The sequence below is a fragment of the Panthera leo genome, chromosome A1 (genome assembly GCF_018350215.1).
Source record: "Panthera leo isolate Ple1 chromosome A1, P.leo_Ple1_pat1.1, whole genome shotgun sequence".
Lineage (NCBI taxonomy): Eukaryota > Metazoa > Chordata > Mammalia > Carnivora > Felidae > Panthera > Panthera leo.
Genome location: NC_056679.1, coordinates 44,263,149 through 44,335,237, shown reverse-complemented (window position 1 = coordinate 44,335,237; position 72,089 = coordinate 44,263,149). Strand labels below are relative to the sequence as shown.

Below are 72,089 nucleotides of genomic sequence, written 5' to 3'. Positions count from 1 at the left end.
AAACAGGCTCCAGGCTCTGAGCTGTCAGCACAGAACCCGACCCGGGGCTCGAACTCACGGACCGTGAGAGCATGACCCAAGCCGCAGTCGGATGCTTAACCGATTGAGCCACCCAGGCACCCTGAAACTGATCTTTAATGTTAATGTTTTAGGGTTTTCTTTTGCTCTTTGGTATCTCTCTGTCTCTTTGTTTTTGGTTCTGTCTTTATCTCCCTCCCTTCCCCCCCTTGTTTATGAATGAACTGTACTGCTGGATTATTAAAGCTTTAATAAACTGGGTTTTTTAATTTAATTTTTTAAATGTTTATTTATTTTTGAGAGAGAGAGACAGACAGAGCACAAGTTGGAGAGGGGCAGAGAGAGACAGAGACACAGAATCTGAAGCAAGCTCCAGGGTCTGAGCTGTCAGCACAGAGACTGACATGGGGCTTGAACCCACAAACTGTGAGATTATGACCTGAACTGAAATTGGATGCTCAACCAACTGAGCCACCCAGGCACCCCTTAATAAACTATTTTAATATGTGGTAAAGAAAGTTTCTCTGTGTTACCTCTCAATTTCAATACAGGGATGCAAATAAACTTTATTCAAAGTTACTTTAATCTTTTCCTAACTTATGCAACTAAGTTGTGATCTTTTTTTTTTTAATTTTTTTTAACGTTTATTTATTTTTGAGACAGAGAGAGAGCACGAGCATGAATGGGGGAGGGTCAGAGAGAGGGAGACACAGAATCTGAAACAGGCTCCAGGCTCTGAGCGGTCAGCACAGAGCCGACGCGGGGCTCGAACTCACGGACCGCAAGATCACGACCTGAGCCGAAGTCGGACGCTTAACCGACCGAGCCACCCAGGCGCCCCAGTTGTGATCTTTTTAAGAAGAAATAATGTATTTTGTTTCTCAATATATGCCTAATCTTGAACGCAGAGTTATTTTTGTTTGCTGATTGCTAATATGGCTTAGGAAAATAAATGGAAAATGATTTTTGGAGTGTTCACCTTTGAATGGTGAAATAAATTTTATATGATAATTATTTAATGATAGATATGATAGTTACATTCCTTATTAATTGCATATTAATAAATTAATTTTAATGCTGAGCAATTACACTACAGTTGGTTAGCAATGACTCTGGACCAGAATAAACTTTACCGAATACTATAGTGCTCAATGAGCATGGACGTACTAAAACTACCATGAATGCTCTTTTTCCAGTAGCAGATATTCACAGTAAAAAATCTGAGCTAATTAGTCAGACCCTAAAAGTACCTATATTACAAACATAGAGTGTGCTAGCCTATCTGGGTGTCCATTTTGAGAGTGTTTATACATAACACATCCGTAGAGCTTTACAATTTATTTCTACCCCACAATTTATTTCTTGTCCTGCAATGATGCTTTATGTATTACTTCTTTGCAAACAGATTTTAACACTGGTTTTACATTTTTTGATATCCTCAAAAACTTCTCATTTCGTATCCTACCCACTTCTTATCCCCAACCCTCTCTCACTTATTTTTAATATCATTTTGTTATTGATTTATTTAAAATTTCTTTAGCACCCATTTTAGATTAATTTTATAGTTATAATACAAAGAATACCATTAAAACTGTCTTTCTGTGGCAATCTTTCCACCCCCGCCCCAAATTATGCTCTATAAGCCAAATTGGGAAAGAAAGAATGTTATAAAAGACATGATAGAAAGAAAGAAGAAATTGCTGGATATAAAATAGATCTCCATAAAGTCAAAACCCAGTTTGTTTGAATTACGATGAGGAAATAAATGTAGTCACTATAAGTCAAGCTCAGCATTTGAAATATAAGATTTTAGAGATCTATTTCTGGGCAATATCAAGGTCTTAGGTCCTCTTGCAATAGCTGGCTAAATAGAAGCGTAAATAAAGAGCTGGTGGTTATTGTCAAGATCAAAATCTTAAGACAAGATCAAAATCAAATCTTGTGATATGATTATATGGATATTGTAGTCATTAATGTACATTAATATAGCATAAAGTTGAAGAATAATTGTGAGATCAGTTTAGACAGGGCATGTGAAAAAAGAGATAAGATTCATTGTTAAAGTAAAATTATCTACTTTTTTAATTTTTAAATTAAAAAAAATTATTTATTTTTGAGAGAGAGACAGAGAGAGTGTGAGCAAGAGGGGGAGGGGGACCAGAGAGAGGGGGACACATAATCTGAAACAGGTTCCAGGCTCTGAGCTGTCAGCAAAGAGCCCAACACGGGACTCGAACTCACGAACTGAGAGATCATGACCTGAGCCAAAGTCTGATGCTTAACCAACTGAGCAACCCAGCCACCCCTAAACTAAAATTATTTTGGATGAGGGAAAAGCCATGATTAGCTGGCATTAAGATTCCAGGCCACATAAGTGGAAATTTTAGGAGATAGAGACTTTAAAAGTCTGAAATATGTCAATTTGTTCTAGTCAGCTGTCTACAGTCTTTATCAGCATTCTAGAAAGAATGCCATTGGGTTGTCTGTCATGATTCCAAAATGTGAATGAGACTGTCACAGTTGGGCAAACATAAAAATAGAACCAACTTTCCCTGACCAGATAGTACCAAGAAAGCGTTCTCTGGTTTTATTATCTTCTGATAGAAAATAAAATGTGGTCTAGGTCATTTGGAGGCCTCACACTTCACAGGTAGAATTAGTCTTTTTAAAGAAAGTTATTTAGTGCCTCCTTATAAGTCATTTGAATTCAGCTAAAAAATATATAGGTTTTAATTTACCTTTACTTACTGCATTGAGTAATTGAGATTGGAAAACATCAGTGTGCTTCCCCTCATAAACTCAAAATCAAATATTTTATGTGATATGATTAAAGGGGCAAAGACACTAAAATTTTTAATCCACTAGATTATTGCAGGGTAGGATGTGCTTATATGCTGTCTCAATTAATTAGATTATAAATTATTGCTGGCAAAAATGGTGCACATATTCATTTTAATAACATGTTATCTAAAACACTGCTATGTTGAAACCTAATCATTACTAAGAAATAAAATTGAGCACTAAATATGTAATTTTGTATTCTTTGCATGAGAGCATAGACCTTCCACTGAGTTTGCATTGTCAAGAGTTAAATTTATAGATACACCTGATCACAAATACTCTGATTGGTGATTTTTCAGGAGGTTTATCACATGTCACATTCTGTACCTTCTACTTACTTATTTTCTATCAGAATATTCTTTGAATGCTTCCTTTTTATGTGATTATTTTCTTACGTATGGTAAATGCACAGTATCTTACCTTTGACCGTTGGTCTTACATGTATAGTGTTACTTTCCTAGTTTTGATTATTTATTTCACTTTCCACCTAGAATCTATTTTTACACACTACCAAATGTGTATAAAACTGAAGGAATAAAAATAAATAATTCATGTAATTGAGATTTTTGAAGAAGTACTGGAAATTACTTAATATCAAGAAGAAGAAGCACTCTAGAGAAGAGGATGTAGAAAAAAAACTAAGATGGAATTCAGGAGCTATCATTTAACAAAGAATAATCAAATGAAGACATAATGAAAAGTAATGCTAGAAAAGTAATAGTAGTTAATGTGATCTGAATGCTGATTAAAAGTTCTGAGACTCGGGGTGCCTGGGTAGCTCAGTCGTTGGGCTTCTGACTTTGGCTCGCAGTTCATGAGTTCGAACCCTGTGTTTATTATAAGATTAGAAAATAAGAATAGTATTGGGGCGCCTGGGTGGCTCAGTTGGTTGAGTGTCCTGATCTCTCATTTTGTGAGTTCAAGCCCTGCGTCGGGCTCTGTGCTGACAGATCAGAGCCTGGAGCCTGCTTCAGATTCTGTGTCTCTCTTTCTCTCTGCCCCTTCCCTGTTCATGCTCTCCTCCTCTCTCTCTCAGAAATAAATAAACATTAAAAGAAGAAAAAAAGTTCGGAGACTTGATACAATTAGCTATAGGCTATCTTTTTAAATTCCCAAGTGAAATGTTTATTCAATCAACAAATATGTGTATTCATTCATGGAACAAATGCATGTGAATACTACATCAGTGTATAATTTGGAAAGAAGCTTCTCTGTCTCTCCCTCTTCTCTCTCTCTTCCCTTAAAGAAGATATCAATCCAAGAGCAATACAAGCTATAATACTGTCTAATAGTTAAAAACCCAGTAATACCTGATAGTCGCTTAATCAGTATGTGTTACTCAACAGGTTTATATACATAAAAATGAGGACAATTATACAATTCATTAATAAAGTTTTTGACAGTATTGAATGAAATAATTCATGTTGTGCTTTAACATTATTTTATGGCTGAGGACCTGTCTCTGACATATAAATCAGTATCACTCAGATGTGGCAAAGTCAGGCAGTAAGTTCTGGGGGTTCCTTCTCTTATTCACATATTAATAATGTCCAGGGAATCTTTCCTATCTATGCCTATTGTCCAGATAAGTACAACCAGTCTTATGTCTTTAAATATGATATTATATGCTTAAAATTTCACTTTTATAACTTCAACTCATCTTTTTCTTTAATCCTCTAGACTCGTATTTCCAACTTTCTCCATGATACCTCTAATTGGATATCTAAACTTAAACTTAACATGTCCACAACTGAACTCCCAAACTTTTCTTCCAATATCTGACCTAGCCTCAGCCTGTGATACCTCAGTTGAAAGCAGCTCATCCCTCTAATTTCTGAGGCCAAAAAAAACTTTGTGCTTTCTTTGAATTCTCCTTTTTTCCCTCTGCTCTCATTCAATAATATTTTATATATTATTGTATATAAATATATTTATTATATACATAATACTATAATATTTTATAGTATTTCAAACATAAACTAAAATATATCAAGTATTTATACTTTAGTAATTCTGGAATTTTCACTTTCATATTACTGTTAATTCTTCCAGTATTTTCATACAAAATAAACAGAATATTCTTTTTAAAAAATGTTTCTATTGAAAATTAGAATTATCTGAGATATATTTGCAACATTAGGTTTGGATTTAGCAAAAGTGCCTTATTATGTTGGGGCTGCTATAACAGAATACCAGACTGGCTAGCTTATAAACAGCAGAAATGTATTGTTCATAGCTCTAGAGTTTGGAAGTCCAAGATCAAGGTGCCAATACGACCAGGCAAGAGCCCTCTTCTGGGTCAGAGACTTCTCAATGTGTCCTTACGTGGTGAAAGGGGGTAGGGGCCTCTTGGGATCTATTTTATGAGAGCACTAATCCAATTCAGGAAGGAGTCACCATCATGACTTAATCACTTCCCAAGAGCCTCACCCTACTAATACCATGAACTTTGGGATTTAGAATTTCAACAAATTTTTGGAGGACACAAACATTCAGACCTTAGCAAGGGTTGTTTCAAATTTCTTTTCTGCCATTTGGTAAGTTAGGTGTTATATAATACTGATCAATTGTGAAAGACAGCAAACTGTTCTCCTTCCACTATGTATATATCCATTCCTCACTTCTTCCTGGACACCCAGTAACACCATTACAGCTCCCAAATAAATGGAGATGCATACTAGTAGCTCCGGTGGTTCCACGAAAGAAAAATATATTATAGAATTCAAGAAATGTATCAGGTAACTTAGATATTCTGATACTCAGTTCTTATAAGATCTGGTTAATAACAATAACTTCAGAAAGTAGATGAAAATGTGAAGACATAATTTGTAGAAAAATGTCAGCAGCAGTGACTGTATCTTCAAACCTGCTATATTATTTACATGTTTTTCTCTCAGGCTTTCAGATCTTTAATCGTATAACCATTAAATTTCTCAAATATATATGAAATATACATTATATATAAAAAATACTATATACCTATATAAGTGGTAATTTAATGGCTATCCTACTATATATATATATATATATATATATATATATAAACACACATACATATGTATATATACACATATATACACATATGTATACATATATATACATATATACATATACATATATACATATACACACACACATATATATATACATATATATGTGTGCATATACAGATGACCCATTAAATTACCAAAGAGATAGAAAGATGATGCACCAAAGAGATAGAAGGAGAGAGAGGGAAATAGGTTTAATGTGAATATGATATTAAAGTATGGGAAATATGAAAGAAAATCCTGCAAAATAATCACACATTTGTTTTGACCTTATAGATAATATGTGTATATTAAATTTCAGCTTATGTGAATTTATTTTTAAAGCACAGCTATGAGTATTTTCATTTTCCTATGATTCAAAACAATGAAGTACTATTGGTTTTCTCTCTGTGTTATTTTTTTTAACTATGTGGTATAGGTGAGTTTGGTTTATATATCCTGTATAATTCAAATTTGCTGTTTACATAGAGCATTTACAGAGTTTATTTAGACAAGTTTAAAACCTCCAGGAAACTGTGAAAGGTGATGTCTTGTTTCTGTTTTCTCTTTATTCTGTGATTTTACCAAAATCTCTTAAACGCTTTAATACCGAAAGAATTAAATATATCAAGGAGTATCAAAGTATTATGATTATAACAAGCAAAGGTTTTAAATAGTTGTACTGTTAAAAATCTCTTGCAGTCTAATACCTGAATCTAACTGGTTCTTCTAATTCCAATAAGTTCTTTTGCTCTCCTCATTCTTTTTTATTTTATTATTATTAAAGATATAGAGGTTCCGGAAGATGGCGGCGTAGGAGGACGCGGGGCTCACAGCGCGTCCTGCCGATCACTTAGATTCCACCTACACCTGCCTAAAGAACACAGAAAACCGCCAGAGGATTAGCAGAACGGAGTCTCCGGAGCCAAGCGCAGACTAGAGGCCCACGGAAGAGGGTAGGAAGGGCGGCGAGGCGGTGCGCGCTCCACGGACTGGCGGGAGGGAGCCGGGGCGGAGGGGCAGCTCGCCGGCCAAGCAGAGCCCCCGAGTCTGGCTGGCAAAAGCGGAGGGGCCGGACAGACTGTGTTCCGACAGCAAGCGCGACTTAGCGTCTGGGAGGTCATAAGTTAACAGCTCTGCTCGGAAAGCGGGAAGGCTGGAGGACAAAGGGAGGGAGAGCTGCTGAGCCCCCGGACGGCAGAGCTCAGCTTGGCGGGGAACAAAGGCGCCAGCGCCATCTCCCCCGCCCATCCCCCAGCCAAAATCCCAAAGGGAACCAGTTCCTGCCAGGGAACTTGCTCGCTCGGAGCAAACACCCAACTCTGTGCTTCTGCGGAGCCAAACCTACGGCAGCGGATCTGACTCCCTCCCGCTGCCACAGGGCTCCTCATGAAGTGGATCACCTAAGGAGAAGCGAGCTAAGCCTGCCCCTCCAGCCCCCGTGCACCTTGCCTACCCACCCCAGCTAATACGCCAGATCCCCAGCAACACAAGCCTGGCAGTGTGCGAGTAGCCCAGACGGGACACGCCACCCCACAGTGAATCCCGCCCCTAGGAGAGGGGAAGAGAAGGCACACACCAGTCTGACTGTGGCCCCAGCAGTGGGCTGGGGGCAGACATCGGGTCGGACTGCGGCCCCGCCCACTAACTCCAGTTATACACCACAGCACAGGGGAAGTGCACTGCAGGTCCTCACCACGCCAGGGACTCTCCAAAATGACCAAACGGAAGAATTCCCCTCAGAAGAATCTCCAGGAAATAACAACAGCTAATGAACTGATCAAAAAGGATTTAAATAATATAACAGAAAGTGAATTTAGAATAATAGTCATAAAATTAATCGCTGGACTTGAAAACAGTATACAGGACAGCAGAGAATCTCTTGCCACAAAGATCGAGGGACTAAGGAACAGTCACGAGGAGTTGAAAAACGCTTTAAACGAATTGCAAAACAAAATGGAATCCACGATGGCTCGGCTTGAAGAGGCAGAGGAGAGAATAGGTGAACTAGAAGATAAAGTTATGGAGAAAGAGGAAGCTGAAAGAAAGAGAGATAAAAAAATCCAGGAGTATGAGGGGAAAATTAGAGAACTAAGTGATACACTAAAAAAAAATAATATACGCATAATTGGTATCCCAGAGGAGGAAGAGAGAGGGAAGGGTGCTGAAGGGGTACTTGAACAAATTATAGCTGAGAACTTCCCTGAACTGGGGAAGGAAAAAGGCATTGAAATCCAAGAGGCACAGAGAACTCCCTTCAGACGTAACTTGAATCGATCTTCTGCACGACATATCATAGTGAAACTGGCAAAATACAAGGATAAAGAGAAAATTCTGAAAGCAGCAAGGGATAAACGTGCCCTCACATATAAAGGGAGACCTATAAGACTCGTGACTGATCTCTCCTTTGAAACTTGGCAGGCCAGAAAGGCTTGGCACGATATCTACAGTGTGCTAAACAGGAAAAATATGCAGCCAAGAATCCTTTATCCATCAAGTCTGTCATTTAGAATAGAAGGAGAGATAAAGGTCTTCCCAAACAAACAAAAACTGAAGGAATTTGTCACCACGAAACCAGCCCTACAAGAGATCCTAAGGGGGATCCTGTGAGACAAAGTACCAGAGACATCACTACAAGCATAAAACATACAGACATCACAATGACTCTAAACCCTTATCTTTCTATAATAACACTGAATGTAAATGGATTAAATGCGCCAACTAAAAGACATAGGGTATCAGAATGGATAAAAAAACAAGACCCATCTATTTGCTGTCTACAAGAGACTCATTTTAGATCTGAGGACACCTTTAGATTGAGAGTGAGGGGATGGAGAACTATTTATCATGCTCCTGGAAGCCAAAAGAAAGCTGGAGTAGCCATACTTATATCAGACAAACTAGACTTTAAATTAAAGGCTGTAACAAGAGATGAAGAAGGGCATTATATAATAATCACAGGGTCTATCCACCAGGAAGAGCTAACTATTATAAATGTCTATGCGCCAAATACCCGAGCCCCCAGATATATAAAACAATTACTCATAAACATAAGCAACCTTATTGATAAGAATGTGGTCATTGCAGGGGACTTTAACACCCCACTTACAGAAATGGATAGATCATCTAGACACACAGTCAATAAAGAAACAAGGGCCCTGAATGATACATTGGATCAGATGGACTTGACAGATATATTTAGAACTCTGCATCCCAAAGCAACAGAATATACTTTCTTCTCGAGTGCACATGGAACATTCTCCAAGATAGATCATATACTGGGTCACAAAACAGCCCTTCATAAGTTTACAAGAATTGAAATTATACCATGCATACTTTCAGACCACAATGCTATGAAGCTTGAAATCAACCACAGGAAAAAGTCTGGAAAACCTCCAAAAGCATGGAGGTTAAAGAACACCCTACTAACGAATGAGTGGGTCAACCAGGCAATTAGAGAAGAAATTAAAACATATATGGAAACAAACGAAAATGAAAATACAACAATCCAAACGCTTTGGGATGCAGCGAAGGCAGTCCTGAGAGGAAAATACATTGCAATCCAGGCCTATCTCAAGAAACAAGAAAAATCCCAAATACAAAATCTAACAGCACACCTAAAGGAAATAGAAGCAGAACAGCAAAGGCAGCCTAAACCCAGCAGAAGAAGAGAAATAATAAAGATCAGGGCAGAAATAAACAATATAGAATCTAAAAAAACTGTAGAGCAGATCAACGAAACCAAGAGTTGGTTTTTTGAAAAAATAAACAAAATTGACAAACCTCTAGCCAGGCTTCTCAAAAAGAAAAGGGAGATGACCCAAATAGATAAAATCATGAATGAAAATGGAATGATTACAACCAATCCCTCAGAGATACAAACAATTATCAGGGAATACTATGAAAAATTATATGCCAACAAATTGGACAACCTGGAAGAAATGGACAAATTTCTAAACACCCACACTCTTCCAAAACTCAATCAGGAGGAAATAGAAAGCTTGAACAGACCCATAACCAGCGAAGAAATTGAATCGGTTATCAAAAATCTCCCAACAAATAAGAGTCCAGGACCAGATGGCTTCCCAGGGGAGTTCTACCAGACGTTTAAAGCAGAGATAATACCTATCCTTCTCAAGCTATTCCAAGAAATAGAAAGGGAAGGAAAACTTCCAGACTCATTCTATGAAGCCAGTATTACTTTGATTCCTAAACCAGACAGAGACCCAGTAAAAAAAGAGAACTACAGGCCAATATCCCTGATGAATATGGATGCAAAAATTCTTAATAAGATACTAGCAAATCGAATTCAACAGCATATAAAAAGAATTATTCACCATGATCAAGTGGGATTCATTCCTGGGATGCAGGGCTGGTTCAACATTCGCAAATCGATCAACGTGATACATCACATTAACAAAAAAAAAGAGAAGAACCATATGATCCTGTCAATCGATGCAGAAAAGGCCTTTGACAAAATCCAGCACCCTTTCTTAATAAAAACCCTTGAGAAAGTCGGGATAGAAGGAACATACTTAAAGATCATAAAGGCCATTTATGAAAAGCCCACAGCTAACATCATCCTCAACGGGGAAAAACTGAGAGCTTTTTCCCTGAGATCAGGAACACGACAGGGATGCCCACTGTCACCGCTGCTATTTAATATAGTGCTGGAAGTTCTAGCATCAGCAATCAGACAACAAAAGGAAATCAAAGGCATCAAAATTGGCAAAGATGAAGTCAAGCTTTCGCTTTTTGCAGATGACATGATATTATACATGGAAAATCCGATAGACTCCACCAAAAGTCTGCTAGAACTGATACATGAATTCAGCAAAGTTGCAGGATACAAAATCAATGTGCAGAAATCAGTTGCATTCTTATACACTAACAATGAAGCAACAGAAAGACAAATGAAGAAACTGATCCCATTCACAATTGCACCAAGAAGCATAAAATACCTAGGAATAAATCTAACCAAAGATGTAAAAGATCTGTATGCTGAAAACTATAGAAAGCTTATGCAGGTAATTGAAGAAGATATAAAGAAATGGAAAGACATTCCCTGCTCATGGATTGGAAGAATAAATATTGTCAAAATGTCAATACTACCCAAAGCTATCTACACATTCAATGCAATCCCAATCAAAATTGCACCAGCATTCTTCTCGAAACTAGAACAAGCAATCCTAAAATTCATATGGAACCACAAAAGGCCCCGAATAGCCAAAGTAATTTTGAAGAAGAAGACCAAAGCAGGAGGCATCACAATCCCAGACTTTAGCCTCTACTACAAAGCTGTCATCATCAAGACAGCATGGTATTGGCATAAAAACAGACACATACACCAATGGAATAGAATAGAAACCCCAGAACTAGACCCACAAACGTATGGCCAACTCATCTTTGACAAAGCAGGAAAGAACATCCAATGGAAAAAAGACAGTCTCTTTAACAAATGGTGCTGGGAGAACTGGACAGCAACATGCAGAAGGTGGAAACTAGACCACTTTCTCACACCATTCACAAAAATAAACTCAAAATGGATAAAGGACCTGAATGTGAGACAGGAAACCATCAAAACCTTAGAGGAGAAAGCAGGAAAAGACCTCTCTGACCTCAGCCGTAGCAATCTCTTACTCGGCACATCCCCAAAGGCAAGGGAATTAAAAGCAAAAGTGAATTACTGGGACCTTATGAAGATAAAAAGCTTCTGCACAGCAAAGGAAACAACCAACAAAACTAAAAGGCAACCAACGGAATGGGAAAAGATATTTGCAAATGACATATCGGACAAGGGGCTAGTATCCAAAATCTATAAAGAGCTCATCAAACTCCACACCCGAAAAACAAATAACCCAGTGAAGAAATGGGCAGAAAACATGAATAGACACTTCTCTAAAGAAGACATCCGGATGGCCAACAGGCACATGAAAAGATGTTCAACGTCGCTCCTCATCAGGGAAATACAAATCAAAACCACACTCAGATACCACCTCACGCCAGTCAGAGTGGCCAAAATGAAGAAATCAGGAGACTATAGATGCTGGAGAGGATGTGGAGAAACAGGAACCCTCTTGCACTGTTGGTGGGAATGCAAATTGGTGCAGCCGCTCTGGAAAGCAGTGTGGAGGTTCCTCAGAAAATTAAAAATAGACCTACCCTATGACCCAGCAATAGCACTGCTAGGAATTTACCCAAGGGATACAGGAGTACTGATGCATAGGGGCACCTGTACCCCAATGTTTATAGCGGCACTCTCAACAATAGCCAAATTATGGAAAGAGCCTAAATGTCCATCAACTGATGAATGGATAAAGAAATTGTGGTTTATATACACAATGGAATACTACGTGGCAATGAGAAAAAATGAAATATGGCCTTTTGTAGCAACATGGATGGAACTGGAGAGTGTGATGCTAAGTGAAATAAGCCATACAGAGAAAGACAGATACCATATGGTTTCACTCTTATGTGGATCCTGAGAAACATAACAGAAACCCATGGGGGAGGGGAAGGAAAAAAAAAAAAAAAAAAGAGGTTAGAGTGGGAGAGAGCCAAAGCATAAGAGACTGTTAAAAACTGAGAACAAACTGAGGGTTGATGGGGGTGGGAGGGAGGGCAGGGTGGGTGATGGGTATTGAGGAGGGCACCTTTTGGGATGAGCACTGGGTGTTGTATGGAAACCAATTTGACAGTAAATTTCATATATTAAAAAATAAAAAAATAAAAAAAAAAAAAAAAAAAAAAAAAAAAAGATATAATTGACATGTAACATTGTGTAAATTTAAGGTGTACAACTCATTGATTTGATACAACTCATTCATTTGATACATATATTGCATTATGTTTACCAGCACTATAGCATTAGCTACAACCTATTGAGTCACATATTTATCATTTCTTTTTACTTGTGGGAACAAGTTTCTCAGCAACTTTGAAGAACATAATGTATTATTGTTTATTGCAACCACTTGTTTTGCATTAGATTTCCACAACTTTTTTTATCTGCTAGTTGCATGTTTGTACCTTAAACGTCTCCTGAATTCCCCCATCCCCAGCCCAGGTAACTATTATTCTACGCTCTGTTTTTATGAGTTTAGCTTTTTTATTTTACTTGATTAATTAAGTACTTAATTAATTTTAAAGAGAGAGTGAGAGCCTGAGTGGGGAAGAGAGGCAGAGGGGTATATAGAGAGAAAATCTTTTTTTTTTTAATTTTTTTAACGTTTTTTATTTATTTTTGAGACAGAGAGAGACAGAGCATGAACAGGGGAGGGTCAGAGAGAGGGAGACACAGAATCTGAAACAGGCTCCAGGCTCTGAGCTGTCAGCACAGAGCCCGACGCGGGGCTTGAACTCACTGACCGCGAGATCATGACCTGAGCCAAAGTCGGCCGCTTAACCGACTGAGCCACCCAGGCACCCCTATAGAGAGAAAATCTTAAGCAGGCTCCACACTCAGCACGAAGCCTATTCAACATGGGCTCAAACCCATGACTCTGGGGTCATGACCTGAGGAGAAATCAAGAGTTGGACACTCAACTGACTGAGCCACCCAGGGGCCCCAAAGTTCATCTTTCTTAGATTTCATTTATAAGTGATAACATTCAGTATTTGTTTTTCTCTGTCAACTTATCTCACCTAGCTTAATGATCTCAAGGTCCCTTCATGTTGTTGCAATTGACAAGATTTCCTTCCTTCTCACAGATGAACCTTCCATTGTATATATACCAGTCATCCACTGATCTAGTGGACTTTATCCAGTCATCCACTGATATACTTGGGTTGTTTCCACATCTTAGGTAATGTGAATAATGTTGCAATAAACAGAAAGGGCGAATTTTGATATGCTGTTTTCATTTCCTTTGAAAATATACTCAGAAGTGGGATTGATGGATCATATGGTAGTTCTAATTTTAATTTCTGGAGGAATTTCATGCTGTTTTCCATATTGACTGAACCAATTTACAAGTGTTGCCTTTCTCTGCAACCTCATCAACACTTGTTGTCCCTTACCTTTTCCTGATAACCATTCTAACAGATGTGAAGCGATAACTCACTGCAATTTTGTTTTGCATTTGCCTGAAGATTAGAGATTTTAAACATCTTTTCATGTACTTGTTGTCCTAGATGTCTTCTTTGGATAAACATCTATTCAGTTCCTCTGCTCATTTGTTAATTGGGTTGTTTCTCTGTTATTGAGTTATATGAGTCTTTTATATATTTGGATATTAGCTTCTTATCTGATATATGGCTTGTAAATGTTTTCTCCTATACTGTAGGTTGCCTTTTCATTTTGTTGATGGTTTCTTTGCTGTGCAGAAACTTTTTTTATATAGTCCTATTTGTTGTTTTTTGATTTTGTTGCTTGTGCTTTTAGTGTAATATCCAAAAAAAAAAATTGCCAATATCAATGTCAATGAGTTTCTTTCCTATGTTACTTCTAGGAGTTTTATGGTGTCTGATCATGGGTTTAAGTGTTTAACTCATTTGGAGTTAACTTTTATAAATGGTGTAAGATATGGGTCAACTTCATATTTCTGCATGTGGATATCCAGTTTTCCCAACACCATTTGTTGAACACACTATCTATTCCCCTTGTCAAATATTAGTAGACCTTATATTCAGGGAGTAATTTCTGGAATTGTTACTCTGTTTCATTGGTGTATGTATTTATTTTTATGCCAGTGCCATATTGTTTTAATTACTATAGTTTTGTAGTACAGTTGGAAGTCATGAGGTGTGATGCCTCCAGCTTTGTTCTTCTTTCATGTGATTGTTTTGCTACTAGGAGTCTTATAGACAAACTCACAGCTAACATCATCCTGAACAGTGAAAATACTTCAAGCTTTTCCTCTAAAATTAGGAACAAGACAAAGACAAAGTTGCCCACTCTCACCACTCTTATCCAACATAGCACTTAAAGTCTTAACTAGAGGAATTATGCAAGACAAATAAATTAAAGGCATTCACTTTGGAACAGAAGAGGTAAAATTATCATTATTTGCAGATTATATTATTTTATATAGAAAAAATACTAAAGACTCAACCACAAAACTGTTGGAACTAATAAAATAATTCAGTAAAGCTGCAGGATATAAACTCAACAGAATCAGTTGCATTTCTAAATATTAACGATGACTATCTGAAAAAGAAATAAAGGAAACTTTCCTACTCACAATAGCATCAAAACAATAAAATACTTAGGAATAAGTTTAATTAAGGAAGTGAAAGATCTATACAATGAAAACTACAAGATGTGGATGAAAGAAATAAAGAGGGCATAAACAAATGGAAAGGTATCCTATATCTATGGATTAGTAGACCTAATATTGTTAAAATGATTAAACGAAGCAATCTACAGACTCAATGCAATCCCTATCAGACTTCCAACAGCATTTTTCACAGAAATAGAAAAAAAACAATCCTCAAATTTGTACATAACTGCGAAAGATCCCAAATAACCAATGTTCTTCTCATTCTCAAGAATTAAAAATATATGTATATATTGGGGGAAACACTTTAAATTATACAAATTAGAATCAAGTAAGTAGAAGCTTTCCTGATTGTTAAAGATACAATAATCTCTGTAGCTAGCAACAGCATACAAGGATACTTTAAGCTTTCCATAGGGAAAAATCTATAGCTGCAATAATCTTGTAATAACCCCTAAAGTTGCCAATGTTAAGGAAGATACATATTTTCATCAATCCTAAAATATGTACTCTGTATGTATTGACTTTTCATATGGAGAAGGAGATAAAACGAAGTGTGAATTTCCACTTTCAGTACAGTATAAAAAGTTGTAAACATAAAACTAATGGTTACAATGTAGGTAAAATGTTAAAAATAAATGGTAACTAATACAAATTCTATTTTAGATGCACTCTTCATTTGGTCTCTTAAAAATACATTTTATACAACAAAAGGCACTGAGTGATAGAAGATTTAGATAGCATCTCTAGGAATTAAGTTTTGTTATGTATGAGTCATTTTTAATGGCTTCCCCCCCACCACCTCTTTTGGAATTAAATTAAATATAAGAAGACCAGAAATCTGAACTGGTTACATAGATTTTAGACTAATAAATATGTTAACATTCAACAATGGTGTATACATTTTTAAAAACTTTATCGAGAAATATCTAAGCATGAAGGTATGTGACTGTAAGAGTATGGGTATATATGAGTATTGTAAAACCATTAATGAAATAGTAATTAATTTGAGTAGTTCCTAATACACTTCTGAGTCTTATGCATAAACCTTGGCAGGTGTTAGACAACATGATAGATTCTGAAATGCTGCCAAATGTCAATGATAATGACTGCTTGACAGTGATAAGTATAAAATGTTAGCAGAGAAAATTACTTCAAGTAGATTATTACTGTCAAGCCTCAGCTGGCTGAAAGTAGGAGTGAATATAACAGTTGCTTTGATGTCCCCTAGGGTATGCGCTGGGAGAAAATGTGGGTAGATAGTGGAAAAATTTCCCCTAATTTCTGAGATTTGTGTTCTGTGCTGAAGAAAAGAAAACTGAGGACAACATTATACATTATTACATTCCATCATTTTGAAATAATGTGGAGACTGTTAATGTCTTGTGCTGTTCTTGACTTTAACAATCCCACAAAATAAGTTCTTCTATATATCCTTCAATGTGAAAGTTTGCTTAAATTTCAAATGTATACTCATTTCATCACCACATTTCTGGAAAAGGTAAGGATGCACTAGTGTAAAATCTTTTGGTCTATCATCATATTGGAAAATCTAATAAAATATTTGGAAAAGCTTATCCATAGATTTATCTAATAGGGTGTTTTGCCACACTCTTGCCCTCCACTACAGCATGCAGGTGTCATACATTCACTGGTAATGAAGTAACTGTTTTAAACTCAATTACACACTAAGATCTGATTTTGGAGGTTAATAGTTGGAATTAAATTGTGTCTAAACTGGTGGTAAAAAAGAACAAGTCAAGTACTAAATAAATAGGATAGAATTATTCTCTAATTTTAACATACTCTAAAATTGCATAGAGGAAAAATATAATTTGTCTAGACTCAGTTGTCCAATTCATAGGAAACAAAAGGATCATGAGATAGTTGTGACAATAGTATCTAAAGTCTTCAAGCAGCTGCTTTTCTATTATGTGTCTTGATAGAGTGCTTAATATAGTGTTTGTTTAAAACTAAACAACTCTTCTCCAGCCAATATAAAGGATCTTAGTTCTTTTTCTTACTTTTACATTCACGTGGATATTCTGAAATTTTATCGATATTAAAACAACAGGCAACACAGTAAGGACCATAAAAACTCAGCGAGTTTTGCTCTTTGGCAGTAATTCTCATTTTTTTTCCATCAGAGCAGAGCAATAAAAATGCTGAGAAAAAAAATCTTAATAGGATATATAGCAATTTCCAGCCCCGAAGGCTAGGTTTTTATCTTTTCTATAAGCTGAACCTGACTTTACTATATTCTTCTGAGTGGTAAAGCCACTTGGGGTGTGTGTGTGTGTGTGTGTGTGTGTGTGTGTGTGTGTGTGTGTGTGTGTGGAAAGGCAAGGAGAGATTCATAGACCTCCAAGAGTCTCAGCAAAGTTTTGGCTTTCTTTAAATTTTTAAAAAAAAATTTTTATGTTTATTTTTGAGAAGGAGATAGAGCGTGAGCATGGGAGGGGCAGAAAAAGAGGGAGACACAGAATCTGGAGCAGGCTCCAGGCTCTGAGCTGTCAGCACAGAGCCCAACGCCGGGTTCGAACTCACAAACCATGAGATCATGACCTGAGCAGAAGTCTGAGGCTTAACCAGTACCCAGGTGCCCCTCTTTTAAAAAAAATTTATAATTTTTTATAATTATATATTATATAATATTATATTATATTAATATATTAAATTAATATTATATATTTATTTATAATTGAGAGACAGAGAGACACAGAGCGTGAGCAGGGGAGGGGCAGAGAGAGAGGGAGACACAGAATATGAAGCAGGCTTCAGGCTCCGAGCTGTCAGCACAGAGCCCGACGCGGGGCTCAAACTCACAGACTGCGAGATCATGACCTGAGCCGAAGTCGGCCGCTTAACCGACTGAGCCACCCAGGCGCCCCTCTGCTTTGTTTTTTGTAAAGCATTTAACACAATGCTTTTGTGTATTATTCTGCAATTTTTTTTTCACACAGTATTATATTTCTATGAGTTAGCCACGTTTTCCCTTTAGTTCTTGCATACGTTGTCTTATAAAATTAAACATATATATATATAACCTACAATTATATTCTTATGTGTATACATAGGAAAAGAAACGTGTTCATGTTCACTAGTGGATATGTACAGAATTGTTTACTGCAGCATTGGATAACAGCAAAACACAATCTAGAAGGAAGTCAACACCTATAAAGTTGAGAGAATTTGAAATTGGATGAATTGTGACAAACTTACATCATAACATATCATGCAACAATAATTTATTTTTCAAATACAGAGGTAATTAGTCCTTTTTTTTTTTTTTTTAGCTAGCATAAGAGCTATATTCTAAGGGTATCATTTAGAAGTTGACAATCTCTGATTGGAATGCAACTACTATCGTTTTTTAAACCTGCTTAGTTAAGATCAGCCTTTCCCCAGTTTCTCATCTCCCTTTTAGTAACCACCTTGTTAGAGATCTGAATGAGCCTGCTTTGATCCAGAGCTTCTTTTCCCCAGGTGCTTCTATCTGCAGACAAAAATCTTTCACTGTCCATACAGCACTATCAATTATTGATATAATATAGATTCTACAGCTGCTCTACTTTTATAAGTGCTCTAAACCAACAATGAGAATGGCATTAATAAATAAATACCTACCAGGAATTTTGCTGGTTGAAGAACAATATGCTGGAGAAAGGAACTCTAATTTTTTTTTTTTTTTTTTCAGTTCAATGATTTCAGCTTGAGTTAGACATTGTTTCCTATGAGGTTTGTGGATGAATTGTAGAGCAGGTCAGAGTTTGGCAGAAAAGGGATATTGCCTATGATAGTGTAAAAGGGTCCCTAGGGTATGTATAATACATCCACAATAAGAATGATACGTTACATGCATTAGGATGAGGTTCCCAAGAAGATCATCCTGAAAATAAAAAGATTAACTGTTATGAAAAATTATTTCTTTCCACTAAAATAAATTTAAGACTGTTCAACATAATACTTATAACAGCGCACTTCTACTGGCATCCTCGAAATTTGGTGACACAGATGAGGCTAAAAGGATGGACAGAAAAGAACATAAGACACAGAAATATGGGATGCCTTGGATAATTAGGTACGCTTTCTTTCTTCTCTTTCTCTTAATGTTAAATTTCTCATTATAACACATCAATTCAGAGAACAATAATTCATTTTGCTTACTGATAAATGTTTATTATGCTTGGTACTGCAATGCACGCTAAAATTACAGTGGTGAGAAAAAGAGAAGTTACCACCCCTCCTGACATACATATGTTACTACTATCTGTACTTTTGATCCCTTGAATCACCAAAGACAGATATTAGTAGATAAATTGTCAAAGATGTTTGTCTTATAGTTAGATTACAGAGTTGAAAATTAAATTATAGTTTTGGCATAACTATTTTACCAATACTTATTGTAAAACATGACAAAGAAATTGGTCAGAGTCAAATCATGAATCAGGAGTGTGAGCAGAATTACAAAAAGTAAGCTTGCAGTAAAAAAGAAAATCTGTCTATTGGTTAATCTAGCTATCTACACACACACACACACACACACACACACACACACACACCCCTACATTCATACATATATATTATATACTATAAATGTAGAGAGTACATTTTTTATTGCTTGAATTTAGATTCACTGAGTGAGCCCTTCCTAGAGTGTAATATGACTTGGCAAAGCAAAAAATCAAAACAACAACAACAACAAAGAAAGAAAGAAAAAAAGAAAACAATATATTTGTATTAAAAAAGAATTTAATGTTTATTTATGTTTGAGAGAGAGACAGTGTGAGCAGGGGAGGGGCAGAGAGAGAGGGAAACACAGAATCTGAAGCAGGCTTTAGGTGCTGAGCTGTCAGCACAGAGCCTGACATGGGGCTCGAACCCATGGACTGGACTGCTAGATCATGACCTGAGCCAAAGTTGGACGCTTAACTGACTGAGCCACCCAGGTGTCCCTCAAACAATATATTTGTATTAAAAAAACTGTTAGAGGTGCCTAGGTGGCTCAGTTGGTTAAGCATCCGAGTTCAGCTCAGGTCATGATTTCACAGTCTGTGAGTCTGAGCCTGGCATTGGGCTCTGTGCTGACAGCTCAGAGCCTGAAGCCTGCTTCAAATTCTGTGTCTTCTTCTCTCTGCCCCTCCCCTGCTTGTGCTCTCTCTCTCTCTGTCTCTCAAAAGTAATGAAAAACATTAAAAAAATTTTAAAACAACTGGTAATATCATTTAAAATTTATTAATTTAATTTATTAATTTATTTTGATTTATTTTGGCTTAATTTTTAAATATAGCTAGGTATTATACCAGAACATATGTGAAGTAATATTTGTGACCATTCTTTATTGAATATTCCAATTCAAAGAAGAAATACTAAATAGATAATATTGACATGGGAATAATCCTTATTTAAAAAAAAACAAAATTAATGGAATGGAAAACATATTGTAAGCGAATTAGGTTCAGTACACCATGAAGAAATCACTGGTCTCTGGCACATAGAACCAATGATACATAATATATTTGGAAAACATGTCTGATGCAGCATAGTGGAAGAATGAGGCAAAATGTAAAGCCATCGAACATTATTAAATCTTTCAGTACAAATGATTAAGTAGATTTAATTTCAACTGGATTTTCTGGTTACATTTGACATTGCACTATTTACGTTAGTAATTCACATTTGGGAAGGATGATAAACAAGGAAACATCACTGGTATATCACAGTAGATGCTTGTTGAACCACTCTAAAGAATTGTATATACATATATGTATTTATATATGTACATATATAAAGAAATGGATTAATTCTATTCTCACAGAATATAAATGCATAACACGTAGAAATATTAAAATGTATCAGGGACTTCTGTTTTTACTCTTACAGTTTCAAAATATTTATGCAAGAGATTTTATTTTTTCACAACAGTGTTTACTATAGAGAAACTAACAATTTATTCCACTAAAAATCTAGCTGAATATTTTCTTCATATGAAAGCTATATTACATACTTTAATCTTTTTCATGGTAGGAATATTCCCTAAATCAAAGGACATGAAAATGCTAATAGATAGTATATTGGAAAAAAATGTTCTAGCACCTTCAGAAGTCCAAGAAATTAAATTACAATAACAGGAGTAATAAGAATTAACTTACAACCCCCCTATCAAATTTGTGAAATTAAAAACAAACAAAAAGATAATAATCAATGTTTGTAATGCCCTTCTGTATTAAAAGACAGTGAAGATATAAATTGGTGAAGCATTTTTGGAAATCTTTTTTTTTTAAGTTTATCTATTTATTTTGAGAGACAGAAAGATGGAGAAAATGCAAATGGGGGAGGGCAGAGAGAGGAGGAGAGAAAGAATCCTAGGCAGGTTCAGCGCTGTCAGTGCAGAGCCCAATTCAGGGCTGAGCCAAAATTAAGAGTTGGACACTTAATTGACTGAGCCACCCAGGAGCCACCTTTTTGGAAATATTTTTAAAAATATTTAAAATTGTTTATACCTTTTGACTGTGGCATTTTATTTATTAAAATATATCACAAGGGAGAATTAAAAATCCAGATAAATATCACCTTTGTCAAAATTTGAAAAAAAAATAAGTCCAATGTTACTAAAAGATACTTAACACATAACCACATAAAGTAGAAAAAAATTAATTAAAAAATAATTTATTGCATCCTTTCTTTTTTCCAAGCACCATATTTCATAGATACACAAACAGCACTTACCTTCAATGAACTAAAGGGAATGTGTGTATTTCCTCATTCTACTCCTACTCTTTGATCATGGTGGATTGCTCTCCTTTACTGTTTTTTACTTCTCTTTATAGTTTAAATATAACTGCTCCTTAAGACTCAGTGGCTATCCTCTCTCTATAGATTCTTTCTTGCATGTATCATTGAATTTCCTCCTGGTATGATAATAGCTTCAACATTATGTTCCTATCCAGAACTCTTGCCTGTGCTCTGAACCTATATTTCCATTCCAAATCATCTACCCAGATGTCTCAGATGAAACACAAGATTAACACCCCCCAAACCAAACTTTGTAATTTCTCTGAAACCTGCTTTACCCTTGATATCTGTGTTTGGTGAAGAGCTCCAGATCTTTACGGTTGCGGAGAGGAAGCTACCCTCCTGGACCATTCATATCCAGTCATCTTGAATTCCTGTAAAATATTAGTCTTCAGTAATGCCATTATCTAATTCTTTTTCCAAGAGGATCCATTTATTAAACGTGATATGTCCTCATGGGTTAGGCTAGTAACTAGTATTAAACTAGCTCAATAAATGTTTGCTGAAGGATTGTTGGATGAATGAAAGATACTCGAAAATATCTTTAGAGATATTTCCATTTCCATTAAGAAACTTAATGTTTTTGGGTGATTTAAGTTCTGCCACTAGAATGTTATGATTAAAAATTGACATACAAAATGAAATGGATTCCTACTTACGTAGTTATTAATGAAAATTGATTTTTCTCCCACAGCTATGGATTTTTTAAAAGAAAAATATCCCCTTTCTAGAAATAGAATGCACTCCATAAAGATTCTTTAGAAAAATTCAGATATTAAAATTTCCATTATTTCTATAAGCTGTTCACAAAATAATATGAAAATACAAACAGTTCTGAGTATATTATATCGAGGACAAATTCTATCGTTAATGAAGGTAATGTGGATGCGTGTTTTTCACTGAAATTCAGATTTAAAATCTAAGGATTGTATTAGAAAGACAAAAGGAAACAATCCTTTAAAGTAATTTTAAAATACGTATGAGAATTTCTATACAGGAAATTCACTTATTTACTTTCCACTTCAATAAATATTTATTGAGCATCATTACACGACATTGTTCTTGGTACTAGGATACATTAGTGAACAATAGAGACAAAGTTTCTTGCCTACATGTGGCTTACATTTTAGTCATAGTCAATAAATTGGAATAGACAATAAATAATACATATGGTAAGTAACTGAATTTTATGTCATAAATTATATGAAATAAACCAGGTGGTAAAACAGGGTTAAGAGGAATGAGAATGTTTACAGAAAATGATAGATGTAATATGAGATCAAATTAGAATTTAAAATTGGGATTAAGTTAGATATCATCAGAAAGGTGAAATTTGAAAAAGATGTTCATTTGTCTAGGTTAAGAGCATTCTTTATTATGCAGATAGCCAATGCCCAAACTGTAAAGTGAGAGAGGAATGGGAGTGTTAGAAAAATAGCTAAAGGGGAAGCAAGAATATAAATATGGTTGCAGCAAAGTGAGGTGAAGAAAATAAATAATAAATAAATAATTGCAGTGATGGAGAGCTGACTCTGAAGGTACCTTTAGGATATATAAGGACTCTGGCTTTTCTTTGTGTAAAATTGGAAAACAATTCAGGTTTCTGGCACAGAACTGATATGATCTGGCCAACATTTCAAAGATCTCTGTGGTTACTTTCAATATTATGTAAGAAAATATTTAAAAAAATAAAAATAACTATTTAAAAGACCTAGTGTGGTTTCTGTTTCCACAAGTATTTCTTGTTGGATCATGGTGAGTTAGGTAAAAAATGGCTTCTGAGCATGGGGGTGGGGGGTGGTGGGGATGGAGTTTTTCATCAGTAGAGATAGGCAAGTCAGTGAGTATAGCAGGATGCAAATTAAGTGGGCATCATGATCTTTATATATTTATAAAACATAATAGTGGAGATATTGAATCGAAAGTTTGAATAAAATAACAGATCAATGAAAAGCGAATTCATAACTAGAAATATAAATATGGAAGTTAATACAGAGAATTATGGTAGAGACTGCTAATCATGTAACACAATTTCGTCCCTTCTTTTTCCATTATAATACAATTTTCGCTTGCACAATGCTATTTGACTAGATATTTTTAAGCCTTCTCATCTTAACTTAGTGAGCTAAGTTCTGATCACTGGACCACAAGCAGAAGTAATGTATGCTAATTACACATCTAGGACTTAAGACATGAGACATGCTTCCTGGAAGCAATCTTTCTTCTCCCCAATGATTGGAAACCAGGTATGAATTTGAACCATAAAGACAGTAGCATTATAGGGAACTGTGAGGTAATTGTCCGGATGACATTTAGGTCTCTGAGGTACAAAGATGAAACACTTATTTCAAAATTCTAATGAAAGACAATAATCTTTATGTTGTATAAACCACTGTATTTCAAGGTCTCTTTGATATAACAACTTTGACCCTAAAATACACAGACACTAGAATCACAAATGTGTGATATTTATTTAAGACAACTTCTCACTTTTTAGTTCTGGGTTAACTGTATTTCAAAAAGCTCTAAAAACTTGCAAAAAGGGAAAGTGTCAGTTATATTTCAGACAACTGTGAGAAATAACTTCTGGCAGAGTCTTGGAAACAAACCACCGTATTCTTCCTTGTATATTAACATTTTCTTTAATTTCTTGGCCAATTTTTTTCCAGAGGTCTCCTCTGCCAAGATTAGCAAGCACTGCAACCCCATCTGTCCTTGCACCCTAAAGTAAATTTAATTGAATAAGTACATAGCTCTCAGTGATTATGATCACAGAATGTAGATCAAATATATAATGAATTTGCCGATTTCAACTTTTTGTGCTCTTTTTTTTTTACATACTTCATTATCTGTCATTGATATATAGGCATTAAAGTCCACCAGTACTTTTTCACGCATGTTAACTTCTTCCATTTTTATTTTTTAAAAAAGTACACATCAGTTTAATAGTATAGATTTATCTACATGTTGACCTATTGTTTTACCCAATCATATTCAATTAAAATAAATAGAAATGTCTTTTAAATATTTTAGGAATTTTTTGACAAATATATTCACCACAGTCATCCACACCATATCCATATTTAGCATATAAAAGTTAAAGTATTCTTAATTATGGTCTGAACTCTACATTTTCTGGAAATATATTATGAATCCTTGGGTTGAAATTAATCATCCTCTCTAAATCAAAAGAAATGGACAGCAGTCACTGAACTGCAATTCTGGGAGACTAACTGAATTGCATTTCTGGGAAGACTACCTGTAATCTCCGAGGCATATATTTCAGAAAGAAAACACTAAACTAAGGATTTTCAATCATATCATTTTCAAAGGGAATGAGTTTACATTTTCTCTAAATATAAAAATGTGTACTAACTTCTGCCTTCAGCCATAAAGAGGTAACAAGAGGTTTACTCTCTTAAGCAAACAAAGAACTAGAAAGTATATGAAATAGTGGTTTTCAGACATTAGACAAAAGGCAACAGTGGACAATAATTCCTGAAGTGGGAGAGATTCCAGTCTGCAAAACAAAAAAAAAAAAAAAGGAAATGTGAACAGAGCCAGCCTGTAGTCCCTTGACTATCGTAGAAGCTAGAACTTACAGGGAAGAGCTCCAGAGAGGAGAGAGCTCTTTTTTTTTAAATGTTTATTTATTTTAGAGAGAGAGAGAGAGAGAGCACACAAGAAGGGAGCAGGCAGAGAGAGAGAGACATAAGATTCAAATGAAGTGGGTTCCATGCTGATAGGAGAAAGTCTGAGCGGGGCTCAAACTCACGAACCCAAGATCATGACCTGAGCCGAAGTTGGACACTTAACCGACTTAGCCATCCAGGTGCCCAAAAGGAGAGAGTTCTACAAAGAAATAAAGAGTTCCAGAGATTTTCACAGAAATCTGACTGAGTCTTTACATTAAGCAGAATCAGAGAATATGCATGAGAAAATAACCAGAAACTTGTAAAAGAAACTCTAGAAAGGATCAAGTTGTCCTGAGGCTCATCTAGGGTAAAGAATTATCTGTGTTTCCACCAGCCAAAGTACAGAAATCAATAAAATATAGGACTTGAGGGTTGTTGAGTAGAGTACTCAGAATGACAATGTCTTGATGGTGGGTCAAAATTCCTACAAAGTAATGCCCTGCCTAATAAAGCTTAAAAGTGCATTTATAAAGGGTAAAACTGCTTCCAAATAGTGAAGTTTTGTCACAGAACAAAGGTCAAGGATATTTTTTTGTATCCAATTTTTATATAAAAATTATTTGGATATATATAAAAAAACTGCACATGTTTAATGTATATATTTTGATGAGTTTGGACATATGCACACACCCACGATACCATCACCACAATCAAAATACTTAATATATTCATCACCTCCAAAAATTTCTTAGTCAGAGCACCTGGGTGGCTTAGCTGGTTAGGAGTCCAACTCTTGATTTCAGCTCAGGTCATGATCTCACAGTTTGTGAGATTGAGACCTGGGTCAGGCTCTGCATTGACAGCGCGGATACTGCTTAGGATTCTCTCTGACCCTCTCTCTCTGCCCCTTTCCCTCTTGTCCACACTAGCACACATGCTCTCTCTCTCTCTCTGTAAAAATAAATAAATAAATATTTAAAAAAATCTCAGTGTTCTTTTGTGATTCCTTCCTTCCTTCCTTCCTTCCTCCCTCCCTTTTCTTCTTTCTTTTCTCTTTTTCTTTCTTTCCTTCTTTCTTTCTCTTTCTTTCTTTCTTTCTTCTTTCTTTCTTTCTTTCTTTCTTTCTTTCTTTCTTTCTTTTTCCCTCTCTTTCTTTTTCTTTTTTAGCTTTGAAAGAACACCTAAATGAGATCTCTCTTCTTAATATATTTTAAGTGTACAGCGATGCCTGGTTTATGCATCCAACTCTTGTTCTTAGCTCATGTCTTGATCTTACGGTCATGAGTTCATGAGTTCAAGCCCTGTACTGGGCTCTGTGCTGGATGTGAAGCCTACTAAAAAAAAAAAAAAAAAAATATATATATATATGTATATACACATAGTGTGTGTATATATATATATGTATATACACACATAGTGTATATAATACACATAGTGTGTGTGTATATATACATATATATATATATGCATAGTGTGTGTGTGTGTATATATATATATATATATATATATATATATATATATACATAGCGTGTATATATATATATATATATATATATATATATACATATACATATACATATAATTTTTAACTTTATAATACCATATTATTAACCAAACATACTATATTGTGCAGTAGATCTCTGGAATGTGTCTTGAAAAAATAAGGGACCTGCTCAATGGGGTAAACATCAAGGATATTTAAAGAACTACAAAGACATTTAGCACATAAAAAGGTAAAACTCATAATGTCTGGTATCCAATCAACAGTTACTGGACATGTAAAAAAAATCAAGAAAAAATAAACTATACTGAGAAAATTAATCAAAGAAAAGAGACCAAGGAATAACACAGAGGATAAAACAGTTCTTAAACCTGTTATAACTATATTCCACATTTCAAAAAGGGAGAGGAAAGCATAAGAATATTTAAGTATTGCTGTTCATATTTAAAAAAAAAAAGACCCAAGTCAAACTACTGGGGGTGAAACTAAAAGTGTCTGAGGAAAAAAAAAAAAAAAGGATTAGACACTATTGAAGGAAATATCTGAACTTGAAATATAGCAATAAAAAGTATTCACATGAAGCACAGACAGAAAAAACAAAACTAAAAAAAATATTCTGATGATAAATGATATATGAGATAACTTCAGACAGGCACATGGACATATAATTTAATCTCTGAATCAGAGGAGGAAGTAAAATAGAATATTTGAAGAAATAATGGCAAGCATTCTCCAAATATGATGAAAAATTCAAACCTCTAGAACCAGGAACTCAATGAACCTCAAGAACAAAAGCATGCAGAAAACTATACCAAGGTGTAATCCAACCAGTGTTAAATATACATTTTTAAAGAAGTCACAGGAACAAAAAAGAGATTTTATATACAGAATAACAAAAATAAGAATGATTACTTCTCATCAGAAACCATACAATGCAAGCCAGACATCAGTAGGAAAATATTAAAGTATTATAAGAAAAATACCATCAACCTAAAAATCTATATATGGTAAAAATATCTTTCAAGAACAAAAATGAAATAAAGTCTACTTTATATATACACAAGTTAAAATATTCATCACCAATAGATCTGAAGTATTACAAAAATAAAATTAGTCTTTCAAGCAGAAGGATATCAAATGGAATGTCAAATGGAAATCTGTATCCACACAACAGAATAGATAGATTGAAAATGGTAAATATGTGAGCAAAAATAATTTTTCTTATTTATCTAAAACAAAAGTTAAAAAAAGGAAAAGGGGAACAAAGAACACATAAAAGAAGTCAAAACTAACAGCAAAATGGTATACTTAAATAATTCGTACCAATAACCAAATGAAATTGGGGTCTACATATCCCAATTAAAAGTAAGAGATTAAATTAATTAATTAACAAGGTTTTTAAAAAGTAAAACTCAACTAAATGCTACTAACAAGAAACCAACTTCAAATATAAAACTACAAATGAGTTAAAAATAAAAGGACAGATAATATATACTACCATGCTAACACTAGTTAAGAGAAGACTGCTGGAGTGGACATATTAATATCAGGCAAAGTGTATTCCAGAGAAAAGGATATTATCAGAATGAAAGAATCATTTCACAATGATAAAGGGGTTAATTCATCAAGAGGACATAATTAATCTATAATGACAGAAAGTACCTTCATGTTTGCATGCCCATGGATTGGAAAATCAGGGTTGGATAACAAAGGACACAAAAAAGTCTTCTGTGGGTGACAGATGTACTCATTTTCTTGATTAGGGTTATTATTCCAAGCTGTTTATATGAAAGTTTATAAAATTATTTAATTTAAATATGTGTAATTATGCCTTCATCATAACTCAACAAAACTATAAAATGATACATGCTCTCTAATAAAATTCAGAAAATAAAAAGTAAGAGGGGACATTCCCACCTCTTTTAAAACCTTAGGGGAAAGTTACTCAATTTTTTACCAAGTGTGATGGTAACTGTGGGTTTCTCCTACATGCCCTTTATCAGTTTACATTCCTTTCTGTTCCTAGTTTTCTAAGAGCTTTGTAATCAATGAAGGTTGGATTTTGTAAAATTCTTTTTTTTTTTTTTGCATCTATTGAGATAATTTTACCGGTTTTCTTTTTTAGTCTCATTAGCATGGTGAATTACATTGCTTAATTTTCAAACTTCAAACCACTTTGCATTTCTAAAATAAACCCCATTTAGTCATGATAAAATTTTGGATTTTATTAAAATTGTGTTCAGAATTTTTGCATCAATGCTCATAAGTTATTTTCTTGTCTTGCCTTTTCTGGTTTTCTGCCAAGACATTGCTAGCCTTACAAAATATGTTCAGAAATATGCCTTTATCTTCAATTATCTGGAAGAATGTATGTAAAATTCATATTATTTCCTCCTCAAATGTTTGGCAGAACCTGCAAGTAAACCCATCGAGGTCTAAAAATTTTTGTTAGAATATATTTAACTGCAAATTCAATTCATTTAATAACCACAGAAATAGTCTCTTTTTGAATGAGTTTGATAGTCTATGTCTTTCAAGGAATTTGTCCATTTCATCTCTGTTACTAAATGTATTTATATTAAGTGGTTTATAACATTCCCTTATTAGTCTTTTACTGTCCATAGGATTTTCAGAGATGTCCCCTTTCTCATTCTTCATATTGGAGGATATGTTCTTCATTGTCCCCATTGAAGCAGAATATACAGCTCACTATAGAATTTTTAAAAGACTTTGTTGTTCTATTAAAGAAACTTTTCTTTGACATGAGGCTGCACTTCAGCCCAGTATAAGGAGAATCTATTAGGTACAAGTTCTTCATGCCTATTTACCCACATGAGTGATACATTGGTTAACTCCAATTCTATAACAAAAGGTTGCAGATGAACTGACACCAAAATGTTGCAAACATCTAAAGCCAGAGTCTATCATTTAGGTTCACCAAGATATGATAACACTCTTTCCTCTGTCCATACCTACAGACTTTAGTCCAGTAACAGTTGCACGACCAGGTGTTAGATGTCATCTGAAATGGATAGCTACACTCATTTCAGGCATCTTTCTCTCAACCTGGAGCATAATGATTTGAACATTATATAAACTATTTTTAGAATAAACAATCATTATTTTATACCATGCTTTTTAATAATCTAACCCACTAAACAGGGAAGAGGTCCCAAACATTTGCTATAGATCACCTTAGATGCTTCAGTGGTTATTCTCATAAGAAAAAAAAACACATTCCACATAGGAAGCCTAAGAAAGTGCTTCTACTTTTAGGTCAGGATTATTTGGGTGAGTTTAAGGGTCTACAATGTGCATCAGTCTGTCCAGAAAAGTAACACTCATGGAGCCTTTAATATTCCCCAAAATAGTTTCAGAACTGCCAGACTGATTTATCTATACCTCACTAAATCATTTTGTTATTCTGTTACTGGATCCAACATTCCTCAGTAATTCAGTCCTTTTCCTTTAAATCCCTCAGTTTGACAAACAGCTTTATGTATATTATCTAAGAACATATATGTATCCCACAACTTTTTATCACCTCCCATATGCATATACCTTGGACGCATTTTTTAATATTTTTAAATTTTTGAGTTCTCTTCCATGGGAATAAAGCCTAATTGAGTGCCCTTTACAAAACAGTAAATTCTTCAGTGTCTTCATCAAAAAGAAGAGAAAATACAAGATGAGAATTCCAGGAAAGTATATTGTTAGGTGTATTTATAGCCAAATAAACCTTCAAATTATATCTATGATATATTCAAGTTATAGCTATATATACATAATTCAAATTATATACATTGATATACAGTTTCAATTATATCTATGTATAGCCAATTAAACTACCGATAAAACTGACCTTGAAATAAGTGTAGCTTTAAGTATTACATTACCACAAAAATGATCAAGATGATGTGGTATTGAAATTATTATAACTATTGTGTTGTGCAGTTTGGAAAGAGGAAAGGCAGTGTTGCTAAAGAGCTTTGTTAAATCAATATGTGATTCATTAAGTAAAAATTCCAAACCCTTATGCTAATTTCCCTTTGAATGAATATTTCCAGTGGCAAAACTTACACATCAATAGCTAAGAAATTCATTGTCTATTGAACTGTTTACTATGAAATCAAAATGAAGTCTTCACAGAGTTACTCATCAAATGAATTTATAACTTTGAAAATAAAATTTTTGTAGTTACTATTGAAAAATAATAAAATTATAGTCAGTCATGGCTAAACAAAAAATATAACCTAAGAAATTTAAGTACCTTCCTGTTCTTTGATATATCTGTTATAATGGAAATTTTCCCTTCTGATGAGAGCTTTTAACATCAATCTGAGCCCTAGGTAAAAAGAAATTGTCACATCCTGTATATATCTCCTGTATCATACAAATGTTTTCAGGACAATTTTTTAGATGAGAATTGAAGTTTATATTCATTTAGCACCAATCCAACAGTTCTAATTGGATTGCAGTTCTAATAATCATTGAATCACATTCCCCACAATGTTGTTTTAAATTCCCAGTATGGAATTCACAAGTGAAAGAAACTTATTCATCTTTCTTAATCAGTGTGAAACATGTGGTCTACTATCACTGCATTGGACTTGCCCAGCCATAATGCATCAAGCTGTGTATACGGAGTCAAAAATCAAGTTGAACTCAGAAAAGAAATAGTCACAACCAATGATAATCCTAATTTTAAAAGTTTGGCCTCTCACTTAGACAACTGCCATAGACTACAAATTCTGCTCTCTGCTTTCTCATATACTTTCTTCAGTGGATTATGCACAAAGCAGAGAGTTTTTCCTAAATAAATCCTAAATCCTCCATAAATTATGTTGTGCTATCCACACTTGCTTAACACTTAATATCCTTGGGAAAAAACTGACATTTCTTATCATTAGCTATGAGGCTTTGTATCTTCTGGATCCTGCAAAGCACAATACCCTGATCTCTAGCTCAATGCTTCACATACACTGGCTGCTTTCAGATTCAGTATTATTCCAACCTCCCTGCAAAATAAGATTGATTCCAGTGATTCCATTAGTGGAATCTTAATAAATATAACTTCTGAAACTTCTTCCCTGAACTCCTTCTCCAGAATTGTTTGGCTTTTGTAACTCTTTAGTTTTAATCATTGCAATTTCTTCTTATAGTAATAGCAATTGCTATCTTTTTATTATTTTATTATTTGGCTGATTAACTGTATTTCTCTCTTCCCTCCCATATTATAAGCTTTATAAGGAGAGGAGCTATATTTGTTTGTCTTTATCCACCCAGCACTCAGCACAATGTTGGCACAAAGTAGGTGAACAGTAAATATTTTAGCAAATAAATAATTTACACCAAACATCTGGACAAGTAAGTACTTTCAAAATATTATACTTAGTGTAAAATTGGTATTTTACTGATAGAAAAAAGTCACTGCTTTTCTATTAGCTTTGGTGAATATGAACGCAATTTACTCATATCCTCATGCCTTATTCCTCTTGTGACTAATAGCATTCATTAGCAAGTTGGCTTTTAAGAATCATGAGTACATTTTGAGTTTACATAAGAACCAAATTTATGTCATTAATATAATTCCTCCTAATAGCCCTTTGGTAAGAAACTCAAGAAGGTCACCATGCAGGGATAGACAAATTTGTGTGAAACCAAGGGATCTCTTATGAGTAAAGGAAGAGACATCTTTCCTCTTTTTAATGTTACTAAGGCATGATGAAAAAAGTTTATCCAAACTGAGAGACACTGGGACCAATAACGGAAATGACCATGAGGAAGCAGGAAGTCTGGGCAGGTAATCCAGGTTTAGTACCAGGGCCCAAATAAAATTAGAAAGGGGTGGCTCTGGTACAATGTGTGGCTGCTCTGGAACACTTTACTGACACAATCACCCTGGATGGAGGAAACACTTTGGAAATATGGTCATTCATGGAACTGTAAACTAAACAGCTACCATCTCTTTGGAGAAGATTGTCTGGAAGTAATCCAGGAGGTGTAGTATTGTGTTTTACTGAAAGACCACTGAGGCCTGTATGAAAAACAGCACAGAAGTGAGCAAGATTCTCCTGAATTGTGAAGGACTAGTTTTCTACAGGAATCATAACAAAACAAAAGCAACTGCAGCCAAAAGTCTGGCCTACTAGAAGATTACTCAGTGAAGACCTACTGAGGTCAGGAGTTGAACAAATTTGGAGAAAGATCCGTGGGCCTGATGGTCCATATAGTTTGAATGTGAATAAACAACATGGATTTATTTGAATATCTGTAGCAGACAACTGTCAGTGTTTCATCTGTCCTTACCATTTCCAAGCACAGAAGCTTTAGTTCCAGCTGCCAGCCTTTGTGCCCTCTTGACTGAAAGACCACCAGAACCTGTTCTGCTCAAGTGCTTAATGTATCAGAAGTGTTGGGGAACAAAAGAATTCTCTGGAAAACAGCATTTAACCAATGGTACCTGGTAGAAAATTGCCCTAATTCCTGCATTTTCAAGAGGAATAACTGAAGGATGTGTTCTGTATGGATACTCAGAATTCCTAGGTGGGATTAAATTGCAGTGGCTCAGAGCTTGATAACCCACCCTTTCTTGACTTTCTTCCTTTCCCTGCCTGTATTATTTCTTACGGCTGCTTTTATAAAAAACAAAGAAGCTAAGCGACTTAAAACAACAGGAATTTATTCTCTCACAGTTTTGGAGGGTAGAAATCCAAAATAAAGGTGTAAACAGGACCATGCTTTTCTCTGAAGGTTCTAAGGAATTTGCTTCTTCATTTTTGATGGTTGCCAAAAATCCCTGGTGTTCCTTGTCTTACGTCTGTATTGCTTGAGCCTTTGCTTCCATCATCACATGACTTTCTTCTGTCCCCTCTGTGTCTCTGTATCTCCCTTTTCTATCTTTTATAAAGACATCAGTTGTTGTATTTAGGGCCTACCCTAACCCAGTATGACCTCATCTAATTACATATGCAAGACCCCATTTCCAAAGGTCACATTCCAGGTAGACATGAATTTTGGGGGAACACTGGCAAACTTCCTCATTTGTTTTCTCCACATATAATGTTTCTTAAGATCACCCTTCAAGGAAACAACTTGCATTTAAATGCTTTTTTCAGGGATAACTTTTGGGAGAACTCTCACTCCTTGCCTAAAAACCATGCTAAGGTCTCACAGGAAGTAGATGTCTGGCAAGATAATACCTTCCTCCACTTTCCCTCATTGCTTCTGGAATAATACATGTGACCAAATCTCGGTATGGATTAATGAAGGAAGTACTGTCTCTGCTGTAGGAAGTAAGGGATTATTCATTGAAAGATTTGGCGAAACCAGTTATTAGAAACCAACCAGAACAGAGAGATCATGATTGGGACTAGATTGTGATGATGCTAGGTCAATGGGGGCCGAATATAAAGCTGAATAAAGTAGAGTTTATTAATAATTTGGTTCCTATGATTTCATAAATTGTACCTGTCAAGGACACCTGGAGATAGCCCTAATATTATGTTGATAGGATGATTTCTTCAAGAATGGGAAAAAAAAAAGCTAGGTGATTAGCAGTAATGAAGTAGAAATGCTAGAACTGCGTATGGTCAAAAGGCTGAAAACAGCAAGCAAGAGTAAATTTATTATACAAAATTAGATAACCCAGTAGTTGCCTCTGATTTCCAAGGATTATCTTGAAGGATAATGTCTCCAAAGCAATGAGGAGCCACCAGTATTGTTGAGAAGCCAGTGGTGGCTATTCACCTGTAGTGGGATTGATGATAGAAAGTTAGCTGTTCAACTGGATAATACAATGTCAGTGAGAAACACAGAATTCCAAAAGAACAAAGATCAAGTTTCAGCACTTAACCATCAGAGACAAAGTAGGCATAATTGTGGTAGTAGCAGAAAGGATGAAATGACACTTGTGACTCCTAGGAATCTATGGATGACTAACAGACTCTGGTATTCTTCAAAAAAGGGGCAATGAGCAGTCAGTGATTTCTTAACTTTTATAATGAAGAAATTTAAACAGTGGGGAATAGAAGGCTGATGGCAATTGTTATAATGCAAATTATAACAGTGAGCCCAATTTCTAGACCTTCAACATTCCTCAAACACAAGTCCCTTCGACTGAAGGGGAGGCCAGGGCTCTTTGAGAAGTAAGTATTTGGTGTTACAACATGTATACATAGTAGTAATTATTACTGTATATCTCAAAGAAACCTATGGTCATTCACCAGAGTAACTGTAGAAAGAGGAATACTCAGATATTTCAGGATTGTTGAGTGTACTTTGAACTGTCATTGATACTAGGGACTCCTAGCTGGAGTGTGGATTTCAAATTCCAGATGCTAAGTGAAAAATTGCTCCAAATCCATCTGACAGTGTATGAAGTGGGCCTTAGTATCATATTCTACATCATCAGGAAAACAGCTAATCTGATAGAACATTGGAGTGTACACTTGAAGATACAGCGAATGCCCTGATTATGACATCCTTCTCATCAAGGTAGTGCTCTTCGAGATGAAAAATATACAAGGGCCCAATAGCCAGTACATGCTGCTTTATCCCATACGTGCTTTGAGGTCTAAAGTTTGGAAGTAGAAGAAACCTTTTACTGTCATTATCAGTGAGTCACATGTGGAATTTCTGCTTCCTTCTCCCTGTAAACATAGATTTTGCGTGATGAAAAGCCCTGATCCCTAAAGGCACTTTTCTCCCAGGGATCACAGTAAGCCAAAACTGTGGCTAGTGCCTAGTCACTTTGAGATCCTTATACCAGAAGACCAAATGGCCAAAGTCACTACATAAGCAGGAGGAATTGATGATTCTACTATAGAAAGCATAGAGAAAACAATGTCTGAAACTCATGGGATTGGTGTTTCCATGTCTAGTGACCATGGTAAATGAGTATTTATATCAGCTGTGGCCTGACAAGGAAAGGGTCATCTGCGGGCTCAAATCCCATCATGCAAGTAATTGAGAACAACAAAACTGTTGACTATGGATGTAGATGAGGGGAAATCTAGGAATGGCATGATAGATGTTGCTGCCATTGGGCCAACTGAAGCAGTAGGTATCTCTGCTTCAAGGGCATCTCAGTAACACTCTCATTATTTGTTGTTTTGTTTTGTTTCAAGAAAGTTGACCTGCCAAAATGTTGAAGAATTCTGAGACGACTGAGTAAAATTGACTTGTTATACAAGCAGTACATTTCTCATTAAAAAAAAAAAAAAATGTTTATTTATTTATTTTGAAAGAGAGAGAAAGCGGGGAAGGGGGAAGAGATTGGGGGGGGGGAGAGAGAGAGAGAGAGAGAGAGAGAGAGAGAGACCCAAGCAGGCTCTGTGCTGTCAGCACTGAGCCTGACATGGGGTTCAATCCCATGAACCGTGAGATTGTGACTGTGACCCGAAATCAAGGGTCAGTGCTTAACTGACTGAGTCATCCAGGTGTCCCACATTTCTCATTTTTTATTAGTGCATTTTCTAAGATATGAAATTGCAATCTTATAATATTGTAAATAGGATGTCAAGAGAAAAAACTCATATAATTTTGTCATTATTTACTAGAGTTTGGCAGCATATGTAGATATAGAAATTCGTGCCCACATCTTTGAATATTTCTGAAAGCAGAAGTGTTACTAGAGAAATTTGCAAATACACAATGAATAGGGACTCATAGAATGGTGTTTCCAGGGAAAGAAGAAGGAGAAAAATGCTCTCCTAAGTTCCCGTAGCTTTCAGAGTCTTCAGAAAAACACTGAAGTTTTCTAAGTATGTAAGTATAAAAGGAGGCTAAACACTGATCCCCATCCCTTCAGAATATCATTTCAGCAGTAGTCATGGTCAACTAAGAGGGCCAGACCCAATGAGACCTATATCTGGGTTGTTTTACCACTGAGATGTGCTTAGTTTCTAAGAAGATTCCCAGCATGGCCTTTCTTTCCTTCTCAGCCCACAACATCAGGGGATGCAAACCCAGAAGAGGGAGCAAGAACAGAATACCGGAGAAGACATAACTCCAACACACTCATCTCCATTGTAGAGAAATGACAGAATGAAAGACGTCCTACCTCCTCCTCCCTCTGAATTCCTAGGACTGAAACAACCATTTAGGCAAGATATAAGACTTGAATTGGATTTTAATTGGAAGTTTAAACACAGGCTATAAGGAATTCAGTAACAGAAAGTATAGAAAGTATCATATAATCTTATCACTAAGGAATTTACCAATTAGAGAAGAGTGATTCTACATTATCCAGTTGGGGATATGTTTAAAAAATAAATAAAAAATAATGAAACAAGTCCAAACTTACTCATATTTACATGCATTGATTTGCATTAATAAACTAGTTACATATGATAAAACCAAAGTGTGGGGCACCAGATCACAGAAGACACTACATCCATTATTTTACAAGCAAAAGTACTGATAACTAAGACATACCTATGCAACCAGTGGGCACTGCATCACTAGCTAAGGTTGTCTTTGTTAGGGTTCTCTCAAGACAATAATTTACAAGAAAGTAATTTATTTGAGGTCTGATCCCAGTAAATATCTGTAGAAGAGTTAAGAAGTGAAATAGAAAAGGTAACAAAGCCTATTAATTCCTACCTTTTCCCCCACCTCTACTTGGGGAAAGTACCCAGAGAATTAGGGGAGTTATTTACAACTCTGACAGCTCTGTCTATTCAATGTTTTTCCAAGTCTTTTTCTTTTAAATTCAGGTAAGAGAAGTGCTGGAGTTATGGTAGGAGTAGTAGAGCCTGTTAAACTACTTTCCAAAACAGTATCTGGCTTTTTAATGTTGTGTAACATCCCACCCCAAAAATTACTGGCTTGTCACAAGAAGAATCATTTCTTTTGCTCACACATATGCAATATGATCAGAGCTTTATGGGGAATTTTTTCTTTGTTCTCTGTGGCATCATTAGAGTGTTCCGACTGGGGCTGGAAGATCCACTTCCAAAGATGGCTCAATAAACATGGCTAACAGGTTTGTGCTGGTTACTAACTAGCTGGACACTCAGCTAGAGCACTGGCAACAGTCTTGTGGCACATGAGCCTCTCCATGGAGCTGTTTGGGTTCCTCACAACAGGACTCAACTTCTACTGGTCAAAATACACAGCTCTGGGAGATTCAGGAAGGAGGGGCATAGAATCACCTTTCTGTGGAAAGAGTGAGAGAGACTCTGGTACTGCCACAAGCCCTCAGGTAAATATCCAGTTATGTGTGCTCTCTGGAAAATGGATTGTGGGACCCTAATTCCTGTTAGTCCTCAGGAGTGTGACATACAAGAAATCTTAACCAATATTTTGTTTTTTGACCATTTAAGTTTATTTGCCCTACTTTAAAGGTAACGGAGTTATTTCATTAGCTGCTTTGAGAATACTTTGAATTTCATTTATGTTTTTATCCCTTACAAATACTTTTTTGCACACATGAGATTCATTCTTTTAAGAAATGTATAGGAAAAATGAAAGAATTAGCAAAGGAAATAACTTCAAGCTAAGTCTTACACATCTCTTTAACAAATCAAAGTACTGCTTCATGATGTAGCTATCAGCTAAATCAGGCCTATCAGTTTGAATTTCTCATGCCTTGTTCTTTTTCCCTTGCTTCCCCTGTCTTATTGTGTTTTCAAACCACTACTGATGTCTTCCACTTCTTTGACAGTTCCCTTTGTCACTAGGAAGGCTTGAATCTGGCATTGAAACTGGGTATGGCCAGGAGGACACTCAGAGTTTGTTGGCAAGAAAATCATCCTGAAAAAGAGTTTTCTTCCTTGTGTGCTTAAGTATCTGTTGAGTCAGATGGCTTTTTTTCCCCTCAACAAAACTTTCTTCTTCCTAGGGAGAGAAATGGCCTTGTGGAGGCAAGTCTCTGTGTCTGAATAAAAACAGAATTAACTGTAGGGGAAATTATTTCTGTGCTGAAATGAATTCTTCTCTGTGGCTTTATTTTGAACTATATTACCAATACTCCTCACAAATACAAAATTGGACAGCTGAATTTCACATCATTTTGATGAATAAATTCAGTGGGGACTACCACTGGTACTGAGGGTCTTCAAGATGGGAGAGTGTGTGCTTATTCTGAAGAGTTATCAGATAAGAACAAAAGACAATATAAGCTCCAAACAGGCAAGCTGATTTCATGTTTGCCTCAGGCAAACCAAATGTTCACTGTTGATTTACTGTTGAATTGTGAAAGCAAAGACTATAAAAGCAAAAACAATCTTTGTTCTTTTTTTCCCCATTGTGGTTCCTTGATACCCTAAAGTAATATGATTTGCTATGGAGGAGATGAAGAAGGGTTGGTTAGACTTATGGTTCTGGAAACTTTCAACAGTTTTAACATTGTGGACACGAGCGTTAAAAAATCAAACCATTTCTGTAACAAAGGTTAGAAATATTGTTACAAAGACAGGAAAATTGAGTTTCAGTGATCTCTTTCCACCTTAGTGTCCCTGTAAAAGCTGTGAGTTTGAGGTAAAGCAATAACACCACAAAATGTTATTTCTGGTATACTGGCATTTCTTTAGAAGGCCACAGGATTATAAATATTAGCTATAATGACCAGAGAGGCCAATAATATTTCAATGCTACCTCCTATATAAATAAGAATCTTTGTTATTGGAAAACATCTTGCTGAGCATGAAGCCAACATTTCTTGTCTGAGTGAATTATACTAATTAATTAACATAAATTGTGATGAGTCAAAATGTTAAAGCAGCATTTTTCCCCCTCCACATTAAGAATAAAAGTGCTTACTTTCCTAACTTTCTTTACTGGAAAAACTGGGGAGAAAAATTATAATACTTTGAAACTTTCATAGGAATCTTACTAACCTGATATAATGTATCTTGTCAACAATGTAAATGAGTCAGATGAGGGACTGGAAACTCATAATGATTTACCTAAATGAGCAGGGCTGAGAAAAAGCCAAACATGGACTTAGACTCATACTTTACTGACTTCAAAGTATCTGCTCAGTCCTTTACACATTACAGCTCTTACTAGTTCTAAAAGTTATTAGCATCATTTACTTATGTTCTCATCATGAAGAAAAAAAATGTTTTAGAATATATCCTTCCCAGGCGCCTGGGTGGTTTAGTCGGTTAAGTGTCAGACTTTTGGTTTCCCCTCAGGTCATGATCTTACAGTTCACGGGTTCGAGTCCCATGTCAGGCTCCATGCTGACATTGTGGAGCCTGCTTGGGTCTCCCTCTCTCTCTGCCCCTCCCCTGCTCAGTCTCTCTCTCCCTCTGTCTCTCAAAATAAATAATTAAGCATTAAAAAAAAAAAAAAAAAAAGAATACAGCCCTCCCATTAGGTAAAAAGGAGAAATCCTTAATCATTTTGACATTATGTTAAAAATGTAATACTTACATTTTGAATAAAATAATAAACTTGATCCTTTAAATTACATTAGAATTAACAGCAATAGCCATGGAGTTCTCTGGAATTTTCATATGTTCCGGGCCACATACTATTTCTGGGGCTGCTGTAATAAGTACCACAAAATGGGTGGCTTAAAACAACAGAAATTTATTGTCTCACAGTTCTGGAAGACAGAAGACTGAAATCCAGAGATCAGCAGGGCTGGGTCTTTCTGAGGGTTCTGATGGAGAATGTGTTTCCCACCTTTTTTTCTAGCTTCTGGTGACAGCTGGCAATCCCTGTCATTCTTTGGCTTATAGATGCATCACTGTAATATCTGCCTCGATCCTCACAAGGCATTCTTCCTGTTTGTCTCTTCTCCTTTCTTATTTATTTATTTTTTTATGTTACCTTATTTTTGAAAGAGAACACAAGCAGGGGAGAGGAAGAGAGAGTGAAGGAGACATAGAATCTGAAGCAGGCTCCAGGCTCTGAGCTGTCAGCATAGAGCTGGATATGGGGCTTGAACCCAGGAACCATGAGATCATGACCTGAGCCAAAGTTGGATGCTCAACTGACTGTGCCCCCCAGGCATCCCTCTTCTCTCTTACGAGGATACTGGTCATACTGGATTAAAGGCTTACCCTATTCCACTATGACTTCATCTTCATTTACATCTTAATTACATGTGCAAAGATCATATCTCCAAGTGAAGTCACATTCACAGGTATCAAGGATGAGGACTTCTACATATCTTTTGGGAGACACAATTCAATCCACAGCATGTAGAGACCATGAATCAAGGATCAGTTAAAAAACAATCAAGCAGAAAACTATAAAGCTGGAAACAGCTGGATAAATGTGGTCATTATGTACGAGTGTATGTATATATGTGTTTGTATATGTGCTAATATATTCAAATTTATGTCTGATGTCAATTAATACATTGCTTTTAGACTAGTTCCAATTTGTTTTATAAAGTTATTTATTTATTTTGAAAGAGAGAAAGTGTGGGGGGGGGGGGGGGCGGGGAGAGGCGGAGAAGGAGAGAGAAAGAGAATCCCAAGCAGGCTCCATGCTGTCAACACAGAGCCCAAGCAGGGCTCAAATCCACGAACCCTGAGATTACGACCTGGGCTGAAATTAAGACTTGGATGTTTAACTGACTGAGCCACCCAGGTGCCCCTACTTCCAATATTTTTTAGTTTTTGTTTTCTAATTTTTTCTTAGTAGGCTCTGTGCCGAACATGGGCTTGAACTCACAGCCCTGAGGTTAAGGGTCATGTACTCTATGGACTGAGCCAGCTAGGCTCCTTCTCCATTTTTTTTTTTTTTTTTTTGACTAGTTCCAATTAAAAAAAAAAGAAAAAAAATTAAGTTTTTTTATTTATTTTGAGAGAGAGAGCACAAGTGGGAGAGGAGCAGAGAGAAGGAGAGATGGAGTCCCAAGCAGGCTCCATGCCATTAGTGTCTACAAATAATTTTACCAATTTTAAGATCTCTTAGCTGGAGATTTATTTTCAAGAAGTGTTTCTGAACTTCACCTTTGGGATTTGTAAATTTTTTCTTTGAGAAGTTTATTAGAATTCATCAATCTTTTAATTAAAAAATTGTAGTTTTGGATGTATAAATTTATTCTTTTTTCATACAAGTAGGAATTGATTATACTTCAGGAATTTTTATCATGAGGAGTCATCATACTCTTGGTTCCAAATCTTAATTTTCTAGTATTTAGACTTTTTGTAAATATTCTTTGAACAGCTAAAGTTATACCTTAGTAATTATGAAGTTTTAATTAATATATAGACTATACAATATAAATCTGAAAGCAGCTTATAGAACACTGAAGACTTTGATTTTATAGTTAATACAGCACAGGAGTTAAGAAGCTATTCATCTGGGAAACCAGAATAAACAGTTAGGTCAATGTTCATTTAATATTTTTAAAAAAGTGAATTACCTCCATAATATTTTCAGAAGATTCTTTGCCTACCATGCCCAAAGTGGCAGTCCATTTGGAGCAAAGCATATTGGTTAAGCTGCTTAGAACTCAAGTCGTCCTATTTTGTGTATGCATTTTTATTTATTTGTTCCCCACTTTTTATGTGTCTGATCTATGCTTGCCTATAGAATTGAAAAGCTGTTCTGAAACCTAATTGAATTGTTTTATTTTACTTTCTTTATATCATTTTTTTTCCCAGTAATGCTACTCTCACAGTACACTAATGCTTACATGTCCTAAAAATGTGTTATTTGCTTTGGTTTAGAAACTAAATTAGAGTAGTAAAAAGTACCCATAGTATCTGCCTCTCTCATTTTAAATGTGCTGGCTCTGGCTTTTATGTGACACAGATTCCAGAGCAAGCGTAGCAGTAGACAACAATTATTAATTTTTATTCTCCCCTTCCAGCTCAGAAGGTAGTTACCTAAATGCAACACTAAATTTGGAGAAAAGAATGTTACCTCTGTGATCCATATTCTTCCCCCTAATCTACTGAACTAGGTTTATTGCCCAATGAGCTAGTGAACAGGAAAGCAGCCATGGAGCACACAGAGTGAAACGGTGAAAAGAAGGGTGAGAACTGGAGTCATCCAGCTCTTCTCCACACTCAGATCCTAGCTCCAGAAGTCAAGCATCGGAAGATGTAATTAATTTTTTTTAGGCATTGGAATTCATGAAGACTGTCATATGGAGGGAAGGTTACAACCAAATCTAAAGGACAGCTCATGACTGAGAGTTCTGTGAAGTGTTACTGGGTGATAAGAGGGGGAAAACAAGTGTTTAAGGCAGAAATTATTTTGGGAAATCATGGTTTAAATAAAGTTAAATAGGTTTACCAAATTCAGAACGTCTCAGATCCCTAAAAATGATAATACACATTGTAAACCACTAAAAACAGGGATATACTCTGTGGTTAATGGGCTCTGCACCCAATTCCAAAGTGGAATCAGAAAATCCCCACACCCACCTGGAAATAGCATCAGATTCTGTAGGTAAGGGGTTCAGTTCCGCTAGACAGCCATCAATTATAGATGCCAATCTCAAACTCAGGTTACCTGTACTTCTGACCAATTGGCTACAAACTGAAGGTTCCAACAATGACCTCCAACTCAGGGTACCAATTGCAAATTCAGGTTCTTACCTGTACTTCTTACTGACTGACTATAAGTGAGGTTCCCACTGACTCTCCTTGGATTTGATTAATTTGCTAGACTGGCTCACAGAACCCAGAGAAACATTTTACTTAACAGATTACCAATTTCTTAGGAAAGGATATAACCAGGGACAGCCAGAGGGACAAGAGGCACATAGCAAGGTACGTGGGGAGTACGCCAAGCTTCCATGCTCTCTGAGCAAATCACTCTCCTCAAATCTCCACCTGGAAGCTCTTGAAACTCAATCCTTTCAGGTTTTTCTGGAGTGTCTCTTACATAGGTGTGATTAATTAAATCATTGGATGCTGGTGATTGATTCAAATCCCTCTCCCTTTCTGGGAAATTGGGGGTGGGGGAAGTGTTACTGAAATTTCCAACTCTATTCACTATTGGTTCTCCTGGCAACCAGCCCCCATCCTTAGGTACTTTCCAAAAGTCACCTCATTAACATAAATGCAGGTGTGATGATAAGGGCTTGTTATGAATAACAAGACATTCATTTCACTTTATGCCTCTGAAGTGATTTCAGGAATTGACAGCAAGAGACAAAACATTTTACCAAAAGATGCTCTCATTGCTCTTATGAATGACCAAATATATAGTTTTTATAAGTCATAATATTGAAGTCCACTACCTGGTCTTCAAAGAAAGATTCCTTATAGCAGAATGGTCATACTTGTCAAAGTATTACGGTGTATCATTATACAACAGATATAGCAATACTATCTGATGAGGTTTTTGGAGTGGTGGGGGATCTGGAGCCGACAGCCAAAAAATAATTCTTGAGGCATATTTGGTGCAAAAAGGTGATTTTGTTAAAGTGCAGGGACAGGACCTGTGGGCAGGAAGAGCTGCCCTGGGACCATAAGGAGAGATTGATTATATAGTATGGAGTTGGGGGAGGTAAAGTCAAGGAGAAGGTTCCAAAGGGATTTTCATATACTAAAGAAGACTGAGGATGCTGGAGGACTAGCTATTGTCAAACTAAGGTTGTTTTCCCCTCTAGCAAAGCACTAACATTAAGACAGTAGGGAGTTCCTGGAAAAACTTAACTCTTCCGGCCTCAAGTATTTGTCAATGGGTTGCGTGTTATAAGGAAATTTAGTTCTATCTGCCATTTCCTTCTACCTTTGTTTCTCACATCAGTAATTACACAAATATGTCTAACATTTGGAGAAGCCAGAGTAGGGTAGGGCTAGATTTAAAGAAATAATTCATTTGTTCTATAAAGCCTTTACAAACATTTTCATATTCTTATATTAGTTTGACTATTGTTTTCCTCCCTTCATCTATGGCTACTTGTAGATAGAGCCTGAAAAATAAGAGTCAAAAGATACTGGCTACGTGCATGTGTTGTGACATTCCTCAGGACTCTGTAACACAGACCGCCCATTTAGACTGTATGTTACCATATATGGGAGACAAAGGAGCAAAAATTGTACAAAAGGCAATCCCCCACTGCACTAGGGGCTCAGCGTTTTAGGTCTTAGCCCCCTGAGCTCATGCTGGCACAAATAAAGCTTTTGCCTGGAAAGAAAAGCCTTGGTGTCCCCACTCTGTGCGTGACTCACTGGTACATTCTATTTAGTAATTAACAGTAGGTCAAGTTCATCAAAATATCTTATAACCAAAATGACGTCTCCCAGAGCAATATCACTCAGGTTTTCAGGCTGTACTCAATGTGTCAGGTTCTAGAAGCAAGAGTGGTATCAGCAATATATGGCTTCCCCCTTTCAGCATCCAGTATAATTGAGCTAAGAGACATTATCATCTCTTGCTCTGATCCTCTTTTGAGGTGTTAGTCTAACATTGGATTTACCTCATTAAATAACCCATTTATGTATTCATTCCTTTATCCACAGCTACTAGTTTTCCTTCTCTGCATTGATACTCAAACTTTTCCACCTTTGGAAGGGATGTCAGGTCTACCACTGTGCTTGTGTAGCAAGCACATGGCAACACTAGTCTAGCAAGTTTCTTCTCCTCAGTTCAGTTCAGTTCTTTTTTTTTTTTTTTTTTTAGTTTTTGTTTGTTTATTTGTTTGTTCATTTATTTATTTATTTATTGGAGAGAGGGAAAGAGCATGAGTGAGTGCGACATGGGGCTTGAACCCACAAACCATGAGATCATAACCTGAACTGAATTCAAGAGTCTGACGCTTAACCGAATGAGCCATCCAGGTGCCCCTTCTCAGTTCACTTCTATTCAGATAGGGAGAGGTTGCTCACCTACAAAACTAGTGGGCTATCTTCACTGTTAACCCCAATTTTGCCAGACACAGTGAAGGTACATCCTGCCCCACCAGGCCCTTAGAAATTGACAAAAAGGTTAAAAATAGTTACAGTTTCTTGGCTAGGAATCATCCCTGCTTCCTTTGTAGTTGCATCCTTCCCTTGTAGTTGCAACCCTGGCCCTACAACCACTGCATCAAGTGGGAGGGGGGTGGGGGGCGGTGGGGAGAAGCTGTGGTGATGTGGGGAAGAAAAAACACCAGCATCCTTGCTCACTGCCTCTTCTTCAGATGCACCAGAAACACAGAGGAATCTATCCAGTGGGGACATTCCTTTAGCCCCAATCATGTTCATATTGAGTGTGAGGACACACTCATGAAGACGTGTGCCAGCCCTTCATGATTTTATCTCCCTGTTTTAGACAACCAATGTTTTAATTGCCCATTCCAAATCTGTTAAAACTATTACTGCGAGGAGGATTATGTCTCTGTCCATTGCTGGCCATTATGGGTTGTAAAATGTGTTCCCTGGCCGGCAGAAATGATGGCCCACTGTCCAAATTGGTATAGCATCTTCTGTTCTGGTTCTTTCATAACACTCAGCATTTACATCTACGTGAAGTAAGGAAAGCCCAGTGTAGAGCCAGTGTCTAATCCTATCAGGACTCATTTGTAGTCTCCAGTGCTACTGGTATCCACCTCACTCGCCAGCTATGATCAAGGCCTTTTTCTACCAGGGGATCTGCCACAGAGCATCAGCAGTCTCTGTCTCTCTTGGTAGAACAGTTCTTATTGGCATTTTTTGCCTTGGAGGGTGCAAGGGAGGTATGTTTGGATTCAGCCCATCTCTGCATTGCTGCAGTACCACCTGTTTCACTCATTTCATGGATCCAGGTGGCCACTGTAAGTAAGCACACAGGGATATCTGCTTGTTAATTCCAATCACCTTCTGAACCTGAAAGAAGATTCTTCTGATGGGCATCAGCTTGTCCTACTTGAATGTCCTCCTCAAATTCCCAGTGATTTCCATAGGGTTGTGCTCCTCTTTAATAGGTCAGGCTTCCATTGCCCTCCTGCCTGACCATATGACTAGGCCATTGAGCCCTTTCTGGTAAAAACCAATACATAGGAGATTTTACAGCTCTTCAATTCTTCCATCACTGCTGGGATGCAGCATGCAATTCAGCCCATCAAGCTGATTTGTTTTTACCATCTTCACTCAGAATGGTAGCCTTCTATATTGGATCTTGTCCATTCCATATTGGATCTTGTCCATCTTCACCTTGGAACTGCCACCTCTTTGTGGGTCAGTTGAGAGCTGTTTATAGGGCACTGTCCATGTTAACAGAATCCAGCAGCTTCTCATGTACTTCCAGAGTCAGGCCAAGGGAAAAAAGGCTCCCTGCTTGTATCTCTTCCTCGCATTCCCCAGGCAGCATGATCCTGTATACATCATGCGAATTTTATTGTGGAGTTTTTGGGGCACTGATATCCTCCTAGGATATCATCCAAGACATTATAGCTACTTCAGATTTTAAGATCACTTTATATCTGCTTCATAGACGTAGCTTTAATTTATAATATCCAATAACAAGGTGGTAAATGCCCTCAAATGGAAATCCCCTAGTCCAAAACCCCAGTAGTATTGCTGGGAGGTGCTCTTAAGCCCTAGTCTATGTTTTGCCTAGGGCTATCACACAGAATTTGTCCTTCCCAGCACTCCAACTTGTATTCTATGCTGAGTGGGCTTAGGCAGTCTTACTGGTTCTCACTTAGTATTTCCAATTATCATTGCCTGAATGACAGATTTACAAGCCTTCTATTTTTTAGTACTAGGTAGGGGAAATGTTTCCCAGTGAGATACAATGTCTATCTCTATAATACAATCAGGTAAAAGAGACTTCACATAAAACCCTTTCAACCACCTCACATAAAGCCTTAAACATACCAATTCTCCACACATTTTTTACCTTAATTCTATTAACTCATATTCTTATATCAACTCTTGTTTCCTAACTGTAGCCTCTATTAAGACTTTATCCACAGGCTTTGGTTTTATAATACTAGACAGGGGAAGTTCCACAGCCAGACATAATATTCATTCCCTAAAAACATTCAGGTAAAGGAAACACAACTTCTTTACATAAAGCTTGCTTAAACATTCCAACTTTCATAATCCTATCAACCATTATATTTTTTATACTCTCTCAATCCACTTGTAGCCCAAGTCAGGGTGAACCACAGTTCTTGGAACATCTGTATTAAGGAATCCTGGCAACTTCTCTACTCCCAACGGATTTACCTACTCCTGTGCAATAGGCTTGGGTCCCCAGTAAGGAGCAGAGGGACCTGGCCCTTTTGTCAGTCTTTACCTTTATTAGCCTAATCACTGTCCTAAGTGATTTCTGGTCAAGTTTTTCATAGCAATCTCTACCTTACAACTTTTGAAATTTCTTCCAATTGGGGTAAATAGAAAAGATGTGTTTATGGTCCTTTTATGTTGGAGATCCAACAGGGGATCCCTTTGGCACCTCAAAGCTTTGGTAGTAGTGTATTATAACCTTTGTTTTAACCCATCAATGTCCATTTTATTCATCCCATTTCTTAATAACCATCTCCAGATTTCCACCCAAGAGTTCTATGACTCTTCCCCTCCTATTTCCTCTTTGTTTCACTCCCGTCACATTTGCTTTACCCACCTTATTTCTTAAAATAACCTTTTACAGATTTCCACCTAATTGGGAACAACCTCTTGACTCTTCCCTAGGCCTCTCTTCCCATTCTCTTGTTAATTGACCTAATTTACTTATTTGTATCTATAAGACCCAGGAGGGGAAGTTGAGGCAGCAAATTCTGTTTGTCCCTTGGTTATATGGAGTGCCCACATGAAACGTGCCCCTTTAACCACAGCATTTACAATGACCAGGATAACTGGCATATTCATTGAGTGAATATCAAAAAGATAAAACCTTCAACAAGTTTTGGACTTTCGGGAAGGAAGTATTATTAATTTTGAAAACAGGTGTTTTTTGTTTTTGTTTTTGTTTTGAGAACTCAGTGCATTAGCCTATAAGATAACACTTCTTTCTCACTGAGTCTAAATGAAAATTAAAGCAACATTTTTTTTCACATTAAATTATCGGAAAAAATATCATTTGTTTTTCCCTATAAATAAAAGGCTCATTTTGAATTAGTTTGAAAAAATTACTTTGAATTAAGAATTTATAAATCATTTTAAGTAAATTTCTCCATATATGTTTCTATAGCAGTTAAAAATGTATTATTCTTCAGAGTACCTAGGTAGCTCAGTCTGTTGAGTGTCCCACTCTTGACTTTGGCTCAGGTCATGATCTCAAGATTTGTGACTTTGAGCCCTGCATCGGGCTTTGCACTGACAGTGTAGACCCTGCTTAGGATTCTCTCTCTCTCTCGCTCTTTCTCTCTGTCACTCACTCTCTGCTCCTCCCACACACTCTTTCAGAATAAACAAATAAACTTAAATACATGTGCTATTCCTATTTACACAGTTTTTACTGATTTCTCTTTGACTTTCAAAATTCTTCCTTCATGTTCCTTACATTTTGTAAGAGGTGGGGAGAGGCAAAACTGTAATTTATATCAAAGCAAAATTCTTATAATATCTTTGAAGATTTTAGACTTTTAAAACATGGTTTATCTTTGAAAAATCAAGTATCACAGCTGTTATGAAGAAGCACTGACTGCCAGAGTTAAACGTGGTAAAAATGTTAAAAATCCATCTCTTTTATGAAGTACTTTATCTTAGTCTTCTAGTTCAGGACGTGGATTGGCTGAAGTTACTTTAAACAGTAAATACTGAGAGATCAACACCATATGGTTAATTAAGTTTTCTCTCATCTTCCAACATTTACATTACCCCTCTCACCACACACCTATTTAGGAAAACATTTCTGTACTTACCTATCTCCTGTTAGCTCCTCCAGTTGCTTTCTTGGCTTTACTTCATTCCTACTTTTAATTCCTAGCTTCTGTTATTCAGCCTCAGGCCAGATGTTTCTTCCTTAAAAAGTAGTAATACAGAATATTTTCTAGAAATCATTCCGTTCTTATTGTGTTCAGTGCCAAGCTTCCTCCTAACTTTCTATGTGGGGGTTCACCCTAGGTATCCATGCATAGCCAGGGATATTCCTTTTATTATTACTTTTACAGATAATAGCAGAAATGGACAAGAGTTGTTGCCTTCCCAGTATGTAGCCACCATGAGCATGGTGGGAAGCCATACATGGCTAAGTTTGACTGTACTCCTAGCTTTCGAGTTTGTTCTATAATCTCAGCCCCCCTGCCCTAGTGATTGATTTTAACCATGCCTATCTCAATTAGCACCAATCAAGGTTGGAGATCTGTGGTAGGCTGAATAATGGACTCCCAAAGACGATGTGCATTATTCCCCAAATCTGTGAATGTTATCTTATATGGTAAAATAAATTTGGTACTTGTGGTTAAATTAAAGATTTGTGTATAGAGATTCTCCTGCATTATTCCCTTGGGCCCAGAGTGTAATCACAAGGGTTTTTAGTAGTAGTACTGAGAAGGAGTCAGAAAGGAAGGAGGAAGTTATGTGATGATGGAAGCAGAGATCTGGAATGGGACACCTTGGAGATGGAGAAAGGGGCCACAAGTCATGGAATACAAACAACAAACACTAGAAGAAGCCACTAAAAGCTGAATAAGGCAAAGAGACAGAGCTTTGAGAAGGTACCAGTTCAGCAGACACCTTGACTTTAGCCCAGAGAAACTGATTTCAGACTTCTGGAACTGTAAGAGATGAAATTTGTGTTATCTTTAAGTCACTACACTGTCGTAATTTGTTGCAGCAGCAATAGAAAACTAATACAGGATTAGAATCCAATCCATTGACTTTTCTTGTGTAGTTGGTAACAAAACAAATTTCATTTCTTCTGTATGCTATATAGAACAGATGTGAGGTATGAAACTATTTTAGCCATTAACCTGTATGATTGAGGACAGCTTCGATGTGAAACTGACAAATATAGGAGAATAAAATTTAAAAAAATGTACAGAAAAGCAGGAGCATAGCCATGGTCAAAACATATTTGAAACCTGCAATGACTCAGGTACATAACTGTTGCAGTTATGTATGCTTATAAATTCCTTTCATTATTGACCAGACTTTTTCAATTACTTGCATTGAATGCAACTCAATCGATGTAACAGTTTGGCACAAAACCTGTTTTTCAATACAATATCTAATATGCTTTCATAGCTGGATGAAACCAGAAGGAAGCTGTCCTGGTTTGAACAAGTGTAACTGATCAGTAAGAACTGTGAAAGCAGGCATGGTATTATGGTACCTGTCTCGTTCACTATCATATCCTCCTCTCTAGTACTGTTAATAAATGTAAATAGGTGTTTAATAAATATTTTTAAAATGGGTTGATGACTAAATATAAAATGTACAAAGTATGACTGGAATACCGTTATCAGCTAATCTTGCCTTAAAAAATATGTTTTGAGCTATGAGAGCCTGAATATAAAAATGCACAATGACCAGGCAGTACCTGAAAATGGAACTCTGACCTACAACCTCTATAGCAACCAATCAGGAAAGCAGATCACAACCTCTACAAGCAATCGGCCCCAGTCAGAACTCAGTCAGTGACTACCAGCTTCCCTATCTTCGCCCTAAAATTCCAACTCAGGACCAATCAAAGAAAGTCCAATACTCTCCTCAAACCAATCACATAAGATGCTGAGCTCCTACTTTGCCTGCCCCTAGCTTCCCCTGGCCAACAATTCCAACAAGAACGTACGTGATGTTGTCTCTTTTTCCACTATAAAGCTTTCTCATTGCCCTGACTACCTCTAAGTCTCTGCTAAGAAAAGATGGCTGATTCCTTTGCCATAGCAAACTCTGAATTAATAGTTTCTATTTTTTTGCATTTGGACTATCTTCATTTATTTCCACAGCTGTGTAAGTGAGGCTGACATTCTCTCTTCAGGTTATTTCTTGTCTTAGTCGTTTATGCATAAGACACAAGTTTCTGTGAAAAGGTACCTTTTCAATAAAATTTCACCATATAAATGGGTCAGACTTTTTTTTTTTTTTTTTGGGGGGGGGAATGTAAAGTAAATAGATGGGAATTAGATTATTTTGGTCCTGAAATAATCTCCCACTGATCTGGAATTTGCTTAAAGTTTGACCACTGGGGTTTCATTTAATTCATTTATTAATTTTTAAAAAATGTATGTAACAATTAAAACTCTCTATGACTGGCGCTAAGTACATGGTCACAGTGATGGACAGACAAATTCTGCTCCAGATCTCAGGAAGTTTATATTCCAGAAAGATAGTGAAGTTACTGCACATTTACATAATTATATTTTTAATTACAATCTTAGTAAGGGCCAAAGGTAGAAATTCAGGAAGATAAAAGGATATGGCAGGGTTCCAGGCTTGAGTGGGACTGAGAAGGGCTTTATAAAGTAGCGGTAGGGGATCAAATTGCCCCTCCCTCTAATTATCTTCTAAAACTTTAGAGATTAGCATGATTCCAGGAAGGGTTTAAACCCCTTGACTGTAACTGAATTCCTGTCATTCTGGCAGAATGGGGCATAAAATTAGAAATCATTTTAGCTTATTAAAAAAATAAAGTTACATTTCTTAATACTAGAGATTTTGGACTCTAATTCATAACTACTACACTTACATACCCTATACCCTAAGGTGTTAAAAATGATTGTCAGATTCATTTATTTTCTTTGTAGATATATCTGTGTTTTTTATGGTAAACTAGTTATTTGAAAAGAAAGTGAATAAAGACTGCTTGAAAACCCTTTCACTTTAGCTTCCTGCAAAAAAATAGGGCAGACACCCTAGGAGAGTCTTTAGGAATACTCTTCATAATTTATCCCCAAACCTGTCTTCCTCTACTTTTCTAGGACTATCCATCACTCTCTTTGACACCCTCAGTATTTTCAACATGCCAAGCTTCTCATCCTTATACACTCAACCTGTTTTCATAGCGCCCTTTTTCTATTCGTGTGCTTTAGTCAACTTGAATTGCCTTGTTTGCGTATGCCCAGGCTAACTATGATCTCCTCTGTGAGGCCTTCCCCGCCAACCCACCTCAGATAAGCGCTATTAATGTCCTACTTTACCCTTATAAGGTAGCATATTTTCTTATAGCTAATTAAGTTTTTTGAAGTATTAGGGCAAGTATTTGGAGATGAAAACCATATACTTCAGTTGTCTTTGTTAACAGCATTCTCTATATCATTGTTTAAATTTCTATGTGACATTTTTTTAACCTGTATCTAACTTATTATGAAACTAATTTAACGTAAAACAATATAATACTTCACAAAACTAAAGTGTGTTATCAAAGATATAGATTATTTCAACCATATTTACAATTTTAGAAAACCACTTATTCAGAGAAGTTAATGGAGCAGTTATGAGCAGTACTTTATAGTGGTTAAGAGGCCATCTCTGAAGCTCTGAAATCAGACTGTCTCAACTTGACTTTTGGATATGCTACTTATTAGCTGTGTGCCCATGAGTAAATGATTTCAACTTTTTTTTTGGGGGGGTCTCCATTTCTTCATCTGTCAAATGGGGACATTTATAGTACCTGACATAGAGTGTTGCAGTGAGGTATAAACAGATGAAAAGAGGTTAGAACAATGTCCGGCACATGCTGATCTCAGTACATTTTACCTATTAATTCTATTAGTAGTGATGATTGTAGTGGTAGGAACCAGAGGCCAGGATCAGTTTTGGTGTTACATGTGACAGACAATATGCTAGTTAGTTCTTCCATCAAGGAGTTCTAGTCTACTGAGGGGGCAAAAATATAAGTAGATCAATACACACCATTGTGTTTGATGCCACAGGAGAGTAAGGCACGTAGGAGATCAGGAATATTGCGCAAGAAGCAGTAGGGAAGAAGTAACATCTGGGGTGAGTTACGGAGTTCTGGTAGAAGTTAGCAACAAAGAAATGGAGAAGCAGTGTCTCAGCAAAGATGAATGCAGGAAGCCTGGCAGACCATTGCACTTAGAACCCCTCACTGTAGAAGAGATGTGGTAGTCAATACCACGGTAAACAGAGAAAGACAGCCTTTAGATTGGAAAAGGGTTTGTGTTTCATGTGAAGATGTTTGGATTTTTCACAGGAGTTAGGGAAAAAAATTAACTACGGGAATTTTATTTTCGATTGAGTAAAAGTATTACTTGCCATTAGTGTGGACAATGGAGTGAGTTAGGAGCATGTATGCCAGGTAGAAATTTATTGTACTAATTCAGAAAAAGCCAGCAAAGCCCTGGATAGAAGTAGGAACAGAATACAGAATAGAAAGACACTATTTCAAAAATATGAGGAGGACTGAAAAGAATCGAAAGCTAGAGGCAGAAATGGGAGGTTACAAGGTTTGGGCATGTTTGCATAAATTTAACTATAGTTAAGACGTTTAAATTGAGGAGAAATAGGAAAAGATATAAAACTGGCCACTTAGCACTGAATGTTCACACTTAAAGTAGTTTTGATCAGTCAACTTATGTCCTGAACTTGGAAACCACACTACATAAATAAAATAAGAACTAAATAAATATTTATCAATCACATTATGAGGACACTGAGGCTATAACTTATTATAAGCTATAACATAAATAACTTATTTTGAGAAGGAAAATGGAAGGTATAAAATTGGTAAATTATGTTACTTATATAATTTATGTTAATTATGTATCTTTTGTTACTTATATGTCGTTCCCCGCATTGTGTTGATTATTTTAAATATCACTATAACACAAGAGCAATCTTATGAAATGGTATTAATATTCCATCTTATATATGAGGAATGTCAAGTTGAAAACATTCAAATAATTTAAGGTTAGGTAAGAAGTGGCAGAGCCTGGCTTAAAATCTTAATCAAACCCTGCATGTTTTAGTCCTATACAAATCACATTACACTCCTGACAAAGTAAAAAACAATAATAATAAAACAAATAAAAAGACTAGATATACAGTAGAAGCTGTTTTGTAGAGGAAGGCCACATTTGTTCCATATGAGAGGAAGAAAACGTCCTCCAGTATGAAGAAACATAAATTGATATTGTGCTCCTTACAACATGCTGACACTGTGACAAGAGTCAGACTTTAAAATATGAAAAGTATTGTTTTTGCATGTAAAAAATATATAGTCTTTTAAGGATCTGAACTCAAAGAATATTTAGAGACTGCTACTGAAAGTATAAGAAGGCAGAAAAGTGGGGCTAAAATGGTGAAGCAATTTAATCCAAGGGCACAATTTTGCATAGTCTGAATTTACTTTCATCTGTATAAGGATAAATAGAAAGTATCCCAGATTTCAGCTTTAGGAGATTTAGGTTATTATGAAGAATTCAAAGAGGCTCTGATGGCATTCCCACGTGATGCCCTTTAAATAAAACATTTTATCCCCCCAGAAATCTTTTTTCCTTTTCTTTTAGAGGGAAGGAAATAAGGTCAGACACTTCCCGGCTCCACCCCCTAAGCTCCTGCCTCACTCAGAACATGGAGCGAAGGAGGGACAGGGCCCAGTCTCCCGTAAGTCTGCCCTTTCTCCAACCATTCCTTCCCACAGCGTGAAGATTAGAAAAATTTAACTATATGGTTCTTCCCCTGGCGCTGAACAGAGACCCCCCCACCACATCCAAAAAGGAAGTGGGGGAGGCAGATGTGGAAAAAGGAATTGCACTGAAGCCCCCTTCCAGTGAGGGGGTAGGGATGCAGGAAGAGGTGGAGGTAAGAGACAGGGCAAGGAGAATAGAAAATTCCTAAAACCTTTTCCTTTTAACCTGACATATTTATATATTTACAGTGTTGGGGGAGGGGAGGAGATCTGGAGTGATAATAATACTTCAAAGGCAGGGAATGAAAGCCAAAGAGCAGGGTTTTGGTCATAATTTCCTGATACTGGGAAAGGGGGAAACAGGAAGTGGGAAGTGGTGGGAGGGAATGTTTGAGGGTCCTGAGTCCACAGCTCACTTCCAAAGGTGAGGCAGCAGAAAAGAGGTGGCTGGGTCCAAAGGAGTAAAGGGCACTGGGAGGGGAGCCTGGGTGACTCAATCAGTTAAGCATCCAACTCTTGATTTTGGCTCAGGTCCTGATCTCAGGGTTGATGAGATCCAGCCCTCAAGGGGCTCTGTGCAGGCAACAAGGAACCTGCTTGGGATACTCTCTCCCTCCTCTCTCTCTCTCTCTCTCTCTCTCTCTCTCTGCCCCTACCCCGCTCACGCTCTCCCTCTCTCAAAATAAATAAAATAAACTTTTTTTTTTTCTTTTTAAGGGCTCTTGGAGAGACATATAAGAAGCAGCCACTCACGTCCTGCCTCTCCGTCTCTCCACATCTCTGAAGGCTGCGGGACTACACCAGATGTATCCTAAAGCAAACTGAGTGGCCACTCGTCCTGCGTCACAGACTTCAGCACGCTCTTCTTGAAGCTGTCCTGGGCATCTCCCGTATCAAAACCTCATACTAGATGAAACAGACTTTCTCAGAGTTAAAGATGATGTCCATCTCGCACATGCTGGGCAAGTATTTGTCCAGGAGCTCACCACCTCGGTGAGTCAGCTCCAGCATGAGGAGCTCATTGTCTTGGCGCTCAAAGGCGCAGCAGAGGTAGAGGCTGGCATATCTTTTATAGAGGATTTTAAGGTCCGTTCTCTCCAGGAAGCCGCACACCATGAGCTTGCAAGCCAGAACGACCGCGTAAGTTCTCAAGCCACCTTATTTCGTTGTTTGTCTGACAAGGCCATGTACCACTGTAGCAGCCGCAACTTCTCCAGCCCGCCGAACAGTTGCAAGAATCCCATTAACTTGCAGCCGGCAGCTCTGCATGTCCCTCTTCAGCCACCGTAGGCGCTCAATCCTCTCCACATCTTTTTTTTTCTTCCTGGCGTGAAGCCTTGTCTGTGCCAGAAACTTTGTTCGAAGCCTCCTACGTGTGCGGGGGAGTTTCCAAGACGTCTGGTTGAAAGCAGTGAAAGGTGAGAAGGGTATCTTCTTACTAATATGAGCACCTTAGGGGCCGACGGCCTTTTGACAAGGCTAACTGTTCCCTGCTGCCTTTATCTAGACTACACAAGTCAGACTTGCTTGGGGCTTTGACATTCAGGGATCAGTTCTTACTGAGGACTGCTGATATTTCAGTTTTTTCCATGAGCTGAACTTTGGTGCACTTGAGACATAATTGTTATTCTGTAGTGAAGTTGTTATATATATATATATATATATATATATATATATATATATATGTTGTTATACATATATATATATATATATTTCAAAGCAACAATTTGTTATATATGTAGACATCTTATGAATAAGCAAATACATCTTTTATCCAGTTTTCCAAAACATTTTTAGAACTGACTTAAGATCATGGTAATTTAACTTGAATTATTTTTGAATGCAATATAAAGTCATTCTTTTCTCATGATTGCTTGATTCTAGATTTCAAATTTGTCTTTGTATATAATTGTAATCTCTCATTTTTTCCCCCACAAATAATATATTAGGTGGATTCATAAAGCCTGTATAAAATGCAGTTAAACAATTTACATATCAAGTATTTATCTATCAAATATAAGTTAATCATGACTTTAAATAGTGACAAATTGATAGTTCAGTGACAAAACGAAATCTTGTGTTATCTCTAGAAGAATGGCATCTATGCAATAGAAAGTTTGGCTTGAATGACTGGAGTGAAATGCTAGCTCTGTGAAGGACTAGGTGTGGGACTTTGGAAAAGCATTTCACTTAAGTGTGCCTCATTAATAAAAATGTACTTAACATTGTATTTTAGGTGACTTATAGAGATATTGCATCTGAAGCATTTAGGACGTTACTTGCCATATAGTTAGCATTCAGGAAGTATTAGTATTTACCTATTTCATACAGACAAATTTGGGAAGGAGGTAGTCTGATAGTGAGTTGCCTGATTTTATTTTTTCTGTTGCCTGAAATAACCTGATAGATCCAAGGGGGTACTGACGTTGACTTCCATTGGGAGGACTGATGATGTTGATGATGTTATGTTGGGGGCTTGACATTGGCTATGATGGGATTATTTATACCAATTAGTCCCAAAAGGCAGTTGCTAAACATTTACCTGGATAATACTGAAGTTAGCTTTGTTATTCAAGTCAATAGTTTTCTCCTGCTCTGGTCTCCTGGTCCCGTGCAAAGGATCTTTAGACAGATTATAGAAAATATTCCATTTATTAAAAAAAAAGAGAAAGAGGGGCGCCTGGGTGGCGCAGTCGGTTAAGCGTCCGACTTCAGCTCAGGTCACGATATCGCGGTCCGTGAGTTCGAGCCCCGCGTCGGGCTCTGGGCTGATGGCTCAGAGCCTGGAGCCTGCTTCCGATTGTGTGTCTCCCTCTCTCTCTGCCCCTCCCCCATTCATGCTCTGTCTCTCCCTATCTCAAAAAATAAATAAACGTTAAAAAAAAAAAATTAAAAAAAAAAAAAAGGAAAAAAAAAAAGAGAAAGAATTTTGGCAGTTTCTTGTACTATTAAATGTTTATCAGTGACATGACCCAGAAATTGTACTTCAAGGTATTCACCAAAGAGAAATGAAGGCCTATGTGCCCAAAAGAATTGTTCAAGAATTTCCTAGCAACATTATTCATAATGGGCAAAAATGGAGTTGTCACAAGACAAGAGTATAAAAATAATTGTTGTATTTGTACAAGTGAATACTACATAACAACAACAACAAAAGAAATGAACTGTTGATGCATGAAGCCAAGTGAAAGAATCTCACAGAAGGAGAGTTAATTGAAAGAAGCCGTACAAAAAAGTGTGTAGGACATGACTTTGTTTATATAAAGATTAACACCAGACAAAAACGATCTATGGTGAGAGAAATTAGAACAGTTGTTGCCTTTGGTGATTGAGGGTGGTGGTGGTGGTGGTGGTAGTGGTGGTAATGATTGACTGGAAAAGAGCATGACAAATTTCTGGGGTGATGGAAGTGTTCTCTATCTTGAATTGGCTGTTGGCTACATGGGTATACACATTTATCATATCTTATCAAACTATCCACTAAAAATCTGTATATTTTATTCAACATAAACTATGTATCAATAAAGACAAAACAATATATACATATATATGTGTATATAATATACATATATATGTATACATACATATAATATACATATATTTATGTAATATATGTATATATATTTAAGTTTATTTTAAGAAAGAGAGAGCACAAGCTGGGGTGGGGGCAGTCAGAGAGAAGTAGAGACAGAATCCCAAGCAGGCTTTGCAGTATCAGTGCAGAGCCCAATGCAGGGCTTGAACTCACAAACCATGAGATCATGACCTGAGTCGAGATCAAGAGTCTGACACTTAGCCTTCTGCACCATCCAGGTGCCCCTAAAGCAATATATTTTAATAAAAATGCTGCTAACAGCAGATATGGGTGATGACTAAATTTGATAATTAGAAAATAAAGTTTGGGGAATATGTATATTTATATGAAAAGAAAAAGAAAGGTAGCAATTAGATATACAATCCATCTAATCTATCTTTCAATCACTATAATTTTTTGAATTGTGTGACATTGAACAACTAACTTAACCTTAAGAATATTCTGGTTTCTAATCTGCACAAATGGGATTAAATATAATATTGACCTCAAAAAGTAGCTGGCTGGATTAAAGGAAATCATTCATCAAGAGAATTTGTGATGCCTGGCATTTAGTAAATGCTTAATCATTTATACTTAGTTCTTTTATAGCTATTCTTCTATAGCCATTTTTATTAGGAGATAAATACATAATAGAAAAGATAAAACTCAAAGAGACCATCTAGTAAATTTCCAACTCCATCTCATGAAAGTGCCAGAAAGAATGAAGCAGGTAAATGTGCAAGCCATATTTTTATGTAGTAACAGTATGTTATTTTGTTATACCATTAAGAAATGACAAACAGTTTTCCAAAATACTTGGAGAATTTTCTCACCAGCAGTGTGTGAGTTCCAGTCACTCCCAGCTTCACCAACGCTCTGGTGGACTTTTTAACTTTATGCATCCTAGCTCATTGTGATTTCAATTTGCATTATTCTCATGCTTAAAGATGCTGAGTGTTTTTGATGTGTTTGTTAGTCATTTGTGTATCTTGTGAAGTTAAGTTCAAATGTTTGCCCATGTTTTTTGTATTCTTTGCTTTCATTTTTTATAGCTGATTTTTAATAGTCTTCTATTTTGTGGACATATATATTCAGAATATAAGTCATTTGTCATATATATATATACATATATACTATATGTATATATATACATATACATATATACTATTTTCCATATATATATATATATACACACATATATGTATGTATGTATATATATATATATATATATATATATATGTATATATATGGAAAATAGTATTTTTTTTCCTTGCTGTGGCTTACTTCTTCATTTTCTTTCCTTTCCTTTTGTTTTCTTCATTTCTTAATGGTATTCTTTAATTAACTGAAATTTTTAATTTTAGCAAAGTTCACTTTTTAATTTTTTTCCTTTTATCAGTGCTTTTTATGACCTTTGTAATAGATCTTTGTCTACCGAGAAAATATTTATTTCTTACACCTCTGGTTTTATTGGGGGAATAGTCTACCAATATTCTACCTAATATTCTACCAATATTCTACCTAATTATTTTTCCCTTCTTACTGATTATCTATATCTACCTTCCTATTCAAAGAAAGGGATATGACAAATTAAAATAATGAAAGCACCTTCCTGTTAGAGATTGCTAAATTAGTGTGGTAGCTCCAAAAGGTTATTAACATTCCAAAGCAACCCCACAGTGTTTTAGTAGGTTGCATTTTTGTGGAGGACATTATATTTGAGCTATTTCCCTCAGAGAAGGAGAGAAAAAAATTCACATTGTAAGTCAAATTTTATACAAACCATGTGGATATAAAACTTTAAATATACATCTGGTCTTCTGGGAAACTCTTTCAACTTCACAGACTAATGATATAATCAAAAGTTACAGAAATTTTAATCTATAAAGTGTTTTAAGGCAATGATTATTTAAATATAAACTCGTGTCTGTTTTGCAGGATACATACATTTGCTACAGATAGATCTAAATTTATACTAAAAATAAAAACACAAACTTTCTTGGCAACATTGCTTCTTTTTTTCTAAGAACCAAAAAATCCAGTTATGTAAAGGCATAAGCATTTTTACAGGAAAACATCCTGCACTTTAAAAGTGGTACTTGATTGTGTAACACAAGTAAAACATTTAAGTTCTTAATTGAAAGTTGCATTGCTCTTTAGCATTTCTTTATACTTTCAATTGATGGTCATGTAATGCAAATAAGTAAATTTTGAAAGAGTAATCAGTGCCCCAAAACTTAAGACAAAGTTTGTCCAAATATTCATCTTTCTTGCAATTCAAAACTCTGGAATTAAAATACTGTTCTTTCACGCCTATGTCATATGTATTTTTAATATGTATGAACAGATATTCTGCACATTTATTTTGTATATTTTAAAGTATATATGGATAAATAAAACACTGATGAACAATCATGCTCTATTGTTCTGCCCCAGATATCTGAAAAACAACTAAGTAGCACATCATCCCAAGGTTAGGATTGTTAACATGATATTTTTTCCAAAAATGAACTAAAATCTATAATTACTAAAGTTGGTTTACAGGGATCACAAGAGGGATGTGTGATCCCTGATTTGTGTTTTTATTTGATCCTAAAATTCAGGGCTTTAATCTTTTTCTTCCCATTTTAATTGTAATGATTGCTTTCTATAGTTATTTAATGAAAATTTCTATTCATAACTTTGTATTTAGAAATCTATAGAGATTTAAGATCTTTTACGTGTTCAGTAAACCATGTCAGGCTTTACAAAGCTTGGATTATTTCTACATGTAGACCTTGATCAAGGACCCCTATATAGAGTTAAGTCAGGCACCCCAAAAAGAATTTAGAAAATATAAGCAGTTGCTGAGACGACTGGTTATTTGTGAGCTGGTTGAAATTATTAAACTTCTTAATTTCTTATGTTGTAGGCCAGAGAGGTCATGTAACGATATATGGCACAGAGATGTCACAAAACATGTGATACCTTTGCTCAGGATATATCAGCTTTCATATTTTTTCCCTTTGAGCATTAGATGCTCAATTTTTAAAGTTATTTTCAGAAGCATGATATTTCACCAAGTTTGTAAATTACAAAGCAAGAAAGAGTGTCAGCAATCCCCTTAATTTTCAGGTGTGTGTACCATGTAGAATAGTATGTAAATTACTTGGTTAGAGTGTTGTCATAGTTACAGTAAAGATAAGAATTTATATTATAAACATATACCAAATATTAACTTTATTTATTAAATAATATAAGAACGGGGATGGTACGGCAAGATTTAGTTTTATTTGCCACGTTCAAAATATATATTCTACATATCTTGCTTTTACTTACTTATTTCATTACATCCATTCTTTTTCATCTCTTAGATAAAGCAGAAATAGCAAATACTATATAAACTAAACACAAATACAAGGAAGAAACATAGAGTGCCTAGAGATATTAGGGAAGACTTCAGAGAGCCTTGAATGATGACTGGAAGAGTAGTAGACTTTTTCCGGATAGACAACGTTCTAATTATTCTATTTACTCTCCCATCCAGCTGTTTTGTTTGTGATTTTTGTTTAAAGTGTTGATTCTTGTATTTGTAATATTTTTTTCCTTCCCACATACTGCGCATTTGGGAAAATGGTTACCGCAACAATTCTTCATTGGTTAGTTCAGATGCCCAAAGGGTGAAGAATTTATGGAAGATTTTCTTTTAGTCATGACATAGGCAAGTTGATTCCTATAAACTTTCGTAAGCCCTATTTGGCAAAATACCTCTCTCTCTCTTATTGCTATTAAATCTCCAGTCAGCATTTATTATACATGCAAGAGTGTAAGGAAGTAAGCATCTCTTTTATGTTTGGTCTAGTTAATCTTGTATCTAAGGCAAATGGCTTCTTATATTCTTTCTACAACTCTAGGTACATAGAAAAAAAATCATGAAAAATCCATTTCCTGGAATTTTCCTAAGGCAAAATAGCAAGTAGCTAAATCACCACCCCACCATTTATGTTTGTGCACTTTCTTGGCCCCCAGTTTAATTTGATTTAATTCTTCTGTAGCCTTAATTGCCATCTCTTTTTTCAATGGTTAAGTTATATATTAAGATTTGCACAGTTTCTAATGAAGTGCACATAAAGGTAACTGTTATATATTTCATATTAAGACTGTAGAAAAATGTAAGATTTTCTACTCTTAACATGGAGAAAAATGTCATATTAAATGCTTGTTAATGTATATTAAATATAACCTTCCTATAAGATGTAAGTGAGTCTATTCCAGCAAATCACGTTCATGGAAAAAAGTAATAGGAGACCCAAAAGATTAAATAGGACTATTAAATTGTAACTCACTTATGTGCTATATTTCATGTCCTTTTTTGTAAGTAGTTTTAATCACAGAACATATAAAATTATTTCTAACCAACTGACAATCTAAAATTTAAGGACGAATTTTTACTTAATAGATTTGCTATTAAGATTATTGTTTCTGGGGCGCCTGGGTGGCTCAGTCGGTTGAGAGTCCGACTTCGGCTCAGGTCATGACATCAGGGTCCTTGAGTTTGAGCCCCATGTCGGGCACTGTGCTGACAGCTCAGAGCCTGGAGCCTGCTTCAGATTCTGTGTCTCCCTCTCTCTCTGACCCTCCCACGTTCATGCTCTGTCTCTCTCTGTCTCAAAAATAAACATTAAAGAAAATTAAAAAAAAAATAAACGTTAACAAAAATTAAAAAAAAAAGATTATTGTTTCCTAAGGAAGGCATTAGGCCTAGCCTTCTGATTTATATGGTAATTTTGCAGACAAAATGCTTGTGTTTAGGTGTTTGCAAATTGTATAAGAAAAAGTAAACTAAGAAAAGTTTTCCATTTTTAACCTTAAGATAAGTGTTTGATAATTACTTGTGCATTAATTACATGGAATGCAGTTTACCTTCTGAAATATGTGACTTGGTTTAAGCATCCAATGAATAAGGGTTTAGTTAAGAGTACAAATTACCTTATTTTTGTGGATTAGTTGAATTTGTATTGGCTTAACTAACCCCTGACAATTTTGAATGTTACCTGAGCCTTATGCTCCTGGAAAATAACAGTTAAGAAATGCCAGTCCCCCACCCCTCCCCACTTTATGTTCTAGGAAATGCCCTACTGCAAGTAACTATCCCCGTGTGACTTAAATAAGATTCATGGATAGCCTTCTTGTTTATAAATGATAAGGCTAGGCATAGACTCTCCAAATTCCCATGCTTGGGCTCATAAACTGTGTTACTGAGAAATGTGGACAAAATACTTGGTAACCTGGCTTGATCCATGTTTGGTCGGCTTTCCCTAGGCCCCTCAACTGTGGTCCCTCCTTTATGAATCCCTCCTGAGAATCAGCTCACTTCACAGAAGAACATTCCTGATCAACTATCTGAGCACACCACCTGTTAATCCCACTCCCTGAAAAGGGTTTGTTGTTTGTTTGTTTGTTTGTTTGTTTTTTTTTTTTTTTTTTTTTTTTTTTTTTTTTTTTTTTTGCCTGTTTACTCATTCCTATAAACCTTTGAGAGGTTGATAGATGTCTTAAGTTCAGAGTATTTTCGCTACTGTCAAAGTCGGCCTCCCCCTATTCTGGTAGCCTCTGGACTTGCTTTTAATTGAAAATCCCTTTTTGTTTTTTATTTTTTGAGACAGAGAGAGAGGCAGAGGGAGAGAGAGAGGAGTCTGACATGGGGCTCAATCTCCCAACCTTGAGGTCATGACATGAGCTGAAATCAAGAGTCAAGACTTGGATACTTAACCCACTGAGCCACCCAGGTGCCCCGATAATCCCTTTTTAAATTATGATCAGTTTCTGACTTAAGAAACATTGTTACAGACAATTATTCATGCAAACCCATCTGTACAAATCAGAAATAGAATTAGGAACCCTCTCAAATTTTGAGAATTTAACTTAGATATTTTTAGGAGGAAGGAGAATCAGAATAATTTAGTCTTCATTTTAATGCTGGCCTAGCTTTCAAAACACTGAATTATATCCAGTTTACTATTATAGAAGTCTGAAAAAGCTAATGAAGTATCATAAAATTGAAGGACAAAATGAAGCCAGCTCAAGACTTTCACTTGCATATTAGGGCAGAATTCTGATTTAAATGTGTACCTTGGGAAAGCTAACATTCTTTACTTGTTGAGAGGAAAGTTTTAGGTATAATCAAACTCCCAACTGTATATAGGGTGTGGCAAGTCAGGGAGGAAGACAAGAAGCCATCAGGTATACCTGGACTATTTATTATATTATATCCCAAGTACCTAGCCCAAGGCATAGGGCATAGTGTATACTGACTTAGTATTTATACAGTACATTTATAATATCTTTTTTTATGAAATTTTTTTGACACAAGGAGGCTTCATTTTTTAGTTTACTTCACTCAAAAACATGTCAGTTCTTGGAATAAGATTGACAAAAGGCATAATGTACATATTTATTCATTGAACAGAAGAAAGAGGATGTTAGGAAAATGAGGAAGTGATATGTATACATATTTATATCACTCATTTTCAAGTTTAAAAAACAATGCTAAATTTTATGCTTAGTCATCTTGAGATAAAATTTTGCATGACATTATATATTTTCTGGTAATTTGTTTTTTATTTTGACTTTACAAACTGATGTTATTATATAATTTTATGAATGTATAATGTCATGATAACATTTTATGAGTTAACAAATGTAAGTTAGATTCCAAAAGTCCAATCCAATGTAAATAACAATTTAAAAGTCAGACTCAAATCAATTTGTTGAGATCTGCAATCTTGACCCTGCAATTTTTTTCAAATAATATAATGTGATAACATCATTGTCGGGCCACCTGGGTGTCTCGGTGGGTTGGGCATCCCACTTCAGCTCAGGTCATGATCTCGCAGTGTGAGTTCGAGCCCTGCGTTAGGCTCTGCGCTGACAGCTCAGAGCCTGGAGCCTCCTTCAGATTCTGTGTCTCCCTCTCTCTCTCTGCCCCTCCCCCCCTCACGCTCTGTCTCTCTCTCTCTCTGTGTCAAAAATAAAAATAAACATTAAAAAAATTTTAAAAAATGAAAAAAGATAAAGTCATTGTCAGCTGTAGTATTGGCTACTCTTTTCATTCTCTCTGTCTCAGTGTGTACCCTTCATTTACATTATCAAATTATAGAAAATAAGCACACTTTATGGTACTATTTATGTAGGGAAATTTATCCTTTTTACACACATACTTATGCTACAATAGACCTCTCCCTCTAACCACTTACTATTCCCTCCCACACCATACTGGCTTGGTGTTGTGTCAAAATTCATGTTCATATGAACCTCAGAAAGTGACCTTCTTTGAAAATGGGGTCTTTGCAAATGTGATCAAGTTTGATTAGGTCATAATGAACTGTGGTGAGCCCTGAATCCAGTATGACTTTTGTCCTTATAAGTAAGAGGGAAGTTTGGACACAGAATCACAGACCTGCATTAAGAAAATCAAGGTATGCCCTCAGCCACCAGAATGTAGAAGAGGCAAGGAAGGAGTCTTCTCTTGGGATTTAAGGGGGAGAAGCATGAGACCTTTATCTGGACTTCTATTAGAAAGTAAATGTCTGTTGTTTTGAGCTACCCAGTTTGTACTACACTGTTATAGTAGCCATAGGAAGCTAATATATACCCCACACCTATAAGAACCCTTGTGTGGGTGTTTAGGGAAGCGATTTTGTAAAGATGACTAAAAAGTGAGAGTGATAGGAGCTCTCATTACTAACAGAGTGCCATATGTTTCTAAGGGTTGATAGTGAGTGTTTTCTGTCTCTAAAGGGTGACATCATCGATTCCTTCTGTTACAGGGGAACAAGGTTTCTTATTATTTTTAATAACGTCTGACTTAGATAAGGTAACTATGCTGTAACACATCCAAAAATAGTGAATGGCTTAAAAATAATGAAAACAGCATGTCTCACTCATGTAACTGCCTAAAACACGTGTTCCTGATTGGAAGCCTATTCTCCAAATGTAGATTCAGGGACCCAGGCTCTTTCTCCTGTTTTGCTCCCAAATCATCAACACATGTCTTCAAAATCACCATGAAATGGGAAAGAATGACATTACTGGAAGGTTTTAGTGGGTCATATCTGAAAGTGACACGTTTTTAGTAACTATATTTCACAGCCAGAACTCAGATTGCATTGTTGCAGCCAGGGGTTCAGTAAAAGATCTGGATAATTGTTGTTCATATCTTACACCTAGCAATAGATGAAGTTTGGTAAAGTTTTGGTCACAAGGTCAATTCATTTCAATAGACAATTACTGAGTAATTATGGTGGGCCAGGAATCTGTGCTATCAGTCTATAATTAATGAGTTATTAAGGGATTATCTATAATTCAGAATTCATAATAATTTAAGCCAAGCTTAAATGTCTCTTAATGTATTAAACAGTAAATATAAGGTTGATATTGTTTTCCATTTTATTAGTATTTAGGTTTTAAATTTTAATTGAGCTTTAGTCTTGATATTTAATGTTATTCTCTTATTCATTTGTAAACGTTTTGCAATTCTATTTTAAACTTTCTGAAATTTTAAAAATAAAAGTCACTTTGGTACAGATATGGGACAGAAATTAAAAAGTATTTAAATATGTACTCAGTTCAAAACTATAATCATACCAGAAATATTAAACTGTGATACATATTGGAAAAGAAGGGTTAAAGGAATTGAGAAATTTTGAGTCTCTGAGAGAGCTAACTGAATGAACCTCAATGTCAGCTGCAGCATTTGAAAACACTGTTTACAAGAGTTATTCTAGGTGCCATTCGAAGAAAGTATCCTTGTGCAGTATCTGGTGAGTTTAGCATAGGATTGAATAGCATTAGAAGCATCTTAATTCTTTTTTTTTTTTTTTTTTTTTTAGGAAATACTTTTTGTTCCAATGATAGGCATAGTATTTGTAGACTAAATCAACTCTGTTTATGAAAGTTAAATGTTGACAATGTTCTCAGTAATTTACACTGTTCCATATTAACAAAGAGAACTTCAGAAGTCTTCACTCTTCAGCTGAGGCAGGACTTAACAGGTCCTGGGAAGGCAGCCCCTGTAGTATTTGGATATAAAGTCTAGAGAAGGAACTGACCTCAGCAGGGTCTTGAGACAGAGTGACACTTAGCATTTCAGTCTCTTGCACTTAAATTAAGAATTTCATAAAGAGACTATAGAGTTTAGTCTTAGAATTTTCAGGGTGTTTTGATCAATGGATTTATTTTTGGCTGTCCTGGGACAAAACCATCTGGAACAAAATGTTCTCTGTCTCTCAGTCTCTGTCTCTGTCCTGCTCTGGAAATTGTCTTTGCAGCCTTTTATCTTAGAAAAAGTTATATGGTAAATGGAAGTAAAAACCTGAAGTGTTCATTGTTGTATATTAGTATCATATTTATAGTAGAAAGTAAAATGTCTTTTACTAAAACTAAATTGAAGGCTGAGTTAAAGTTGTGGTTGAACAGGAAACAACCCGCAAAAAATGGTAGTTAAATACAACAAATTACAACAACTACAACAACAACAACAAACAGTGTGTCTAAGAAATATGGAGTGTGATGGGTAAAAAAGTTACCACTATCACATTTCAGGCTAGTTATTAGCTATCAGTACCATTACTAAACTGTTGCTGAAATTTGGCACGGTCCAAAATGGAAATTGCATTAGGTAGAAGTAGTTTGAGAGGCAATGGAAATCATAATCATCCCAGGTAGAGAAGTTGCAATTCTTATTGTTATTGAACAGATGGACGAAATGGTTGTTACACTCTGCAGTAAAGCCATGTACCTAACATGATTGTACATTATGAGATTTGATAGGGAAAATTCAAGATGTGAGAGTGGATTGGTAGCTTTTCCCTTTCTTATAGATTCCGTAATATCCTGTAATAAAGATACAGTCCTGGGTTAAAACTGATTCATGGGAAAGAATAGGCATACTTTTTGCCTCTGGCCAGCCTCCAGGGATGGCTGAGAATATAATAACCTGGAGCCTTGTTTGGATAAAAAAGCTAAATTATTTAACAAAAAGCTTGTTAGCGTTAGCAGAGTTAAGGAAGTCAGAACCAAAATTGGCAGTAAGATTGAGTTATGTGAGAAGCCTGATTCCCACAGGCCCTTTCCATGAATCTCCGGTTATATACTACCAGGCAGACACAGGAGACAATTAGTTTTATGGTATAAGTTGCAGATAGCAGGGAGAGGTGGAGATTAACTGTGCCTTCCCGTCCTGAACCATTGTCTCAAATTGTCCAAAGCAGATGCCTCAGTGGAGGTCATTAAATTAAGGGTTAGGGAAGCTAGCATATAACTGAGAATTGTTGCTAGGAAACAGATAATTCCAAGTTCTAGCTCTAAAATCAGGAAACATGGCTCAACACAATATCTGCTTTTAAGGGAGTTACTTTCCCAGTGTCTGGGATTAACAGATTATGTTTGAACTTCCATTTAGCAATCAATTCCCTATTCACAATTGTTCTTCTCACACACAAATGAAGACACATACATACAAACCTGCAGGAATGAGATGATGAAGAAAATCAGTACCCAGATTAGGCATTCTTTCCAGTTACCACTGCAGACGTGGTCATGGATAACCCTAAATAAGGGACTCCTTTAAAAATTTTTTTTTTTAACGTTTATTTATTTTTGAGACAGAGAGAGACAGAGCATGAACGGGGAAGGGTCAGAGAGAGGGGGAGACACAGAATCCGAAGCAGGCTCCAGGCTCTGAGCTGTCAGCACAGAGCCCGACGCGGGGCTCGAACTCATGGACCGTGAGATCGTGACCTGAGCCGAAGTCGGACGCCCAACCGACTGAGCCACCCAGGCGCCCCAAGGGACTCCTTTTAGAGGCCAGAACCAAGAGGCATGGGGGGCTGGGATGTGGGCAAAGAAGCTTTCACCAGAAAAATATCTAGGAATCTTCCCACTATCAGGGCAAAAAGTTTATACTAGTCTTTGAAACAGGATATGAGGTATGAAGCAATGACCACCTTACTTTGTTTCCAATTATTTTTTTGTTCTCCAATGATTTTTCTTTTCTGTTGTATTACTTATCTTCTGTTTTATCCAGAAATATCTGAACTTTGCAGTTACATGAAATAAAATATTTCCCTAGTTTTCAGTCAGGGTAGATTGGCCTAGTTTTTAACTGATATTAGAAACTGTCTTAGAATGGATACATGGAAACTCTATTCTCTGATCTGTATGTTTTAGAGAATATCTTTATTTTGTCTTCTGATTTAATTGTTTAGTAACATCCCGTAGTGAAAATTATGTCCTTTCTGAATTTTAAAGACATTTATACTTGGCCTGGAAATCCAGAGAGATGTCTGATTCAAATTTGATTATTGTTCTAGTGTAGAAGACCTGCTTTAAAAAATCTGGAAGCCTTTCACCTCTATGTTTTTCCTCCTTTAAATTCTGAAATAATTTTCAGTAATAAATCATTTACACTCATCCTGCTTGGCCTCTGTGGGCCATTTGAAATAAAAGACCCCTGTCTTCCTTCAGTTCAGAGAAATTCTTGATTACAATTTGTTTTTTTCATTTTTTTTTTTCCTGGCTTTAGTCTCACTGTCCGAGTCATATATTTTAATTTCTGGTTTGATTCCTTGTCTTTTCTTTCTTTTTGACCCTTCCCTTTTTCTTTTTGCAACTTCTTCTGGGAGATTTCTCCAAATTCATAGTCCAAATTACTCTATCAACTAAATTTTATTTAGGATGGTGATTTATATTTTTATATTTCTTTAAATTACATTTTCTATTCCAACCATATCCCCTGCTGGATCCCTCAGCTTGTTTCTCCTAGTACACATTTTAGCCCATGCAACAAACTCTTTATAAAATGCTCTTCTACCTGCTTTTATATAATTCCCACTTATTAATCATATTTCAAATAATATACCACCCTCTCAGGGAATTCTTCTTTAATTCCAAGAATGTTTTTACTGTTATTAAATTTGTTATTTTTTTACTTTACTTTTTTTAAATTAAAAAAGAAATTGATGTTTATTTATTTTTGAGACAGAGAGAGACAGAGCATGAGCATGGGAGGGGCAGAGAGAGGGAGACACAGAATCTGAAGCAGGCTCCGGGCTCTGAGCTGTTAGCACAGAGCCCGATGCGGGGCTCAAACTCACGAACCACAAGATTATGACCTGAGCCAAAGTCAGATGCTTAACCAACTGAGCCACCCAGGTGCCCCTTAAATTTTTTTAATGTTGGTTTATTTTTGAGAGAGAGAGAGACAGAGTGTGAGCAGGGAGGGGCAAGAGAGAGAGGGAGACACAGAATCCGAAGGAGGTTCCAGGCTCTGAGCTGTCAGCACAGAGCCCAACATGGGGCTCGAACCCATGAACTGTAAGACCATGACCTGAGCCGAAGTTGGATGTTCAAGTGACTGAGCCACCCAGGCACCCCTAAATCTGTTATTTTTATCTTCATTGCATATATAACTCTCAGTATTTTTGTGTTGTTATTTAATGAGTTTTCTTCAACTAATTTAGTACTTCAGAATCAAAATGGTATGTGCTTACAGACTGTTGTAATATCAGTGGGGAATGTTATAAATATGTGTGGAGTGAGTGAATTAACAAATTATGGCATGGGAGAGGAAGTTCTTTTTCATTCCATCCTCTTCTCCAGTTCTTTTTCTCTTCTTAAAATAAATACTCCTTAAGGATCTCTGTCGTTATTATAGTTAGTGATTAATTTCCTAAGACCTTGGCTCTACAGTCCCCATTAAGTAAATGCTTGTATTTTTATTTTTTTAATACTGAGATATTTGCCATATAGCTTATAAGAATCTTATCTGGTTTTTCTTTATACCCCAAACTGTGATCCCAGTATTATCCTTATTATCATTTTTAATTCCTCTGTCTCTCCTCTCCTCTAGGCATGGTATTTCTGACTCCCTGTTCCACAATTGCTACAAGGAATTCTTCATTGAATATTCTCATGGTAGCTTTGTCATCATACAAATTCAGTCTGAGAACATTCTCTTGATCATCTGTTGTGACACAGTAGCGCACCTCCTCATTTGTAGAATGTGAGGCTGCCATTTTCACATTTCTGAATTCTTACTGCATCTTGCAATTATGTGCATTTGTTGAT

The 72,089-nt window shown here is 36.1% G+C and overlaps 1 long non-coding RNA gene across 1 annotated transcript; it reads right to left on the bottom strand.

The window, feature by feature from the left end:
* Nucleotides 1–18,739: 18,739 nt before the first annotated feature.
* LOC122213570 lies at nt 18,740–56,734 on the bottom strand. Its single transcript, XR_006199591.1, has 3 exons — nt 56,162–56,734; nt 49,737–49,836; nt 18,740–18,995 (listed from the first exon to the last, which is right to left on the bottom strand). It is a non-coding gene; the product is annotated as an uncharacterized LOC122213570 (long non-coding RNA).
* Between the last annotated feature and the right edge of the window lie 15,355 nt (nt 56,735–72,089).